The 60,948-nt window shown below is 54.7% G+C and overlaps 3 protein-coding genes across 8 annotated transcripts in view; all 3 read left to right on the top strand.

The window, feature by feature from the left end:
- Window positions 1-1,897, top strand: part of CSF2RA (colony stimulating factor 2 receptor subunit alpha) — a 19,218-nt gene extending 17,321 nt beyond the window's left edge. Inside the window, exons 11-12 of one of the 2 annotated variants that reach the window (XM_032331724.1) lie at window positions 1,188-1,269; window positions 1,433-1,897. In XM_032331724.1, the coding sequence (XP_032187615.1) occupies window positions 1,188-1,269; window positions 1,433-1,537 (187 nt within the window). In that variant the 3' untranslated portion in view covers window positions 1,538-1,897. Of the gene's footprint in view, window positions 284-1,187; window positions 1,270-1,432 lie in introns of those variants that run through there. The other variant, XR_004282812.1, reaches the window with a different exon arrangement.
- Window positions 1,898-10,644: 8,747 nt separating this feature from the next.
- Window positions 10,645-33,634, top strand: LOC116583626 (granulocyte-macrophage colony-stimulating factor receptor subunit alpha-like). Its single transcript, XM_032331719.1, is given in 13 exon segments — window positions 10,645-10,899; window positions 11,552-11,646; window positions 14,721-14,885; window positions 23,122-23,248; window positions 23,374-23,503; window positions 24,005-24,189; window positions 26,138-26,271; window positions 27,730-27,753; window positions 29,732-29,867; window positions 31,243-31,336; window positions 31,702-31,768; window positions 33,095-33,487; window positions 33,490-33,634. Coding segments are annotated over 13 exon segments (1,713 nt in total). The 5' UTR covers window positions 10,645-10,835; the 3' UTR covers window positions 33,589-33,634.
- A 6,424-nt stretch (window positions 33,635-40,058) lies between these two features.
- IL3RA (interleukin 3 receptor subunit alpha) lies at window positions 40,059-60,313 on the top strand. Of its 5 annotated transcripts, XM_032331726.1 has the most exons (13): window positions 40,316-40,360; window positions 40,631-40,681; window positions 42,790-42,883; window positions 46,627-46,745; window positions 49,679-49,799; window positions 50,194-50,326; window positions 50,412-50,587; window positions 54,213-54,328; window positions 55,932-55,958; window positions 57,012-57,123; window positions 58,622-58,727; window positions 59,602-59,712; window positions 60,001-60,313. In XM_032331726.1, the coding sequence occupies exons 3-13, from the start codon at window positions 42,820-42,822 to the stop codon at window positions 60,287-60,289; spliced, it is 1,374 nt and encodes a 457-aa protein (XP_032187617.1). In that variant the 5' UTR covers window positions 40,316-40,360; window positions 40,631-40,681; window positions 42,790-42,819; the 3' UTR covers window positions 60,290-60,313. The 5 variants fall into 5 exon arrangements, with proteins under 5 accessions (XP_032187619.1, XP_032187618.1, XP_032187620.1 ...); XM_032331728.1 differs by lacking the exon at window positions 40,631-40,681 and having other exon boundaries at window positions 40,059-40,360; XM_032331727.1 differs by lacking the exon at window positions 40,631-40,681 and having other exon boundaries at window positions 40,277-40,360; window positions 59,602-59,716; window positions 60,001-60,165.
- Window positions 60,314-60,948: the final 635 nt, after the last annotated feature.

The following is a 60,948-nucleotide window of genomic DNA, read 5'->3' on the forward strand; positions in this document are numbered from 1 at the left end:
GCACAGGAATGTAGCCTAGGGACAAGGACAGGACTCTGCCCGGCCTGCTGGACGGGAGCTGATCCAGCACCAGTCTGGGAGCCTGGACCCGAGGGCAAAGGGGAACAGGGGCCGCCCCGCAACCCGCTGCCGGAACGGGACGGAGCGCGTGCTTTGCATGAGAATAGTTATCTTAATGAAAAGCTGTTTGAGTTTCCTGTGGCCACCGGGGAAAAAAATGACCACAACCAGAAGGTTTGAAACAACAGAAATGAATCATCTCCCAGGTCTGGAGACCAGAAGTCTGAGATCCAGGCGGGGCAGGGCCGCTGAGATCCAGGCGGGGCAGGGCTGTGCTGGCTCCTGAGGCTCCTGGGGAGGCTCCTTCCTGCCTCTTCCCGCTTCTGAGGCTCCAGGCGTCCCCGGGCTGGTGGCCGTGTCTCTCTCATCTCTGCCTCTGTCCTCACATGGTTTCTCCTCTGCGTCTGTGTCTCCCCTCCCGTGTCTTGCGAGGACCCCTGTCCTTGGATTTAGGGCCACCCTGATCCAGGATGAACTTATGCTCCCTTGATTACAACGGCAAAGACCTGATCTCCCAACATGGTCCCGTTGCCAGATTCTGGGGTTCAGGACTTGAATATACATTTTGGGGGGACAGTACGGAGCTCAGCAGAAGCACCTTCAGGTGTCACGGAACCGGGGGTGCTGTCCCTTTGGTAAGAGAGAAAGCAACTGCCCCCTTGAAAATGCAGCAAGACTGCAATGTTCGGCAAAGACGAAGTCCGCTGTTTAAGTACAAACACTAGGATTCGGGGCAAACCTTTAACCCAGCACATAGAAACCTGCCACACCGGGAACCGCTGCTCATCATGGTGTGGGTTTAGAAGGGACACGCGCCTCGTGATCCGCAGGGACCCTGGGCTGCCTCGGCTGCCTGTGTCTGGCCACGTCCCCCACTCTAGTCCCTGTGCCCAAGTGAGTCAGCGAAGGTTCTAGAAACATCCTAAACCCTATGCGTTCCTATAGCGTGTCTTGTTGGCTCACGGATCTCAAATTTGAGGGGTCCCGCCGTGACTCTTCCGTAGAATTGTTTTCAGCTCGCGGCCCGCAGGCTTCTGCCACCGCGGGCAGGAGGACGCGTTCCTCCTCGCGGCCAGAAGGACGTGTGTCCCCAGGCTCTGCACCTCACACGCTTCCGGTCTCCCTAGGTTCCTCGCATCACAGACTTTATTCCCACCAATCCCGCGCATCAAAGACAAGTGGACGGACAGCCATCGGCCTGACCACCAGGTGGGTGAGGCAGGGACAGAGCGGAGAACCAGGATGGGGAGGACGCCCCAGCGCGTCTGCCCAAGGGGGACCGCGGTGTCCTCGTGGGGTCTGGCTGGCATCCCGGTCCTGCTCGCCGGCTGACCTGAGACCCCAGCAGCCCCATGCTCCCTTTCCTCCTCAGGTCATCTGGGAGAACTTCACCTCGGACACGGAAAAAGGTGACAACGAGGAGATCCTAACGGTGCAAGAAGTCACAGTGGCCCCGGCGAGTGTGGAGACTGCATAGACGCTTCCGGCCCGGGAACATTCTGGAAGCTGCTTTTTTTTTTTTTTTTTAATTATCATTATTGTTGTTTTGAGCGTTTATTTATATAGTAGTTTTTCTTTTTTTTACTTGAAAAGAATGTGATTTTTTGCAAAGATGCCTGTCGTCGGAAGGCTCACTGAACGCGCTGGGAACCAACGCCGTGATGCACCTGCTTCTCTCCCGGGAAACAGAGAACTCTTCCTTGCTTTACGGTGGCTCGGATACTCTCCTGGCAGCAGCCACCAGGGCTGAGATGTGGGTCTCTGGCATGTCTGTGGTCCCCATGGGAGCACTGCCCTCCTCTGTTTCTCTAATAGCTGCAGCCCAGCCATGTATAGGGACCATCCCGTTTGCCAACTAACGTGACACATTCCAAGGCTCTGGGAATCAGGGTGTGGACATCTTTGGGGACATTGTTCCCTCCACCGCGTGAGGATCAGGACATGGACATATTTGGGACATGGTTCTGTCTACCACATGGGGATCGGGACGTGGACATCTTTGGGGACATGTTTCCATGAAGCACCTGGGGATAGGAATGTGGACATATTTGGGACATGGTTCCCTCCAGCACATGGAGATCGGAATGTGGACGTCTTTGGGGACATGGTTCCATCCACCACTTGAGCACTGGGACATGGACGTCTTTGGGGACATTGTTCCTTCCACCATGTGGGGATTGGGACATGGACATCTTTGGGGACATGGTTCTGTCTACCACGTGGGGATCGGAATGTGGACATCTTTGGGGACATGGTTCTGGGGATCGGGATGTGGACGTCTTTGGGGACACGGTTCCATCCACCACTTGAGCATTGGGACATGGACGTCTTTGGGGACATTGTTCCTTCCACCATGTGGGAATTGGGACATGGACATATTTGGGACATGGTTCTGTCCACCATGTGGGGATCGGGATATGGACGTCTTTGGGGACATGGTTCCGTCCACCAGACATGGATCGGCACGTGGACGCCTTCGTCTGCAGCATGGGCGGGGATGGGAGGGCACTTCTCGCGAGGATCCCGAGACCAGCTCTGCACCTTGACTTCTGAGACACGTGAATATGAACCCTGCAAGCCGCCCGCCCAACCACATGAAGGTAAGAAGCAGGGAAGGGTCTAATACAGGTCTTGTTGAGACGAGAAGCAAGTCCCACGCAGGGAGGGAACGTGGCCGTGAAGGGCCACAAGCGCACATGCAGCGGGGACCTGCGGAAAGTCTTAGAAGCCAACGAGAGCGTCTTGTGAAAACCACAGCTCACGTGGCGTTGTGTTTGTTGATGAGGACAAAGCTCACAGGGAGAGCAGATGGATCTGGAAATATGGATACATGTAGACACAGAGACAGGTATATCCGCTTAGAAAGATACATTCAGAAGAGAGGAAACAATGTATGTGGACGGATACACCGAGGGAGAGACAGATACATATTTGGAGAAAAATGGATGCGCATACATGCCCAAAATACACATGAATATGATTGATCGGAAGGAAGTGGTTCATACGATGGTGGGGCTGGTCTGTGTGACACCTGTAGGGCTGGTCCGTGACCTCGAGATGCAGGTGACAGGTGACAGTACAGACCTGAGGCAGAATTACTTCTCTGAGAAACCGTCACCTGATTGGATGAGGCCCACCACCCTTAAAGAAGACTGTTTAAGTTAGTGGCTTGTGGATTTTTTTCTTTTTCTTTTTCTTTTTTCCTTTTTTCTTTTTTTGTCTGTGATTTTTTTTTTTTTTTTTTTTGGTCCCACCTGCAAAACAGCGCTAGGCAAGTGTTTGATCACATAACAGGGGGCTTGTCCCCTGTCTGGGTAAACACGCAAATGGATCATCCTGGAACCCTTTAAAATGGGAATGCATTGTGATGGGACTTGCAGTGGGTGCCCTGGCCATGTCCCAGGGGACACCTGCCATGGGGATGGAACCCTGGTCCCAGTGCCACCTGTGCCTTCCCATGGGCTCCTGTAGGATCAGGCAGGACCCAGGGTGGGGGCTCCTGACAAAGTTTCAGGGAGCAAAATCACATGCCCGGGGGCCTGAAGGGATCCCCCGCTGCTAAACCTGACTTCAGAGGTGTCGGGGCTCCTCTCAGTCAGCTCCCCAGGGAATGAAAAGCAAAACAAAACAAAACCAAAAAGAAAAGGTTGATTTATAGCATTTCTGCGTTTTGTTGCAGGTCGTCCGGCCCAGCCTCCTTGGAGTTACCAATGACTTGACATCAGCACTAAATACTCTCAGATATTCAATGTGGACGCCTCAGGGTGTGCATGAGGTGGCCCCCGCTTGCCCCTGCCTTGCGGATTCCAACAAGCACTTCATGTGAGTCCTGTCCATCTGTCTGTCCGTCTGTAAGATGATGTCCAGGATGCTGGAAACCTGCCTCCTTCCCTTCATCCCTAAGAAACACCATCATCCTCCGATGATGACTCCTGACATCTGATATCCACCCATAGATGGGGGCGTCCCTTCAGACCAAGACTTATCCTTGGAAAGTAAATGCTGCTCAGAGTCCAGAGGGACCAAACTGGCCTCCAGGATGACAGATGCTCGCCCAGGGGAGGCCGTCCACCGAGGACAGGACCTCTGTGTTCCAGGAGTGTGACTGGTCGCCCAAGACGCCCACACAACAGTGTCAGGGATAAGAGCGTGGACGGCACCAAAAGCATGCCCCTTGCACTTTGAAATTTTGCCCTGGAATAGCCCAGATGGGACTAAAATGCTCTATGCACAGAAAAGAACAACCACAAAAAGGTGGCTTCTTTGAACAACTACCTTTGGCAAAATACGGATATAGGAAAATCTAAATCGTGTTGCGAAAGTGAGATATTTTACATGTAGGCTTTCCGCTTGCTGTTCCTGCTTTCCCTCTCCGTTCTGCCTCCCGCGACACCCTCTCCACTCACCCGTAACGTCTATAAAAGACCGAGTTCCTGCACGTGTACATGGAGGTGATATCAGTCATTAACACTTTAGTATGAATGAGCAATTACTCTCCGGCTGGTTCCATTTCATTCTCAGGTGTAAGGGTCAATGGTTTGGTGAGGTTTAACGGAATTTAAACTCAAGGGGAGGGGTGCTGAAAAAGACTTCTTTTGTTCAGTAGACATATTCAGTGACCCTGGAAGAACCCCGTAGGAAAGATGCCCTGGAGAAGCCCTGCACTACAAGACAAGGACAGTGTTGGGACAGGATGAAGCTCCAGGAGAAGCAATTCCAGGTGCAGAGGGATCTCGGGACCCCATGCCACGCTGGGTCCGCTGGAAATGCCTTTCCATCTGGATACTGAGGGAGTCGCATCCCAGCTCAGGGACTGACCCCAGAGGGCGTCCAAGAGGACTGGGGTCCGCGGATCCTCCTGGGTAGGAGTTCTGTCCCCAGGGTTAGGGTTAGGGTTAGGCCACGCCCCACACCTGTCAGGGGCAGCCGGTTGTGAGGACGGGAGGCAACCTGGGGGTCAGATGGAGCAGATGGGGGCAGCGACCAGGACCCAGACATTGGGGTTCGTCCTTGGAGCACTTTCTTCTCACAAGGAGGCCGGCTTCTGGGAAAAAGTCTCCCTGAAGCATGTGTTACTGAGATGAACACTCTGGGGTCCCACTTGGCTTCCCTGTACTCAGAGTGTGAAGAACATTAGGGGAAGGGACACAACAGGGTGAAGAGGTCACAGTTCGGGGGAACGGAGTCGGGCTGGGCCTCATATTCTTGCAGACGTACAAGAAGATTCCCCGCGGTGCGAGGAGCTCTCCTCCAGGAAACCAGACAACTGGGCAGGCCCTGGGGTTCCCAGGAGGCCGGGGAGGCGACTACGGCTGCTTCCACTGCACAGGCACGGGGAGAGGGGCCAGGAGAGCCGGGGCAGGGCTGGCCACGTGTTGGGGACACGGGGACCCTGTGGAAGATAATGTCAGTCTAGATACGCAGGCAGGGCAGCCGGGGGTCGGGCAGGAGTGTTTGGAGGAGCTTCCAGGGTGCTCACCACAAAGCAACACCATCCACGGGGTGTCAGGACTCTACCCTTCCCACATGAACCCTCCCCAGCGGTGGAGACCAGATCCGTGTGGATACGCCATCCGTATTTCTGGGATTTATAACACAGCAGGTGGGCCGAGGCGTCCCGAGCCCCATGCTTGCTGCCCCGCGTAGTTCCCGACGGCCCGTTCAGCTCTGTGGCCGCCGGCGCGGGGGTCTTGCTTCCCCACGGGCCGGAGTCGCGCCGAAGACGGCGCCATATTGAATCCAGCCCTGCGGCGCCTCCCCTTCCAAACCAAAGCAGAGACAGCCTTCCCGCCAGCACTCCCCGCTCTTCTGGAAACTTCCCACTGGCTTCTGGGTTTGGGAGGGGGAGAGTCACCGGCTCCTGAAATAAACAGCAGGAGCCTAACTACTGCCTCATGCCTGGGAGACGTGTCCCCCATCAAACGGTAGCCCATTCTCTACCCAGGGCATAGTTGGGAGTTTGGAGACCCAAGGGGGCAAGGAGTTCTCTAGAGGATACGCATCCCAAGAGCTGTATTTCCACGCGTGCACGCCCTTCATGGGGCGCCTGGGATCCCTCTTGCCTACACGGCGGGGTAGAATAGTCTTTGAGAAGAGCAACCGGGGGGATACGGTCCATCTCATGAGAAGAGCCTTCCAAGGCCACCATTTCTGTGGGAGGAGACAGGCCGGGAATGGTCGTCCGCTTTCTGGAGAGTGCTGGGCACGTAATTACCCCGCTGGGACGCGGAAGCGAGTGCTTTCCGAGCTCCCCCACCGGATCCGCCCATCCAGGCGTCATGGAGTGGGGTCCCTGTGGGAGAGGGAAGACACAGGCTCCCATAGAGACGAGGATCCGTCCCATCGTGGGGAAGCGTTGGGGTGACAGAGAAGCCTTGGGGACGTAAACAGGACGGGAATCCTGCGCATCTCGGAGAGCTGAGTTCGAGGAAGCATGACACAGAGCCCCGAAACCCCGATGCACCCCAGAGGGACCAGGTGGGTGACTGGCCAGAGGGATTCTGCTGCAGAAAAAAAAAAGAGGAACTCGGATATGCTGATAAAAGCAAGGGGCCGGCTTCGCGCTTGAGACAGACGCGGGCTGGGCTGGAAAGCTTCCTGTCCGGCGGGGAGATAACGGGACCCGGCCGCCCGCCGAGAAGGAGGACCCCGCGGAGAGCACACAGGGCGTTTCTGCAGACGCTGACCTGAGCGTGAATCGCGGGCCGGTGTCTGCACAGAAGGCTATTGACCCGGCTTTCTGCTCGGGCCCTCGGGCCGGTCTCCGTCGCCCCGCGGACCACGGCCTCACGGGCGGCCCATCAACCGGGCAGGACAACGCTTTCCAAACGGGCGGAGAACATTCCAGAAAGCTCGTGGCCGAGTAAGTCTGAGGCTTCTCGCATCTGTGGGGCAGTGGCTTTGGTGTGATGCGACGGCAGGGCAGGCTGGGAATAGGAGGGTAACACGGTGCCAGCTCCGTGTGTCCCTTTCGGGACAGCTGGGGGGTGGACCGGTGGGCTGAGCACCCCAGCGGCACCGCGACCAGAACCATCGTCTCGGGGAAGACGCCGCGGGAGCGTGCCTTTCCCAGACGGGGTGCGTGAACGGTCGCGGCATCCGGCCAGTGCGCACAAGGCCTGGACGTCCCTCTTTGGGGCGTTTTTAAGGATCAAAGTCACCGAGGGTCGGGCTTCGCATGTTGATCACTCAGGCCTTTCCACGTGGAAGCAGAAACCACTGAACCCGAGAGCAACGTTGAGACTCAGGCAAAGTTGTGCGGTGGTGGTGGAGGGGGGTCTGCAGCCTGAGGCAAAGCAGCGTCTCGGGAAGAAGCTGGGTACCCTTAGTAACCCCCTGCCGGGGGTCGGGCGATCTCGCCAGAATGCCGGAAAGAAAGCAGACCGGTGCCCAGTTCAGGACTAAACGCGTCGAACCCCTTTGAATTACGTTTGCCTATTTTCAGTGTGATAAGGACCCCGGGGTTAATTTTGGAAACGCCCTGGTGCTAGGGACACACGGGCTTAACGGGCTTAAGGGGCACATCGTTGGGTCGACGCCATGAGAAGGGCAAAGGGAGACTCTGTGAAAAATGCCGAAGTCCCAGGCCTGGTGCTCAGTCCCTCATCACTCCCGCGTGGGCGTCCCCGGCCTGGACACCGCCATGTCCCTCCGCCGGTCCCCGAGCCCCGTGCGAAATGCAGAAACACCCACGTTTTCTTTCCGTGCCTCGGGGACACAGCCTGTAGGTGTGGCTCCTGTCCGTCTCCTGCGAGAAGAGGTTGGAAGAGAATCAGCGCAGCAGTTTCAGGACCCACCCGGAGTGTGCGGAGGGGACAGCTCATTCCCAGCAGGTGCCTGGGGTCCTGGATTCTGATTCTGTCCACACGGCGGGTGCCCTGAGATGACAGGCCTGCATGTCCGCAGGCTGACCTGTTCCAAGGAGGGTTGGTACCCACAGAGACTCACACCTGCCCCCAGCTCCCACCTCCGAGTCATCAGGAATCCGTGCCTGTCTGGACCCCACTCTTGGGCCCTGAATGTGACACACACGGACCCCAATCCTCTGGCCCTAAGACTCAGAATACAGACACCACGGATGGTGGGGACAGCCTTAAACACTCAGCATCACCACGCCTTGTTTTCCTGGCGACTCTGCCGTAGGATCTTTTCCCTCTAACCTCTTAGATTCTGTTTCCGACACCCGCAAATTAAGCAGATAAAGGATTAACAGAAAAACCTGCCTTAACTTCATATATAGGCACTGGGGTTCACAGAGAAAAATGCGGCTCAGGGAGACAGCCGGATGACCAGGGTGGCTGTTACAAATAGCCCAGATACGCCGATTTCAACAACAGATATTTATTGATCCCAGACCTGGAGGCTGAGAGTCTGAGATCCAGGCAGGCCTGAGGCTGGTTCCTCTTAAGGCCCCTCTCCTTGGTGTGTTGACCCCGTGCCCTCCCTGTGTCCTTCCGTGGTCATCTCTGTGCATGTCTGTGTCCTCATCTTCTCTTCCTATAAGGACCCCCATCCTATGGGATCAGGGTCCATTCAATGGCCTCATTTTACCTTAATCTCTTTAAAGACTCCATCTCCAAATACAGCCTCATTCTGAGGTCCTGGGAGCAAGGGCTTCTACATGTGAATTTTAGGGGGTCACGACTCAGACCCCAGGGCTCCCCTTTCGTGGAGAAGGGACACGTCCACCTCCCTGCTCACAAGCCCCCTTAGGCCAGCACCACAGCTCCTGATCCTGAAAATGACTCTTTTCCCTCAAAGCATTTTCTCCTCTATGGGCTTCACAGGTCCCTCTGGAACTTGATCGCTGGGGCCTGGCTCTGTCTCCTCTGAGTTTCTCCGGCAGCCGACCCTGAGGTTCTGTGTGGCCCTTCTGTGGTCTGTGTTCACACGGCTCCTGACCCAGCACAGGCCCTTCCCCAAAGGGTTCATTTCCCCTAGCCTGGCCACGTCAGTCCTTCCTGTCCTGAACGTGCACCTCCAAACAGACCTCGGACTTCCCTCTGTGGCCCGCGTATGTCACTGTGTTTCCTTCCTTGTGGGGAACATGTCAGCAATGATCCCAGAGTGGCCGATGGACATCAGTGGCGTGGCGGGGCCACAGGGGAAGGTGAAAAGCTGTGAGCCGGAAGGTGCCTGAGACCTGCCACCAGCAGGCACAGGCAGGTCAGCCCCTGCCTCAGGGCTGACCCACAACAGGTGCATTGAGAACGCCTTCTAGTTGGGCTGCTCTTTGATGGGCCGGTCCAGAGCACCTACCTCTCACCCACTGCTCTGGTATATGGAGCCCTGCACCCCAAGCCGAGGGGCCAAGCTCAGTCTTGAAGGGCACCACGCCACACTGCCCTCCAGTGTACCTCTTACGGATATGGAGGATTTTGTGCAACAGGCCACGGAGAACCAGCAGAAGCAGGAAAAGCTCTCTGTGTCTCCCTAACTACCAGAAGACAGAGGACATAAAGTTCCCCGTCATGAAGGAAAATTACATTCGTAAATAAAATTTCTAACGGCATAAACGTTTCTATAGCAGGAAGATGACTACACCCAGAGATTTCTTATCATCTGAGAGATTCTTAAGAACAAGAGCCTGTATTTATCACTCATTTCCTGCTTTCCCTTTCCCCATAATGCCTTTCCCCATTCGAAACCCAGAAACCCCCTTTCCAATGTTGAATTGAAGATGGTGCATAAGCCGTGATCATCTGACTGTCTCCCTGAGCTGCATTTTCCTTCGAGAGCCCCCATGCATATATAGTGTAGTTAAGGCTGGTTTTCTTGTTAATTGTTTATCTGCTTAATTTGCGGGTGTCGTGAACAGAATCTAAGAGGTTAGAGGGAATCGATTTTTCTTCCCCTACAACCTCTACTCTCTGAATCTCTCATTTCCTCGCCTCCGTCCTAGGTCTGTCCTATGTAGGAAGACTTCTCGCTCACTAATGAGACACAGAGCAGAAAGGACTAGACCTGCTCCCCCCGGGTAGAAAGATAAACATCTGGCATCCCTGGAGGTTGGAAAGAGGCTAAAACACTCTGATGGCCTGAGGGGTTTTGCACTCTGACTCTCTGGTGGCCTCCAGGCTCATATCGGTTCTTTCTACAAAGACACTTCATCCTTGGAGCACGTGGGCAGCTCAGCTGATGAAACGTCCTGCTCCTGATTTCAGCTCAGGTCGTGATCTCAGGGTCGTGAGATCGAGCCCTTCATTGGGCTCTGTGCTCAGCAGAAAGTCTGCTTGCAATTCTCTCTCTCTGCTTTTCCCCCACCCCGCCCTTCTCTCTAAATAGTAATAATGATAATGATGATTTTTTTTAAAAAAGATTTTCCATCCCAGCCAGGTGACCTGTGGCCTCACTCCTGGTAATGTCCATTCAGCCACTGAGGCCATGCCCTGTCTTTGTGTCCAGCCCTTGTTGATCTGCACTGATGAAGAACTATTAGAAAAAAATCACTCAGGGGCGCCTGGGTGGCTCAGTGGGTTAAGCCGCTGCCTTCGGCTCAGGTCATGATCCCAGGGTCCTGGGATCGAGTCCCACATGGGGCTCTCTGCTCGGCAGGGAGCCTGCTTCCTCCTCTCTCTCTCTGCCTGCCTCTCTGCCTACTTGTGATCTCTCTCTGTCAAATAAATAAATAAAATCTTAAAAAAAAAAATCACTCAAAGATACCAAACCCTGCCCAGGCAATCACCAGACACAGAAAGACCTTCCATCAGAAAATTCCATCGCTTTTTTTGGCCTCTGCAACACAACCAGCTCCCCAACTTGCTGCCCGCTTCCAGATGGCTTTTAAACTCAGGACTCATCACATGGACTCCAAGGCATATGAGCTCCTTGTGAACCATGGTCAGTCCCTAACAATGCTGCCAGGAATGTTCCTGCCTGCTGGGACCTTTGTTGTATAGGGAAATGGTAGCCCGGGGGGCTTGGCTCAGGGCCAGACAGAGTTGCCTCATACCCCAAAGTGGCTGCTGGGGACCAGTATCCTCACCACATATTCCTTCTTCTTTACTGCAGGCCATTGCTGCCCTCAGCCACCCTGCACAAGAGAAGCAGCCTAAAATAATCCCGACAGTAGCTCAGGGGTTTGGAATGGTTCCCCACACAAGCATCTCAGCAGCAGGAATGTGGGCTGGACCAGCAATGGCCAGGGACAGTGGGGTGAGGAAAATCATGCCTGGTGGGGAAAGTTGCTTCAATTCCAGCTTGCAGAAAGTGGTCATCAAGGAAGCATGTTGAACGTACTGATGCTTTGGGGGGATTCCAGCAGAGTTTCAGAGGTGCCGTGATTTTGCAGGGAACCAGGGGTGTGGGAATAGGATGGTGGCCCCACACAGTACTGGGATGGGGCACTGCTGGCCAAATAAGGTCACGGGATGCACCCCAAGAGCTCCTGCATGTTCTGTAAAGGCTCATTATCGCTGACTCCCCTGACGGTGATGGGGGGGGGGTTCCAGCTTGGAATCTGACCTCTGACCTGGGTTCTCCTCCTGTGTAGGTACAGTGTTGGGGCTGGTGCATGGCGACCATGCTGGGTCTTGTGAGCTTTCTGGTGCTCCTGAACTCGGCGTGCTGCGGACGAGCACAGCTGGGTAGGTACAGGCAAGGGCTCCAACGCCAGGGTCCGGGTGGGGTGAAACTACCATACACCCACGCCAGAAGGGGACAAACATCCCTCCACCAGACCTGAGGTATCTCCCCTCCAACCCTCCACCCTGGTAGGGGAAGAGGTCCTTTTGCAAATCAACCTATAAGTGGTTGTTTAACCTCTGGCAGAATCAGGGACTGAAAGGTCAGTCAAACCCAACTCAAGTGTCAGACCTTCTGCCTGTCCTGGGGGGGGGGGGGAATTATTAAAATGCAACAATTTTGGACGCCTGGGTGGCTCGGTCAGTGAAGCGTCCAACTTTTGATTTTGGCTCAGGTCATGATCCCAGGGTCGTGGAATGGAGTCCCCCATGGGGCTCCTTGCTCAGCGGGGAGCCTGCTTCTCCTTCTGCCTCTGCTGGTCCCCCTGCTTGTGCTCTGTCTCTCTTTCTCTCTGACAAATAAATAAAATAGTAAAAACAAAAGAAAAGAAAGAAAGAAAAAATCTTTAAAAGTATACGTTTTAAAAACAAAAAAAAAATCTGCCAATCCACAAACCCTGTCCCCAAAGGTGCAAGAAAATGTAGAAATCGTAGGCAGGTGGCCCAGGAAAGATGGCTCAGACACAGGGAGAAAAATATCCCCTGGTTGGATGCTCGGGTCCTGGGGACGTTGGGCATCTCTCCTCCCCCGAGGCTGAGGACGGGCGTTCACCCCTCGGACGACCACATTTCACAGATGCTCCAGATCCGAGCCCAGACATTCTGGAATTTTGATGCTTGCAAAGCCCCTCTGGGAAGGGCCATGTTCTACTTTGTACTTTTGTGGCCTTTGTTTTTGGGGTCAAGTAAAAAAAAAAAAAAAAAATTATTACTTAGACCGTCGTCAAGGAAGTTTCCAACTTGGCTTTACGTTTTTATTTTTTTTCTTGCCTAGGAGTTTTGTGGTTTCAGGTTGCACTTTCAAGGCTTGAATCCAGTTTGAGTTCATTTTTTTTGGTGAACCTGGTTAGTGCTGTGGCTTCACTCTTTGGCAAGTGACTGACGGCTTTTCCCACCATTTTTTGGAGAGACTCTGCATTCCCTCCATTCTGTATTCTTGGCTCTGATGCTGCAAATTGGTTCTTCGTGCTGGTTTTTTGTTTGTTTGTTTGTTTGTTTGTTTGTTTCCCAACAGGGAGAATTAAAGTCCTCATGGTTAGTTTCTACTTGTCCTCCCCTGTGGCGGGTTCCTTCCTGGTCCAGGTGACGCCTCAGGTCCTCCACTCCCTGCCCCACCCCAAGAGTCAAAGCCCACCCAGAAGGCACGGGACAGAAGCTCCTCAATTAGATTGACACAGGAAGGCCCCACTTTGCATTCCCTCCCAGAAGGTTTACGGGGTCCTAATGTCTCCACAACCTACCCTTTGACTTTAAATACTTTCTGTAATTTTTTTTTCTGTATTAAAAGTTTTTTTCCTGTATTTAAACCTTTTTCTGTATTTAAGATTTTTAAATTTTTATTTCTTTATGTTTTAAGAATCAGTTTCTGTATTTTTCAAATTATTATTCCTATAGCTAACGTGTCTGTATTTTTCAAATTATTTTCTGTACTTTTCAAATTATTGCTACTATAGCTACATTGTCTGTATTTTTTATTTTTTCTTTTTTTTTTAAAGATTTTATTTATTTATTTGACACAGAGAGATCACAAGTAGGCAGAGAGGCAGGCAGAGAGAGAGGGGGAAGCAGGCTCCTCGCTGAGCAGAGAGCCTGATGCGGGGCTCGATCCCAGGACCCCGGGATCATGACCTGAGCTGAAGGCAGAGGCTCAACCCACTAAGCCACCCAGGCGCCCCATGGCTGTATTTTTTCAAATTATTATTGCTATACCTAACTTGTCTATATTGTTCAAGTTATTTTCTGTATTGTTCAAGTTATTTTCTGTATTTTTCAGATTTTACTACTATAGCTAAGTTGTCTGTATTTTTCAAATTATTATTGCTATACCTAACCTCTGTATTTTTCAAATTATTTTCTGTATTTTTCAAGCTATTTTCTTTTTCACATTGTTACTTAGCTAACTTGTTCTTTTGGAATTATTTTCTGTATTTTTCAAATTACTGTTGCTATAGCTAACTTGTCCATATTTTTCAAATTATTTTCTGTACCATCTGTGTTTTTCAAAATATTATTACTACAGTTAAATTTAGTGTATTTTTCAAATCATTTTTGTTTTTCAAATTATTGTTGCTACAGCCAACTTCTCCATACTTTTCAAATTATTTTCTTTATTTTTCATATTATTGTTATAGTGAACTTGTACTTTTCAAATTATTTTGCGCATTTTTCTCATCATTACTATAGTTAACTTGTGTATTTCTCAAATTGTTTTCTTTATTTTTCAAATTATGACAATAGCTGGCTTGTATTTTCCTTTATTTTTTAAAAATATTTTATTTATTATACTGTATTTATTTTATTTTTATCATATTTTATTTTATTTATTTATTATATACTATATATTATATACAAATATATTATATATAATGTATATTATATTATATATATTATATTTATTTGTTTATTTATTTATTTTAGAGAGGGAGCGAGAGAGAGAGAGAGAACGCACAGGCCACTGGGGAGAGGCCGAGGGAGAGGAAGAGTCCCCGTTGAGCAGGGAGCCCAATGTGGGACTCAATCCCTGGACCCTGGGATCATGACCTGAGGCGAGGGCAGATGCTTAACCACTGAGCCACCCAGGCAAACTACCTCGTATTTTTCAAATTATTTTCTGTGTTTTTCAAATTATTATTACGAAAGCTAAGTTGACGGGAATGAAGCGACTTCTCATTAGGGTTTTGTTATCCCTTCCCCTGATACCTGATGGTTCTGAGCATCTTTTCATGGGCTCATAAATGTCCCTGAATTGTTCACTTTGAAATGGTTTATTTTGGGCGTGATTTTCGGCCTCAGTAAACAAACAAACGTAACAATCCAGGCCCGGTGTTTGCAGATTATCTCCCCTGACCTGTAACTATGACATCACCTGGGGAGGGGGTTCTAATTCCTACTAAGTGGTTGGTTTGTTTGTTTCTAATTACAGCAGGAGACAATAGATCTCCTATTACCAACATGCAGCTAGATTCAAGGAAAAGAATGTTAACCTGGAATTACATAAGGAATGTGAGTCAGCAGGAATGCATGATATCTACCCCTCCCAACTCTCCCACCATGCCCAGCTTCTCCACCACGCAAGCCCCAGAGGTGAGTGCTCATGGCTCATGCCTTACAGCTTTGCTCCTTGGAAATCTTGAATTTTCTTGTGAAATGACTCTTGAGTCCCCTGCCTGCTCTTGATTTCCACTCTTATTGCTCTTGTCAGGGAAGGAAAACGTTTCCCCCATCCTCTTAGGTTCTGTGATAGGGACATGCAAATTAAAGTGACCAATGCCAGATTTTTCAGGGGAAAAGACGTACAGATTTGTTCTCAGTTCAACTTTTTACATACATGAAGAGTCACCGAAGCAACGTAAACACCCCAAGAAGTGGTCAGACTAGGATGATTTCCTGCCATTTTTTTAAAGGAGTGAGAAATGGAGGAGATTTCATGATGAAGGAATGGGGATTTTGGCTTCTGGGGCCACTAAATTGTGGGGACTTGACTAAGGAATCAGTAGGTGAACTAATGGCCAGTACAGGTTATTTTAGTAACGTCTGTCTGTGCAGTGTCATCTCTGTGCTGCTGGTACGCATCTTCCCGGCACAGGAGAAGGTGGGAAAACCCTTTGTGAAAAGGTCTTTTGTGTTCTGCTTTTATGTAGATAAGGAGGCAGAGAAGCCCTCTTGTATCTGTCTATTTGTCAGGTGCCCCCTGTTCAGAATGATTCGTATGCCCAAGTGTTCTATTTGGGACTGGGGCAAATCCCATATATAGGATGACCTCTTTCACTCTGCTTCTATATGGTGGGAATAAAACTTACACACTACGTCTCACATATGAGGGAGAATAGAATAGCTGTCTTTTTGGCGTATGCCTTCATTTGATTTCTCCCCGTAGTGAGGCAGGAGGGGGAAAGATGTGAATTTGCCCATTAAATGGGCTCCATTCCCTTCATGTTAAAACAGCTCCCCTGGATTCAGTTTGTGTTTGGGGGCTATGTTTATTCATTCATCGCCTAGTTCACACACTCCCTTAGTTTCATTCTAAGGATGTCAGGAAGGAAAAACCTCGTCATCCACCCTCTTAGGTTCTGTCCCCAGAGGCCTGTGAGTTAACATGTTGAGAGACAGATAAAGAGGAGGGGAAAAAATATATTCCCATGCATATGGAGCTTATAAAAAACAGCTCAATGAATAGCTAAAAAGGTTTTATGTACCTAACCAATATGAAAAAGGAAGGAGACAGTAAAGCTCTCTACGGTTAGAACAAGGAGTTTTCCAGAAAAAAAAAAAAAACAAACAAGAGATAAAGTTTGGAATCATGCTTGTTCATGTAAGTTTGAGAAGTTTTTCTGACTTTTTAGTGGCCCTAAAGCTTTGCCCAAAGAGGGCATTCATGGTAGGTTTACCCTCGATGTCCTTCCTGGACGTTACGTTCACTCCAAAGAGGGAATTTATGGTAGCTTCATTTTCCAGAACTTTCTGCTTTTAGTCAGATAAAAAAAAAAACAAAAACTCTCCTCAAAAATGTTTCTTTCTGCATCTCTTGAATCCAAATGTCTTCAGCTTAAAATGATCTTTATAATAATTTGGGATTCCTGGGGATAGAGTGGGGGTTCCCCACAACGGGTGGGGATGTGCTCCAGACAGGAGGCTGCAAGGGATCCATGTCCTCTGCCCCAAACCCTGCCCCTGGGGCGCTTCCAGCCCCGACATTCCATCCCTCCGGGAGGACAGTACCTTGAGACACCCGCTGGCATCCCCCCATAAACCGATTCTAGAATGAAAAGGGAATCCAGGCTTCCCCGGGGAAAAGCCAAAACCCAGAATGAGCAGGTGGGCTGTGCTCCCGAACCCCTGACTGTGGGGTGGAGGACCCTGTATCATTATGGCTGTTTCTAGCAGGAATTTAAAAAAAAAAAACGATTTATGGATTTATTTTGGGGGCGGGGAGGCCCAGAGAGAGGGGGAGAGAATCCCAAGCAGATTTTATGCTGACCGTGGGGCCCAACGCAGGGCTGTATCTCCTGACCCTGAGATCAGGACCTGAGCTGAGAGCAAGGTCAGCCCACTGTCCACCAGGCTCCCCATTGGGATTTTTTATATGGGTTCCTCTGGCGCCATCTGCAGGCTGAAGGGGGTCTTGCATTGTCTCCGGAGATTCCAGTCCTGCACCTGGCATGTCTTCTATCTGGTCTTTGCAGTTGCCTTCAGCTCCAAATAATCCTGGTGCCGAGGTGGTTTATTGGGAGGTGATATAGTCTGCTACGGTCACCCCTTAGGAGCAGGGATTTATGGCCCCCGGGGTCGGGGCAGGAAGTTGGAGGAAGGAGGGTTTCCCCATAGGGGTCGCAGAGACCCAGCTGTGGGCATCGTCCTGTGCCTGTGCTTTTTAAAAGCTAATGAAATCAAATTTTAACATAATGCAACAAACGGAAATGGGTCGCTGACCTTCCTTGATGAGGGGGTCATTTCTAAGCATTGTATCGCGTTCTGTGGCTTGCCTGAATTTTTTTTTTTTTTTCCCGATTTTAAGTGTTGGCTGTTGGTGCACGGAAGGCATTAATTTAATGGCTTTCCTGTCCAGGGTTATTTGTTTTGTTTTGTAATTATTATTATTATTATTATTTTTTACAAATTCAGTATGTTTGGCGGAAGCATCTGGTTTTCTGAATGTCGTCCTGTGATTTAGGAGCAATGCCAGCATGCCCCTCCCCTCTGTAATGATCTTGGCTTTCTGTTTCATCTCATTTTTCCTTGCAAATTCAAGAAAACGTTCCTACATTTAGTGTTTCCGTATGAATTACAACACGGCCTGTTGGTGAAAAACAATGGACATCAACAACCACAAAACCCCAAAGCCAAAACCGTCTTTGTCCTCTTGAAGAGATTCATTTAAGTGCCTGCTGTGCTCCGTGTTGTTTTTCTCTAGCACAGATTTTCTCTAGCACAGATTTGTGTGTTTGGACCTCTGCCGAGATTATCCCTTTGGTTCCCCTCCTGTAGGGACCTCATGAAAACACATCGAGCACAATCTTGATGGGGTTAAAAAAATAATAATAATAATGCTGAATTTAGTGCATGAGCATGACATTTTGGGTTTTTTTTTAATAGCTTTACATTTCTTTTTAAAAAAAAGGATTTTATTTTTAAGTAAGTCTGCACCCAGTGTGGGACTCGAACTCACGACCCCATGATCCAAGAGTTGCACAGTCCACTGACTGAGCCAGACTGCTGCCTTGCTTTTTTTTTTTAATTTTTATTTTTAAATGAAACTGGTTCTTTCTTTCTTACTTACTTACTTACTTTCTTTCTTTCTTTTAAATATCCTGTGAGGGACACCTGGGGGGCTCACTCAGTTAAACAAGTGCCTTCAACTCAGGTCATGGTCTCAGGGTCCCGGGATGGAGTCCCGCATCAGGCTCTCTGCTCAGTGAGGAATCTGCATCTCCCTCTGCCTCTCCCCCTGCTTGTGTGCATTCACACACTCTCTCTCTCAAATAAATAAAAAAAATCTTTTAAAAAATAAAATAAAATATCCTCCAGATGGTCTTAGATCCCAGCTCTGCCGGCAACATAAAACCGAGTCCCTCTACATGTTCTTCAAGGCCGTCCGTTTTTTGCCTATGTGTGTTTTCCGTGTTACTAATCTCTGGTTCATTTCCTTCCGCCTGCTCTGAGCAGATTTGTTTTGAGGGTTTTCTGCAGGAAAGGGAAAAAAAAATGCTAGCTCTTTTGCAGAGAGGGGTTCTAATGTCTTAGATTAACGGAGGGGCGGGCCAACTCCTTCCTGCTGGTTGGAAAGTGAAGGTGCTGGAACCGGTGTCCTTGAGGGCTGCCTTCTAGGGTCACTTTTGTTTTAAACGGCCTGCGTGGTGCTTCTAATTCCCGACTGTCTCAAGACGTCCTTTGGGAAAACATAATTCTTTTTTTTTTTAAATAGTAGGGGTCCTTCTTTCTTCTCCTCCTCCTCCGCCTCCTCCTCTAGTTGGGAGTTAGTTGACTGGATTTGGGTTGTTTTTTTTTTTTTTTTTGCAGACTGAGAAAACATGACTGCAGACTTGGTCACTGGGATTTCTGTGAGGCTGCCCAGAGATGCTTGCAGGGAAGACGGAATAGATGTGGGTTCAGTCAACCCTTGAAGGCATCTCTGGACTGTGGGTTTTATTCCCTCCTTAGCAGGCCCCGCTGAGGGAGACCCAGCTCCGGGTCAGGATGGGGGTCTCTCTGCAGCGTGAAGACCTCCCAGGAGCCCCCGGGGGTCTGCCTCTGCCTTTCAGCACGAGATTGGGCACAGACAAACAGATGTCAGTGATGCTCTGAGTCTGTGTTCCTACGTTTTGAAGTTGAGGAAATCGGAGTGTAAATAAGGACCTTCCTGGTCAGATCCCACCCGACTGGCCCCGTGGGCAGTGAATGCCCACGATTCCTTGTTGGCCGGGCCACCCTGCACCCACGGAATCCGGGATTTCACAAACAGGATGCTGCTGTACTCACTTTTTTTTTTTTCTTTTTTTCCACGTGCTCTGTTTTTCCTTTCAAGTTCTTTTTAAATCTTGTGACCTCATGGGTCACCATGCTTAGGCTCCATAGTTAGCACGAGACGCCGTGTGGGGCTGCTTGCCATCACAGCCCCGGCGGACGCTGCTTTGCCCATTTTTTCCAGTTCCTCATTTTGGCCCCATAGGAGTGTTCAGCGGTGATGCCACGGTAAGGGGAAAAGGATTAAAAATACATACTCCCATGCAGTTGTGAAAGGGAAGCAGCTCGACCCTTACTACAATGTATATGACCCTTGCTACAAAGTATACAAACCTTGCTACAATGTATTCAACCCTTGCTACAATGTGTGTGGCCCTTGCTACAATGTATACAAACCTTGCTACAATGTATATGCCCCTTGCTACAATGTAGACGGCCCTTGCACAATGTATAAAACCTTGCTACAATGTATATGAACCTTGCTACAATGTGCGCAGACCTTGCTAGAATGTGTGCAGACCTTGCTACAATGTATATGAACTTTGCTACAATGTATATGAACCTCGAAACTGTGTCTGGGAATGCAGACCCAAAAGGCTCCATCAGCCCAGTTCTGTGAAGCTGCACAAATAGACAAATCGTGGTAAAACAAAGTAAGTTAGTGTTTGCCAGGGGCTGGGGAAAGGGGGTGAATGAGGCCTAGTTAGGGGGCACTGGGAGGGGATATGTGTGTGATGATATTCTGGAACAAGACGTAAGGTTTCCACCACATAGCAAAGGTGCCCCACGCCGCTGACGTGCACGCCTAAGAGGGAAGGACACGGTCCATTTCGTGGTTACGCCTACTTGTCCACGATAAAAAATTAAAATTTAAAAAAATGGTCAAAAGCTAAAGTGCAGAGCAAAACAGAAATACATGTATGAATATGTAAATGAGTCAGACAAAATCCCCTGCCCGACCAGAAGGCCAGCACGGGTTGAGGAGCAAACACACTGTCTATGGTTGAAATCAGCAGGAAACCGGGATGCCAAGGGGCTCCCGGGCCTCCTGCTCCGTCATGGCAGAGACAGGAGGGACCTCGCCTTTTCTGTCTTTTCTGCCTTTTCTGCCAGACACAACCCGTGACGCACCTGTTCTCTGTCTTGATGTGAAGGAAGCATCCAAGTCCCACCTTTTATTTCTATTTTTTTTTATTATTGCTATGATTTTCATTGTATTAAAAGTCCCATCTTTTCAACAAGTGGGAAATTGTATGTTGGAGCAAATTTCCTGCAGAGACAGGAGGCAGGAGCCCCTTATGGGACGCTTCAGATGCAGAGGCTTCCGGGCCCCTGACAGACCCCGCTGGGAACCAGAACCCCAGAACCCCAGAACCCAGCTGCATCCTCTTCAGCTGTAAAAGAGACTCACACACACGTCCAGGAGACCCATGCTGTTGCCCGTTTTCTAATGGATGCTAATAAAGAGGCAGGAGGTGTATTTTATCCTTTTTGGAACCAGGAAAAAAAAAAAATATATATATATATATATATATATTAAGATTTGTATTTGGCCTCAGGATGGGTGATGATTGGGACCCTTTTGTGAGCCCTTGTGATTCAAGAAGGTGCTTTTCTCCTATCTGGCTCACAAACCGGTCCTGAAGTATTAAAACTTCTTTTCAACCATTTTCCCCCCAAAAAACCTCGGAATGGGTCCCCTGCTGGTGGCCTCCCGGTTGGCGTTTTAAGGCCGTCAATCACCCGATTTTTATGTAAATCTGAGATTTTCCTGCCTGGCTGTTTTAAAGGGGCTCTTTGTTCTCTGTCTAATTCCTAGGCTGTTCCCCTTACGAGGAGCTTGGGGGGACCCCTTCCCCCCTCCCCAGCCCTAGGTCTTTGCTGATCACCCTTTTACAAAATACGTGTGTCTTTTAGGGTTCCCGAGCAACCGTTTCTGTTTGTTTGTTTCGTGCAGGAAAACCTTTTCACGATAAAGGGTTTCTGTAGGCAGAAATGGCACGTGTCCTACTGTCATATCTAGGAAAAAAAAATAAATTGTCCTGTTATTTCCTATGGCAGAATCATTTCGCGATTTGGGTCCTCATTGATTTTCTTTGAGGACAACCTCAAAGGGCAACCCTCTCCCTGTCCCAGGCCTGGTGGGAGTGTCACCCGAGTGTCTCCAGAACCCCCTCCCCCATTGTCACCCGGCCTTGCTTCCAGAATCCTGGATGCTTCCGGAATCCCCTTCCAGAAGCTGTGCTGGAGGGCAGGCCTGACTGGATTCTCAGGGATATTCACGCCCCTGAACTGCCCCCACCGCCCCTCCCCGACCCCCAGGGTACTGTGGCCACTCAATCCCCTGCATCCCCAGTAACACTTCTTGGGGAAACTTAATCAAACACAAAATCCAACCCCCAAACCCGGAAAGCCTCCCCCCCAAAGACAAAACAGCCGTGTTACTACAGGAGCATTAATAAAATGCGTTCACAATTGATCACATCAACCAAGATCCCCCCCAAATGAGGACAAAGGAGGCTCCAGCCAGAGTGTCGGCCACCAGCTCTGACCTTTGGCAGAGCCTCAGAGTCACGCAGAGGACTGGGAAAACTGTATCGTGGTGCAGGCGCGCAACACCACTTCTCTCCACCCTCTTAAGTTCGGTCCGCGAGGCTCTGCAAATTAAAATGACAGAACTGAGAAAAGGCACGCACATTCTGTGTGCTGTTAAAATTTTTAGGTGGCGCGACGTGGGTGTCTTGATAGAAAGAAGAAAATGCCCTCAAAGGAGTGGTTAGACCTGAGAGTTTGTATATGGTTTTTCACGAAGAGCAGATACGTGGTGCAAATGTGACAAGCGGCAGGAAGAGCGTTGGACGCTGCTAAGGGCAGCAAATTGCGGGGGAAGATAGATATTTGAAGGACACTCCTGGAAGACACGGTTCATGTCAGTAGGGTGGTTTGTATGGCTCCGTCTTGGTGCTGACTTTCTGCCTTCTTCATGGTCCTAAAACTTCCCCCAGAGAGAGAGCGGGGATCCGGGTCATGTGTGTTTCTACAGGTTTCTGCTGTTAGTCCGATCAGGGAAGCTCCACGAAGGTTTCTTTCTGTAGCTGCTGGTTCTCGGTTGCTTCTGGGTCGGAATAATCCTTACGCAGCACTGGACGCAAGGACAGAATCCGGGACACCATTGGTGTGACTCAGATCCTGGCCATTCTGGGCCAGCTGTGAGCTCGTTGCGTTACTGCATGGGCGAGCGGTTTCCCGGGCGTCTCACTCAGCAGGTCCCGTGGGCTGGTTATTATCGGCAAGCTGTAGGTTTCTGCAGGTCTTGGGGCCCGTGATCATTTGGGGGAACCAGTGGAAAGGTTCAGCAAAGTTTGTCCTGCAGACTGGGATCTATTTCCAGGTTGTTGGGTGTCTGCAATCGTCTCTGCCAGTGGGATTCACTCTGCCCTTCTTGGTTACACCCACGGGGTGGGGACGCCTTCCGAAAAGGAAACGTGTGCCCGGGTTTTAGGCACAGAGGAGGGCAAAGAGTTTTCGTGTGTGTGTGTGTGTGCGCGCGTGTGCAATTTGCTTTCAGCTCAAAATCATTGCACCCAAGTGGCCTCTTTGGGGTGACCTGTTCCCAGCATCAGAGGACCAGAGGTGGGGGAGGGATTCTCAAAAATCATTTGAGCAGGATTCTTTGCCAAAACCGGGCTCGGCAGGTCAGGCACGAGACCTAGTGTGCAGCAGGCTTGGAAAGGGGTCCGAGGGGTACCTGATCCAGGATGGGGATGCCCGGCTGTGGACCTCTCCCAGGGCCGAGTCGGGTCCGGGGGAGCCCAGAATGCGTGCGTGACGTGTGGGTTCTCGATGGTTCCCTTTCCAGGTCAGAGAGGACAGCACGTACTTCTGCATCTTCCGTAACCGCGTGCTGCATAGGGGAGCCAACCTGACCGTGAGGGTCACCTGTGATGGGGCCAAATTCCAGGAAGTCTTGCTTTTCGCAAACCCAGGTGAGGTCCCCTGAGCGGGTGGGTCCCCGACTCCCGCCCAGCGCCGTGGGCACCCACTCGCGTCACCCCTCGGGGGCTGCTGGTGGCGGTGCCGCCTCTGAGAGCATCACTGGGTGTCGTCCCAGGTAGGGAAGGTTCCGGCGCCGTGAACTTCTCCTGCTTCATCTACAACGTCCGTCTCATGAACTGCAGCTGGGCACCCGGCCCCCGAGCCCCAGCCGACGTCTGCTACCGGCTCTTCTGGTGGGCCTCCCTGTAAGCCGGACGCCGCCCTGCACCGCCGGGGATCTATGCGGGGATCATAGCGGGAGAGGCCCAGAGAGCCGGGGGACCCCAGGGGGCTCTGCCCGGAAATGGCCACAAAATCACAGAACCCTGGGAAGGGAGACGCGGCGCCTTGGCGGCCGCCTAGCTCTGGGTTGCAAACCCTCCTCCTGTCCTAAAGAGAGGACCAAAGCCACAATTTCGTGATGTTTATCGTGCACAGATGGTTGCGATGGCTTCGCCCTGCAAAGGGCAGGATCCGTCCCCGTCTGTGCTACGTCTTGGCCGATTCCCTAGGACGCATATCCCCTTCTGGTTTTGTGCTTATTTGGGGACGAATTTGTATCAGTTTGCGGCGTTTTTGTTTGTTTGTTTGTTTTGGTTTGGGGTTTTTTGGAGGCTTTTCTGGGTTTGGGGAGATCTTCTTGCTGATAATGTCTGCCCAGAAGGATACACAGTCAGGCTTTTCCCGCATCCCTTTTGCAACCACAGGCACGAGGATGAGGCGGAGTGCGTGCATTACGTCACAGACCCCACGGGGACCCGCGTGGGCTGCCATTTCGATGAACTCGGTGAACCCCAGCGTATGGATAATTACTTCTTCCTACTGAATGGGACCAGCAGTGAGACCGCAATCCCGTTCTTGGACTTTGTTCCGTTTGAAGCCCGTAAGATCGGTAAGATGCTCCCTCCCGAGACCTGTGTTCTCCCCTACACGCCCCCGAGCCAGGAGAGCGGGCTTCCCCTATCTGGGCTCGCACCCTCGCCGTGCGGGACGCGGCCCTGGGTTCAGGACCAGCCTGAGCAAGGTCCAAGGTCGGCACTCGAGGTCTGGGAAACAGAGAGACACAGACAGGCTCGGCGGCCCTGACTGTCCCCTTGCGGTGGGTTGCAGGAAAGGCATGTGTTCATGTCACGTACCCATTTTTGCTAATTTATGTAAATTCCCTGCAAATCCTGAATTTGCAAAACTCAACTTATCACAGCTGAAGGGGTGGAAATACAGGGTCCGTCGTGTTATAACTGTGTTTCTGTTTAAAGACATCTTACATAATGTACGTTGCTGATGAATTGATGGTGCACCCGATGCCCACAGCCCTATACCTCAAGACTGAACAATGCTTATCGCATGTGTGTATTTTCTCCAATAGTCACATCGTGACCTTCTTGTGTGTAGGGATGCAAAAGAAGAAAAAAGTTTTCCTCGACCCTCTTAGGTACTGTGAGCAGGGCTTGCAAATTAAACTGACAGATGCTCTATTAATGGGAGAAAAGCTCACAAATATTAATTTAAGTTTGATAATTTTAAGTTTTTTTATTTCAATTTTAATTTTAAGTTTTAAGTTTACTTAATTTTAATTTTAATTTTTAAGTTTGATATGCATGGGGAAGGGCTTCACAGAAAATAAAGGAAAATGTCCCAAGGAAGTGGTTAGAGTCAGGGACTTAGAAATATTTTTTTAAATATTTTACTTATATACCATTTTAATAAAAATCAATTAACTATGGATTTAAACGAAAACGGACTTGTGCTTTTAGAAGTCGTAAATATATACGGAAAGTAGTGGGAGAGAGGATTGTATTAGTGAGGTTTTTTGGTGCAGATACGATTTGGTGCTGACTTTCACGGACAGAAAACTTCCCCAGAGACGGGATTTGTGGCAATCTTACTTTCTCAGAAGTTTCTGGTTTTAGTGCGATAAGGAAAGCTCCAGAAAGTCTTCTTTCTGGATCCACGACTCTCGGTTGCCTGTGGTTCCAAATAACCCTTGTGCCAAAGTGTACTGTTTTGGAGATGACGTGCCAGTCCCCTTTTGTGCAAATCAGACAACACCCCAACTGCACGCTTGGGGGCCGTTTCAAACGGTGACATCGCCAACCCAAAGCACAAAAGCGGGAACAACACCGCACTCCACAGGCCACAGAACAGGCGCTGGTTTGCAATCCGGGAGCAGAAACCAGAACACAGAGCTTTGCCGTGCTCAGCATCATACAGGTGTATGCCCGTGGGGTGGTCCCCATTTGTATTTTAATTTTCGCCCACTCTGCGGATTTCTGCGAATAACCTGGAGCATCATCTGTATCTTGCATCGAAGGAAGGGGGTCCTCAAGCCATGTCCGTACGGCGTCTGGTTCTACACAAACCGTCTGGTGGATTGGTTGGCATGTTTGACTCAGCCGAGAGCTTGGATGCTTTTAAGACGACAAACGGTCAACCTGCTTCGGTGTGCGCATGCAGATTCTGGGTGACTGAGGTCCCCAGCATTGTAGGGTGTCCCAGAGATGAGGCACAGAGAAGCAGGACATGCTTATCTGCGGGCGTCCTTACCTGGGGTCCCGGCAATCTGCAGCAGAGACACAGAGGGTGGGTACTCAACCAGGAGGGGGGGCCGGCACCACGGAGGGGACAGTCCCCTTCATGCACCATCAGCTGGCTTGAGCCCTCCCTTTCCAAGCCCAGTTCACCTTCTGTTTCTGTGTTTTTTCGTTTTTATTTTTTCCCTGCAGAAAAAGAAATATAGCACAATTTCCTACAGAGGTGCAATCCGCCGGAAGCCCCCTCCACAACCGCCCCCTGGATGTTTGCAAGGATTTTTGTTGTTGTTTCTGTTTTATTTTCCGTAGAAAAGTACGACCCCCCAACAAACATCACGATCGCCCACAACACATCGCATCACATTATCCGGTGGGAGAACCCCGAGATGAGATACGAGCTTTCGACTCAAGTCTTGTATTATGAGCTGGACATCCAGAGACCGGTACGAGCCCCCGACCTCGGCGAGGGAACTACAAACCGTGCTCGGTCCCGTCTGCTCATGCAGAGCTCAATCCTGGCTCACAGACCAGAGACTCTGCTCCCGAGAGTTGTTCCCTGGGACCTCCTGTGCCCTATACCCTACACCGGTGGTTTATTCCTTTTTTTTCCCTCCATGAAATCCACTTCTTTAGTTTTATTTTTTTTTAAACTAATCTCTATGCAAAATGTGGGACTCGAAGTCGGGATCCCAAGACCAAGGGTTGCACGGTCCTCTGCCTGAGCCAGCCTGGGAGCCCTGAAATAGCTTATTTTTTTGAGTCACTTTAGGTTTGTAACAGAATTGAGGGGAAGGTCAAGGGGCACCCGCCACACCTCTCTTGTCCTCACATGCACACTCGGCCCATCACCGTTCCCATTAGCTGCCTTTTCTAGAATATCAGAGTTGAGACCCTAACAGGATGCAGCCCCTTTCTCGGCCTTTTTGGAAACAAAATGTGAAAATGGGTTGGAAATGGGGGTCTCATGACAGGTGCATTGGGAGCTCCCCTGAATCTTCAACTTGCCCACCTTCTCCCGGACCCCTCAGCACAGCTGTGCCCAGGGAGATTCTGCAGCCTGAGACCTGGACGTGTCCCCGAATCCTGGAAATTGGGGACTTCCCAGAGGACACTCAGCATCTCTGTTTCCCTGTAGCCTGGGGCCTCAACATGCACCCCCAGCCCAGAGCCAGGGGCAGAAGGCGACTCTGGGATTCAGTCCCAAGCACCTCAGACCTCAGGGCCTTTGCACATAACTCACAGAGGCAGGTTCCGTGAGCATGAGGATGCTGTCATTATGTGTACAGCAATGGCAGAGCTGGGTGTTCTGGGCACACAGTAGGTGCTCAATAAATGTTGCCGGCCCCGTCCCACACCCTCATGGTCCTTGACATCACAGTTTCCACATACTTCAGGGCTCTGCAGGTTACCCCCAGGCCGCGTCCAGATGTGAACCACTCAGTGGTGGGCTTCTTTTAAACCGGAAATGAGGTCGTGTCCCTTCTGTCCTTACAACCCTTGCGAGGTTGGGTGTGGGTCTTGGGTTAGAGTCGGAGTCCTAGAGGCAAGCGGCCAGGAGTCCGTGGCTTCCGGCCCTGCCTGCCCAATCTTCCTCCCCGGGGCTCCTATGAGTGACGTCCCATGAGGGACCTCCCGTAAGTGACCTCTCACAGATGACCTTACACAGGGAACTGTGCCCAGCTGACCTCACACTGGTTCCAGGTAGGTGATCTCCGGCAGGTGGGAACGTCTCCCCAAAGGGGGAACTGATGGCATGCCTCATTCCAGGTTGTCTGCTCTTTGGCAGATAAGGGAAGCTCTGAGAAGGGTTCTTCATACCAGTTCTGGGGGTCCAGGTGGGTTCCCACATTTGCATATAATGCTGAAACCCCAGATGCTAACAATCCTCCCTTTTGTTACAGGGCAGCGCTTCCAAGACAAACCCCGTAAGTATCTCTTCTTTCTCTATGCCTCCTTTGCTTGAGTCCAAGCATCATCAAGCATCAGTGTTCACAAATCACCTTGGCGGTGGGGTCCCCATTAGCCCCTTTGTGGCCATCAGGCTGTTATTCTCAGACTGAGAAGCTGTGTTTTCTGGAAAGCCTCTGACTCAGCTCAAGTCACGGGTCATCGTCTACCCCATGGACAGAGCAACCGTCTTCTTCCAGATGCAACGCCTCGAGCCTTTTCAGTTGAAAGTTCGTCGTGCATTGAACACCGTCCTGCAAAAACTCATGTCTGTCCAAATGCTCAGAACAGGGTCTGGTTTAGAAACAGCGTCTTTGCAAATAAAATGGAAGGATCTTAGATGAGGGTGGCCCTAAATCCAAGACAAGTGTCCTTGTAAGAGACAGAAGAGGAGACACAGACACAGAGGAGGAGCCACGGGAAGACAGAGGCAGAGATGGGCGGGATGTGACCACCAGCCCAGGGACGCCGGGAGCCCCAGAAGCTGGAAGAGACAGGAAGGAGCCTCCCCTAGAGCCTCAGGAGGGGCTTCTGGACTCCAGAGCTGGGGGAGGATAGTTGTCTGTGGTTTTGAGCTGTGGCGGATGTGGTCGTTGGTCCCTGTCGCCCCAGGGCACTCACACAGAGACGAGCATCCCCGTGTATGCTCTCAAGGGCAGCAGGAACCCCCCACGTCTCAGAATCTGTCTCATCCTTCACCTGGGTTCCTGCAGGCATCACCTGCTCCCACGCGGTGCCGGTGCCGCCGGCGGGATGCTGCCCGTGGACCACACTGGCAGCGGCCGGGACGAGTGCAAAGAGGGTTGGGTGCAGTCCGAAGGCGTCCCTGGAGGCCGGCCTTGGGGAGACAGGTGTCCTGTCTGGGCCCCATTGGCGACTCGGATGACATAGGAGACCTGGTGCACCACGGACATTGGACAAGCAACATGTATGGCTTCTCGCTGCCTTGGGGGCTCTCCTTGGGGACTGGGGGTATCCCTGCTGTTGCCCTCAGCTTTTGTCTGCATGGGCTGGCCTGGAAGCTCCCTGAGTCCATGCTGGGGCCCGTCCAGTACCTGCCCCAGGGCTGTTGTGGCCGAGGGGGCGAGGAGCATGGGTCTCAGGGTCCAAAAGGAGCCGCACAGCTGATGAAGGCAAGATAGTTCATCACGGACGTGTGAGAAGAAACTGGGTTCTTCCAGGCAACAGAAACAGCGAAGAACATGTCCTGGGGTTTCCGGGGTGTGCAAACTTGGGTCACTGTCCATCTTCTAATCTACGCTACAAAGAAACACCAGGGCCCCTGGAGGAAGCAGCAGGCGAAGACTCTGTGCCTTCCACTCCACTCCAGCCCCAGGACGGGGCTGAAGGACACAGGGATTTGCCGGGGGTCATGGCGGGTGAGGACACGCATCCCTGCCCCCGAGGACCTGCAGGCTGGGCCTCCTTCTCCCCGCTGACCGCCTAGTGTTCCGGTCAGTCTTACTCTGCTGGTCTCTCCAGACCGGCACATGCTCTGTGCGGTGGACGCAGAGGTGGTCGTCATGCAGAGGGACACGTGAGCCCTATCTCAGAACTGGCCTCATTTGGGCCCCAGGGAAGGGCGGGAGGGGATGGCAGACCCCTGGAGCCCGGCCAGCGCTGTCGCATTGAGTCCAGCTGTGCCCCCAGAAAGCAGGAGCCAGGTGGGGGCCCTGTCCACGCACCCACCCTTGGCTGTCAGTGTGCAGATTTGCAGTAACTGCTGGTCAGGCCCTGAGGGCGTGGGGACTCTGCGCGAGCGGTGAGCGTAGCTCAGGGAGTGCGTCACAGGCGTGGAGTCCACCTTCCCACGGGAGAGCCCCTTAGGGTCCCTGCTTGGGGCTAGAGAGATGCGCGGATGTCCTGGGCCTCAGGCACGGACCCCAACGCTCAGACTCCAGGGGACCCTCCCGCGTCACCAACGCTGGTCCCAAACGTTGCCCTCTTCTCTTCAAGGTTTTCCAGAGGGGGCAAGATTCGAATGTGTACGTGGTGCCGCGTTCTGCCGTCAGGCCGGACACCACGCTCCGGCTGAGGGTGCGCTATCTGCATAACAAGCTGTGGAGCGAGTGGAGCCCGACGCTGCGTCTCGGTGAGCGCCCGACTCCCCGTGCGCCGCGGACGGATATTGGTCGGGGTCCCCCTGCGCGGCTCCTCTTCGGGGTCTTACCAGGACACCTGCGGTTGCGTCCAGGGCGAGCTCATCTGGGACCCCTCACTTCACCACTCCTGAGATGGTCCTGTTCCCATAAGGTCCCGTTGCCACGTTTTGGGGTTAGGGCGCACGCATCTTTTCAGGGATGCTTTGAGCACACAGGCGCCCCTCCCAGCGGAGGGGGCTCGGGGCAGGCCCTACTAGCTCTCTGCCGAAACACACCACCTTTAGTGTGTCCTGCTGCTGTGCGCCCCCTCCCGAGCTCCTGCGGTCACCCTAGGAGGGCGACCCCAAGAATGAACCACAGGGCCCCAGCCCCCGTGGGCTACTGTTCCCTTAGCCCCGCTCAGGTTCTGGAAAGCCCCAGATGCCGGCCATGCCCCAACCCAGCAGTGTCCCCTTCCCCAGAAGGGTCAGCCAGGGCCCGGGGAGCTCTGCCCCCGTCTCCCCGGGTGCCCCTTCACCCCCCTCCTTTATGGGGTCAGTGAGGAGTATCCCAGAGCTTGTGGTTTGCACCGTGACTGCTCTCATCATGCGGTAGCGCTGGCGGCAGGAAACGGAAATGGAGCTCTGGCGGCGCTCTGGGGGCCTGGCAGGAGGGTGCGGGGGTGTCCCTCACCCGGCCTCTCAGCGTACTTCCTTGCAGGGGTGGCGGAAACCCCATTGTACAGGGGTCCGTGGGGACATCCTTCGAGGAGTCCCACACATCCGTTTGGGGGAGCGCCAGGGCAGGAGCTCAAAGTATGCTCCAGCTGGATGCCGTCTCCCAGAGGACCCCCGGACGCAAGTGTGGGGCTCCTTCTTTCCAGAGAACAGGTTCACGGCTCTCCCGAAGCTGCACAGACCGCCCAGGTCACATCAGGGTTCCCCAAGGAGAGCCTCCAGGGCAGTAGAGAACACACCCCTGTCCCCTCCTGGAGTTTCACAGTTACGCATTCATTCCTTTGGCTACGTAGCACCGTGTTGAAAGTGAACGTCCACCAGAAGGAATGCGTTGCGTGGTACTAGTTGTGTCCTTGCGCAAATGCCTATGGTGGACGGTCTCTCAGGAGTAGGGTGTGGAGGAGACGGGCGGGGACCGCCGGGTCGGGGGCGGCATGGGCACAGGACCTGAGGGAGGGTGCATAGTCCCCCGCCGGCCTTCCGCCGCCTCTAGAAGCCCTGTCTTCCTCGGCTGTAGCCCTGCCTCCCCCAGCAACCCCCTCCTTAATCCTCCCGGGGGTTGAGGGTGGGGGCGCGCGTGCGCGCAAAGCTGACCACCCACTCCCGCGTGCGCGCGCCCTCCTGACCCTCTGCCTCTGTCCCCTACCAGGCCTCCCAGAGGAGGACTTCCCCCGTGCCCTGGTCGGGGTGCTGGTGGCGGCCACGGCAGTGCCCGCGCTGGTCCTCGTGTGCTTCTGCAAATGGTGAGCCCCCAACCCTGGACCCAGGACTGCCCTCCCCCCGCCCTTCCCACCCCGGTGCACGACCCCGGAGCACGTGGAATGGCCAGGGGAGGGCGAATGCAGAGTCCAGGCTCGGATGGCAGGTTGCTGAGGGCTGGCGAGGAAGGCGGAGTCACTGTCCATGGGGCGAGGGTGGGGCGTCTCCCACTGCGCCAGCCACGCTGTCCGGGGCCACATGGCCACAGCGCGAGGTCGGTCCGGTCCGTACAAACCGGGTCTGGCGGCTGCAGTGCGCGCGGAGTTTCTGTAGGAGGGGTTAGGGGGCCGGGGCTGCAGGGTGCATGCCCGGCTCGCCGGGTCCTTCACGGTATCCCCCTCCACTGCAGGTACAGTCTGTTCCCCCGCATCCCACAGGTGAAGAAGGAACTCACCGGGACCCTATTCTCCCCAGAGGTAGGTGCGGCCGTTCCGGGTTCCCAGTCCGGAGGCCGGGGCTGCTCCCAGGGGTGCGGCGTGGTTGGGCAGGGGTCTCCTGTGCTCCCCAACGCTGGCGTGCAATTCCGAGGGAGGCGAGAGGCATGGGGGTCCAGCTGCCTTCAGCACAAAGTCCATCCTCCCGGGAAGGGAACCTCAACCACAAAAGCCACAATTTGGGGTGTAAGACAGAAGCCGCCCCTGGAGCAGGGGACGTGGGGTGACCCTGTTTCCCTGCGGGAAATGCCAGGCCGGTGCTCAGGCAGGGGGAGTGCTGGTCTCTCTCTCCACAGTCAGACAGCCTCATCAGGAGACCCCGAACCTATTACATGGGTACAGATCCTATTTGCACATAGAGCTATCTCTCGCGATTCTGGATGGACGTGGGATCTGGGGGGCTACCACTCAACCCCTGACCATGGTTCCCTGGGGTTGCCGCTGGCTCTGGGGTGATGGACCCTCCCCAGGATGGCACCGCTGCCCCTTCTGACCCTCCTTGAGCGTCAGCCCCACATGCTGCCCGATGATGAGCCGAGGGACGCCCCCAGCACAGGGGCTCTAGTTCGGACTGGAGGCTGTTTCCTTGGGAAGCCCACCCCCTGGGGCTCCCCCTGGAGCTTCCACGAGGCCTGGGTGCCCTCCCGGCGGGGTTGAGGGTTCATGGAAAAAATTGGGGTGAGGTCGTGGCTTTTGCAGGGGGCTTTGCCGTGGGTCTCAACATTCCAGTGGGAAGGCCTTGTTGAGTTAGGGGACCAGCCCCACTTCTCGGGGTCCTGTCCACAGCCCACACTGTGGCTGGCACAGGTGATCCCCAGGCCCCTTGCGGGACCCCGTCCTGTAACACATGGTCTAGGAAATGGCGCTCGTCTGAGAGCCCAGAACAGCCGGCAGGGGGCTGTCAGGATTCCTATTTCCTAGTCGGCACAAAGGGACCCCCCACCTCATAAGGTCCGGGCTAGAAACACGATTTTCAGGCTCAGGCTGGCTGGGGTTACCCTCTCTTATACTGGTGGGGGGGCCTCCCTGAGTCCTGAAGCAGTCATCCACCGGGCCCCCCACGGCCACCACCGTCCAGGCTGGAAGGAGCCGCGTCCTCCAAGGGGGACTCTGACGCCCCCTCTGTTGGTCCCCTGAGCCTTTGCACCTCCCAGAGGACACCCCGTCCACGTGATGGGTCCCCTCCACAGTCCCAGCGAGCACGCGCCCACGTTCTGCCTGTGGATTTGCCTGTCCTGGACATTTTGGATCTGGCGGTCCCATGATACGGGTTCTGGCCTGTCCTCACCCAGAGCATGGTGCTTCCAGGGTCCGTCCGCGGCGCAGCAGGTGGCAGAGCTCGGCTCCGTTCGTGGCTTAGTGACCTGCCCCCACATGCACTGGAGGGAGAGGGTGTCCACCCTTCGGCCACGGCGAACCATGCAGCTCCGCACGGGCACTTTCTGGGCGGCACCACGAGGGTCTCGCACGTGGGTGCCCTCAATGCTGCCCGACTTCTGTCTCCCAGGTGTCCTGGGACGAGGGCCACCGGCCGCCGAACTCCCGGGAGCCCGAGGACATCCTCATCGTGGAGGACCTGTCGTGACCTGCGTGGCTTCAGCCTCTCCCCGCGTCCCCCGCCTCCCTGGAAAATGTCGCGCAGGAGCGCCGCACGCTCACGTCTGGGGACGATGTCTCCCCCGACCCCCACCACCGCTACCCAAAACCCAGCAGCACAGGCACCCAAAACCCAGGCTTTCTGGCTTCGTGCTGGCGTCCACACCGGGGCCGCTGTACGCGTCGGACGGGCGTTTCCTTCCTGATTTCTGTATTTCTGACTCCGGGGGAAATAAAATAGTTCTACGGTGAGACACAGGTGGGCACATTTGGGGGGACAAAGTCGTGTGTCAGGAATAGGTTTTGAGGGAAAATAAAGGTTCATCCCAAGGCTCCTGTCCTTAAACAGACCCTGCACAGCCCGGCCATCCACACAGGTCGCTGCGGTCGACGGCACGAGGTCGTTTGGGGAAGCGGGAAGTGAAAACGAAAGTGAGGCAGGTGGGCGTCCTCGGAATACAGGACTCCTGCCCGGCGGGCTCCGGGGCACGGACGGGCTGTGGTTCTCCGTGGGAGAGACGCTCACGGCACCACGTTGCAGGTGGGGGGGGTCCGTCGGCAGAGACGTGGGGAGACCCGACCCAGCCCCCCAGAGAAGCAGGGGTCTCTGTCCTCGAGTCACGGACGGACGCCTGAGGTTCTGCCCTATGGGGGGCTTTGCTCAGATCTTGCGAGGGGCACGTGGCCGGGCCGGGGGGAGAGTGGCTGATGCCGGACATGCCCCCTCGGGCTCGTCTCTGTTAGGGGTCGGGCTCAGGAGGAGCTGCAGCTGCAGGGTAGGGCTCAGCGTCCTGTGGACACTCGGGTCTCCAGCAGCTGCCTGGAAGCTTCCCACCGAGCTTCCTCACGCCCCTCCTGGCGGCTACCCTGGCCGCCTGCACGGTCGAGCCCCGCTGCCCCAAGGGATCCAGCCTCCGACCCCCAGGCCGCCTCGGACCCAGGGGGGCACTTGCAGAGGACCTGACTCCCTGGACAGGGACCCCGACCGCCACACAGCATCCGAGCTGCACTGAAGACGCGACATGTCATGACAATCCCAGGAACATGGACTTGGCTGCTAAACAATTAAAATAAAATAAAAAACCAAGCAGAGTGGGGGGCCAGTGGGCGCATGATGGCGGCCTGACTGGGATTCCAGCTGTGGGCACGGACAGACCCTGGAGCTCCTAGGGCCGGTTCCTGGGGCAGCGGCTGCCTCGGGACGGCCCTGCAGCACCTGAGCCATTAACAGAAAGTCTCCAGCGATGCCTTCCGAAGGCTGGGCAGACGCGTTGCCCATTTGGGAACTCTGCGGAGTGGGGACGTGGAAACGCGTGTCCACCGTTATGGGAACGCAGTCGGCGGGGAAGGGAGGGGGAAACACGGCCGCCGGATGGCCCCCTCGAGGCAGCCAGGACTCGGGTTGAGGGACCTGGGGGTGGCTCTTCCCGTCACCTTTGAGCTCGGGGCTCACGGGCGCAGAGGAGGGGGAAGGTGCTTGGTGAGCTTAGCCCAGCGTCCCTCTGTCGCCGTTCTGCATGACCATATACCAAACATCGGGCTTCGGCGGTGACCATTTCAGGAGGAAAATGCTGTTCCGGGCCTTGTGTGCTCGTTCGAGGACGAGAGAAGCCCACGGACACCGGGTAGGGAGATGCTCACCGTGTTTACACACGACAGCCGGATCTACTCACAGTCTACACTGTGGGGCATCTGGGGGACTCCGTCGGGGAAGCATCTGCCTTCGGCTCAGGTCGTGATCCCCGGGTCCTGGGATCGAGCCCCGCATCGGGCTCTCGGCTCAGCCGGGAGCCTGCTTCCCCCTCTGCCTCTCCCCCTCCCCCTGCTCATGCTCTCTGTGTCTCCCTCCTGCAAATAAATAAATAAAAACCTTAAAGAAAAAAAAAAAGTCTGCACCGTGAAGAAACATGTTTCACAAGAGGCAATGATGCCTGATAACGAGGAAATGGTTGAAAAACCTCCATGGTGTGTGTCGGGGCTTAAATACACGGAAGAGGAGTCGGCGTCTTTCGAAACACCGAGAAAGAAGACCGAGTCCTTCCGGCAGAGGAAGCGGCCGCTGGCTATCGGCTGTCACCGCGGTCCCCGCGGCCGGCTGCCGCGGCGGCCGAGATACCCGTGGGGCCACGTCCAGGAGCCGCTCCGTCAAGGTGTCCGGCGCGATAAGCAAAGGGTGCCCCGAGATTACGCAAAGGACCCTGCAACCGGGGGGCACGGCGGGCGTGGGAGCCAAGGAGAGAAGCTTCCGTCGTAAACACCTGCTCTGCTTCCACCGATGACCGCGACCCTCCATCCGGGAGCCTCGGGTTTGGTGCACGGATTTGAGTTAAAACCTGGAACCTGGGAATCCAGCCTTCGTCGGGCCGGGCGCCCGCGGGTTCTGGAGTGGACGGGTCATTTGCGTGCGCCTCTGTGGGTTTGAGACCCCCATGGGGCGTTCCGGCAAGGCTTCCTGGGACTCAGGGCCAGAGTGAGGAGCCAGGGGTGACTGTTTAGGGTCGAGAGAAGAATAAGGAAGAACATTATTATGATGGCACCTTAAAGCCACGGGGTTCAGCTTCCCCTGAGTCCGGACACCAGAGTCTGACATCCCGGTGGGGCAGGGCTGCTGAGATCCAGGCGGGGCAGGTCCGTGCTCCCTCCTAAGTCTCCAGAGGACGGTCCTTCTTGTGTCTTCCAGCTTCTGGGGCTCCCGGCGTCCCTGGGCTGGTGGTCACATCCCGCCCATCTCTGCCTCCGTCCTCACGTGGCTTCTCCTCTGTGTCTGTGTCTCCTCTTTTGTCTCTTACAAGGACCCCTGTCCTTGCATTCAGGGCCACCGTGATCCAAGACAAGCTCACATCAGGTGCTTTATCATATCTGCAAAGACCCTATTTCCAAACAAGACCCCTTCACAGCGTCCAACGGGCGTACGTTTGGGGAGGCACCATTCGACCCAGCACGGTGACGGAAACTGCTTATGTTCGGGGGCGCCTGGGTGGACAGTCAGCTAAGCTTCCGCCTCTTGATTCTGGCTCAGGTCATGATCGAAGGTGGTGTGATCGAACCTCGTATCTCACACCGGGGGCCTGGAACCTGCTTGAGATTCTCTCTCTCCCTCTGCCCCACAATGTGTAAGACAAAAATACAGGTAAATGACAAGAAAACAGAGTTTCTTTGGCTTGCTGAGCCAATTGCAGAAGAAATTGCGGACAATTGGAGAAGACATTTGTGTCTCCTCGGGACCGCGTGCTGGTGGAGGGGACGCCCACGGCCTCTGGAGGAGAACCAGCCTCTGTACGGAGCAGAGGGCAAGCCTCAAGGACGTGGGCAAGGTTGTCCCAGAGCAGCTGCCTGGACACCTCAGAGCAAGGAGCACCTTCCCCTCCGGGGTAAGGGGCAGAGCGTCTCACGGTTCTGTTTTTAGGTGGGAAAGTGCACACGCGGAGCGTCTTATGTTGGGGGAACCCCCTCGATGAGGACTGGGCTCCTGCAGCCGGGCCCACCGGGTCCCAGGGCAAGGCCAACGTCACAGCAGAAAGTGGCCCTGAATCTCCCCACGGACGCCCAGGGGTCCTCGCGGCTGGGTGTCTGCGTGACTCAGAGCTGACAAGGTGTCTCGGGTGAACATTTCCCCTCTGCTCCCGCGCTGGGCTCTTGGAGTAGTAGGACTGGGGGGTCTTCCCCAGACCCCAGCACCGGGCACGGAAAGGACGCCTCCATGCTGGGTCCCGGGTCCTGCTGCAGCTCTGAGGCACCAGGACCACCTGCTTCTCTCTGAGCGGCAGACCGTGACCCATGTGAGCACATGGAAGGGTGCTTCGCGGGGGTGGGGCAGCCAGGAGTCCAAGACCTCCCCCTCCCCCAGGCCGAGTCCCCCTTCCTAAGAAGCCCTCACGGTGCCCCCTTACATCCCGAATCGAGCTTCACAATGGTCCTGCCCACACCAGACAGCCGACCTCCCACATAACGGGAGTTCTTAATTCGGAGGTAGGCAGTGCAGACGAAGGAGGCATTGTCTTCCCCTCATCTGCAGGGAAGACGGGGTAAAATTCTCCTGCTGCCTCCAAGAATGAGGCTCCGGAAACGCTCCTGAGCACCAGGGGCGGCCGCTGTGTCTGTAACAGCGTCCGTGTGAACAGGGGCTGGGGTTGCCTGAGAAGGGCTCACCTCCCGCCCCCCGGACGGAGCAAGTGAACTCACAACAGTCCATGCAGCTGGGCTACGGGGGACGCTCCCACGATCCTACTCCTTCTGGTTCCCCCGCCGCACAGGGAGCACGTGCCTGGCCCCCAGCACCGCCCGGACAGGAAGACAAAGAGCCTTTCCGCCTCAATAAGCCCGTCGGCAATACTCAGGGGCGTGAATACACCGGTCCGTGCATGTGAATTCATAACATTCTTAAGAAATTAAAATAAAATGCTAACGTTTATCGATGAATGAGTAGACATTGATCCATCTCAACATTAATGTGTCCATATCATATGGTAATAATGTACTACATGTCATACAGGGTTGACGTGAGCTAGAATACAGTTTAACATAATGCAATAATATATAATGTAACAATACCATCTAATGATATACAATGTAATACATTGGTAATATAGAATAATACAATGTAATGCCATGGAATGCAACATAATGTAACATAATATCGGCGCACCTGCCACCTGCATGGGCCCCCAAGAGGCCCGCATCGGCCCATCCGTAAGGACCTGTGCATCGTGCTGGGTAGAGGGACGACTCTGAGCTCCCGCGTGCAGGGGCTCCGTGCACGGGTGCGTCGTGCTGGGGGAGAGTCTCTACTCTGGGCTCCTGGGTGCATCTCGCTGGGTGGAGAAGGTCTATTCTGGGTCCGCCTCGGCAGGCGTCGGTACCTCCTGCCTCACCCACTTTCCCTTCCCGCTTCCCGTCTTCTGTTCCTCTCTACCCCCAGGTGCAGACCCTGCCCTTGGAGGGGTGCCGTCTGTGCTCACGATGGAAGCTCTCCCGAACCCCACCCCGCACCCCCAATGCTTGCTTTTGTCCTGCTTTTCGACTTCTTGAAATCTGGAAGTTTTTTGTTGTCTGACCATATGCCCACCTGGGAGGGAACAGGCGAGGGGTTTGGGAAGCATAGAGCAGACAGGTGGTGCAGAAGCCGGAGGAAAGAGGTCTTGCATTCACGTGGACAGATGCCTTCCCGGCTGGTTTCTGGAAGCGACCACCGTCCTCGGCCCTGCCAGGATCCCCTGTCCAGGGGACCCTAAACGTGCAGTGTTGTTCCAGGTTAGGGCGGACACTAGCCTGGCCGCCGGCCGTGGGGAGGGCAGGAGGGAGGGAGAAACACACCGAGAAACGGACCCAAAGCCCTGCTCCGATGGTGGGAGGCGACGTCTGGCCCCTGCGGAGGGATCTGAGTCCGTCCATGGTTGTGGCCACAGCACACCGATCAGAGTCCCGGTCCGCAAGGAGGGCAGGGCGTTGTGACCCAGGGTGCAAACTCCTGATGTCGGCTTTGCCTCTTTAATAACCCTGGGCAGCGTCCCACTCCTGCCCACGGAGAACGCTTCTTCCCACAACACTCTCAGGTCCCCACGGACGCGGACGTTCCCCCATCCCAGCCCTGTCTTTCTCTGGCCGCTCTCCGCCGCTGGCCCTGGGCCTCTCTGCCACTCCTGTCCGTGCCCTAGACACCTGCCCAGCACACGCCGTGTGGGGCATCCTTGGGAGCTAGCTTGAGATGCCCCTGCCCAGACCTCTGCATTTTTAAAAATAGACATCTATATGATTTTTTTATTTGACAGAGAGAGAGAGAGAGACAGAGAGAGCACAAGCAGGGGCAGCAGCAGGCAGAGGGAAAAGCAAAGCAGGCTCCTCGGGGAGTAAGGAGCCTGATGGGGGGCTCGATCCCAGGACCTTGGCATCCTGACCTGAGCCGAAGGCAGAGGCTTACTGGACCGAGCCTCCCAGGCGCCGGTGCAGACTGGTGCATCTTCGCTCCGTGCCCAGGACATCCGGGTGCACGCAGCCCTGGGAAGGGGTCCACCCTGGGGCTCCGCGGGGTGACGGTGGCCGTCCTCTCCTCTGCGTCTGTGCGTCTCTTCGGTCTCCTGTCAGCACACCGGTCACTGCATTTAGGTCCCCGCCACCCCCACCCCCCGATCCTTCATTTCCTGAGACCTACAAAGACCCTTTACCCACGTCAAGTCGACCTCAGGAATCAGAGTGGGGTCGCGCCCGCCCCAGCTCCCTTATCGTGGAATCCTGCGCCGCGAGGGAGCTGGTGTGTTGTCACAGGTGTGAATGGGGTGACGCCAAGGGGTCAGTCCCTGTGTCTGAGTGGGGTCCTTCCAGCAGGGGCTGAGCCCAGGTCCACGGCAGCGGGAGACGAAGCAGGAGGCCCCTTGCCCCCCTGGAGGGCTGCGTTTGACCCTGGGCGGCGTCCTCCGCGGGGACCTACGGTCCTCACCAGGGTCTGTGCCCCGAGGGCACGGAGGAGAGCGTGTCCCTGGGACCCGGGATGAAGACGGCGGAGACGCCCTCCACCCGGCCCACGGCTGTGCGCGGCGTATCAGCAACGGTGCCAGGAAGTTGCCCAAGCCCGCCCTGGACGACGAGCCGCAATCAGGGCTCTAACAAAGAGGAACACGCGAGGAGAAATGACAACGGGAAAACAGCAATTTTGAAAGAAAAGGGGAGTCCTTCCAGGGAAAGTACAGGGTGGTGACCCCGGCTTCCAGGGAAGGCGCGCAGGCAGACACGGGGGACGGGGTTCTCGTCTGGGTCGCTGACCTCTCCCTCCCGGCCCCCCGAGCCTCATTGGGTCTGGGTTGTAGGGGCGGAGCCCCTGGCCGTGCCCATAAAAATCTTCAGAAGGGAGCGGCAGCTTTGGTTTCTCTTTGGGGACACTTCCCGGAGCACAGCTGGGAACAGGACTCGGAGACAGGAGTCTGGGGTCCGGATCCCTCCAAGAGCTGGGTGCCTTTCCCAGGTGGGACCTTCATCGACACCCAGGTAAGACCCCCGGCCCCCGGGAGGGACGAGGGGCATTGGAGTGGGGCTCGTTCCTGGCGCGGTGCATCTGCCTTGGGCACGGCACCCGAATCCGGAGGGTTTAGGGCATGTGAAGCATGCTGGGGACGGCTCCAGGAGCCCGCAGGGACCGTGAGGCCGGGCTCGCACGCAGACGGGCTGGATGGGCTGAGCGGCAGAGGACAGAATATGAGAGTGACCTTCTACCATGCCGTCCCTGTTTTTTTTTTTTTTTTTTTGGAAAACCGTAAGCACCCGCTTGAGGCTGCCGTGCCGAGTCTTGCCGAGAAGCTCGGGTCCGAGGTGAGCACAGCGGCTGGTTCCCCACGTCCAGCGAGGCCTGGCGGGGAGCTGCTGGGGGCTCCGACGGACCATGAAGCACTAACCCCCTGGAGGTGCGTGATGCCCCCGGGCCAGATGTGCACAACACGTGGTCCGTGCACGCAGGGGAATAGGACTCAGCCCCATAAAGGAGCTCGAGGGACACGATGCGTGGGGACAGAAGCAGACACACGAAGGCTCATCGTGTGTGATCCTATTTCCGGAAAAAAATGGGCACAGCGGGGAAATGCATGGACAGAACGTGGGTTAGGGGCTGCCCGATGGCGGGGAGGGGACGGGGAGTGAGAGCTCATGCTGATCGGGTTTCCTTTCGCTGGATGGAACGTTCTGGAGCCAGAGAGCGGTGGAGAATGTCCTAGATGGTCCCTGAGTTACGTGTTATTTTATTTTAAGATTCTATTTATTTATCTGAGAGAGGCACAGAGCGAGTTCGATCAGGGCCGGGGGGAGAGGGAGAAGCAGGCTCTCTGCGGAGCAGGGAGCTCAGTGCGGGGCTCGATCCCAGGACCCCTGGATCGTGACCTGAATCAAAAGCAGACGCCCAACCGACTGAGCCACCCAGGTGCCCCTCAGTTATGGTTTTAAAAATTAATTTTTTTAAAAGATTTTATTACTTAAATTCTCAGAGAGAGACAGAGCACGAGGGGGCACAAGGGCAGAGGGAGAAGCAGGGTTTCTGCTGAGCACGGAGCCACTTTGATGGAACGTGCGTTTTGTCTCCACACAGAATTAATGAACCGATACATTATATGTTTATAAAAGATAAAATAAATAATGCAGATGCCTGAGCGTCTCCCCAGGACCCCCTCTGGGCAGGTCCTGCCGGGACCAAGGTCTTAGAGGGGATGCCGCCCGGCAGGACGCACACCTTGCCCCCTCTTCTGGGCCAGCTGTGGGCTCCAGCCGAGTGGGGGCTCCAGACCCCTGGACATTGGCGTCCACGTTGGCGCCCACCGCGTCCGACCCCTGCAGTCCCATTATGTCCTGTCCTCAGGAACTAGCGGCGAGTCCCAGTCCGCTCTGTTTAACACGCGGATCCTTTCCCCACCATGGATTTCCCGCTCTGACCTCTGAGGCGCACGGTGTATGGTGAATACGGGTTGGGGGGGCCCCCGGCAAACCTGGAGCCTCCCGCATCCCTGTCCTCCGCGGCGTCCTGCATTAGGACGAGGAGACACCTGTCCCCGGGCGCCGCCCACCCAAAGGCGATCCTGGATCTTTCCATCCCCTTGTCCTGGGGAAGGCGTCTCTCGGGCGTGTTCCCCAACGCTGGCAAGAGCCACGTTCACTGTCCGATTGTGCAAAAGTGCACATTTGCTGGAAATCGCCCTCGGCTCTGTTGTCCAGACGGGAAATCCGCTTGCAGCCCCATGGCTGAACCAGGGGAGCAGGAGAGACCCCCGGTGGGGTCCTCATTGTGGGGGCTCCGTGCTGGGGGCTGTGAATGCCCAGGACAAGACGGGGGAAATCTGAGGTCCCACTCCTCAGTCCCGGCTGAGATTTTCCAGATGGGATGGTGCGAAGGGGACACGTTTTGTGGACAGTTCTGAGGGGCACAGAGTGCTGGCTGCAGACCACGAATGGTGTTTGTCAGTAGTGACACGGTGGGGAGGTGGGGGGCCCGTTAGGACACCGAGTTGCTGATGGTCCTGGTGGGGGAAGGGGGCTGACCATGCAGGCGAGGGTCCTGGAGAACCAGCGTGAAGACGGGGCTTCCTGGAGACCCTGAGAAGGTCCTGGCTGGGGCGCTGGGTCCACGCAGGGTTCAGTTACTGTAACTCTGCCCGTTCAGGAAATTCGATGTGTCTCGGCTTCGTAGTTTTAATTACACTTCCTTCCCACGCTTGCTCATGGCAGCGTTTCCCGGCACCGCGCATGGCGTGACTTTCCTGACTTCTGCCTCCGGCTGGAGCCAAGAGCACGCTCCGACCCGAGGACACACGGGGACGCCCACACACGCACACAGACGCGGGACATGCATAGGACACCATGGACGCGCAGACGTGCACGCGCACGCCCAGACCCTAACCCTCCTCCGCCCCCCACGCTAACCGTCCCTTCTCTCCCAGCGTGCGGCCCGACGTGGGAGCTGCCTCGCTATGGCCTTGCTGTGGCTCGCCGTGCTTCTGACGTCTGCGTCCGGCCTGCCGCGGTCACAGGAAGGTAGGACCGAACCCCTGGTGCGTTCCAAGGCTGTGTCCGGTGTTCTGCTGTTCCCGTGACACTCGACGTCCAGATCGTTACGGACCCAGCGGCAGCGGGGAGCGGGGATCCGGAGACAGCCCGTGTGCCCCCCACCCCGATGCTGCCCACGGGATCATTTGGCAGCCCGGTCACGGCGCAACCTCACGGCTGGGACGCGGAGTTGGGGAGGGCCGGGGTGCTGAATGTAAGGACCCATCACCTACTTGGGTTCTGAGTCATTTCTCCAGGGAGAAACCACGTTGACCTGTACGTCCCTTTCCTGGGTAGGGTTGTGGGCAAGGCGATGGTTATGGGCTGACTTGGGTCCCCACTAAACACCTCCCTGGAAGCCCTCGCACCCAGACCCTGTAAATGTGACTGTGTTTGCAGACGGAGTTTGCTGAGATGAACCCATCCGGGTTGGCTCCTAGCACAGCAGCACTGGCGTCCTTATAGGGAGGGGACGTGTGGCCACGGATGTGAGCCCACGGGGAAGGCCACGGGCGGCGAGTGCGGTCTCCGTGCCCTCCGTGTGGCTCGTACGATATTGCGTCACAACGGTGGGGAATGAGATCCCGTAGGAACCAGAATCAATGACAGGAGAAGAGGCTGATGACGATCCCCGAGCCTTCTGTGTCCACTTCTGTCACCGTCCGGTCAGCCTCAGGGGACAGGGGCGGCCGATGGGCGTGCCGCAGGGAGTGTCCTGGGGAACCCGTCGCCTGCTAGAGATGCCCACACCTCGGACTCTGGTACGGGGCACGGCGCGTTAACAGAGCCCGGGTGCGGCCCCGGGTGCCACGAGGAAGAGGGGGCTGGTAATGTCTCTGCCGGCGCGTCTGCCCGGAAGCCACTCGCCGTCAGGGATTTTCCGAATAATCCGCGGACCCCCAAGAGGGCCCTCTGCATGTTTTCCACGTCGGGGTCCCATGGCACAGGGTCGTGGGGCGAAGGCCAGGCATGACGGGTCCCGCGGGAGCGCCGGAGCCTACCCACCTGGGGTTGCATCAGTCCGATGTCAGCTGCGGTGACACCCACGGGATTTCACAACCCGCTAGATGTTGATTCCTTCCTCAAATCGGAGCGGAATTCAGATGTTTTTGTGGGGGAGGGAGAGGGACGTTTTGGTCTCCTGAAGGCCGCTGTTTGAGTCTGTGTGGACAGACAGAACAAAATACCGTCAATACCGTCACCTGGGGGGCTCAGTCTATCTCTCCCAGCTCTGGAGACCAGACCTCTGAGATCCGGGGGGACAAGGATGCTGTTCCACGAGGGGCAGGACCGCTGAGATCCAGGCAGGGCAGGATGCTGAGGTCCAGGTGGGGCATTGTGAGGTCCTGGGCATGGGGCATTGGGACTCCAGCATGAATTTTGATGGGACAGTGTGGGGTTCATGACAGGTGGGTCTGCCCCCAAATATTGATCCCGAGATCCAGGGTCCTTCGGCTCCCGCAGGAGCGTTTATGGGTGAGAACTGGAAGTACCGCCACGCGTCGTGTTGAACTAGAACCCAGTCATGTGGCCACACACACCCCCGTCCAGGGGACTGGGCGATGGCGGGATGTCAGGAAAGGGAAGGTGCCTCGTCCACTTCAGCCTGCCACCCCCAGGTCTGAGCACGATCTGGGCCCTTCTCCCACTCTCCGCCTTTGGTTTGCCCGTCTCGGCCGGGGACAAAGGCTGCCGCCGCCTTTGTGGTCACTTCAGGCCTGAGGGTGCTCTAGGATGGCTGAGCACAGGTTGGAAGTGAGCGGCTTTCTAGGAACAGAAGTCTCCCAGAAGGAGGCAGCTGACGCAATCCGAAATGTTCACAACTTCCCTCGTAAGGGGGACGCCCCTAAGACTCCAGCGTTGGCCAGACTCCATTAAGAGGGGCCGTTGGTGCAGCACCCGGTAGAATAGAAGTGTTGAAACCAGACGCCTTGTCTTGTTCTGGTCTCAAGGAGAAGTGGTTAGTCTTTCACCATTGAGTCTGAATTAGTGCAACGATTTTCATAGGTTTATCGGGGTAAGGAAAATCTCTTCCTTTCCTAGTTTATTAAGATTTTTTTAAAATTCCAAATGGGTGTAAGTTGGTCAGTTTCTTTTTTCCCGCTTCTGTGAAGATCATTAGTTTTTTGTTAATGGGGGTGAATTGCATCGACGGTTAAAAAAAACTTGCATTCCCAGAGTAAACCTCTTGGGTCATGAGATATTACCAGGTTTATGTGTATTCCTGGATTTTGTTAACTAATATTTCCTGAAGGGATTTTGTGTCTGTGTTTATAAGGAATGTTGGCCTCGAGTTTACTTTTAATATCTTTGATTTTGATATTGGGATAACGCTGGCCTCCTAAAGGGAATCAGGAAATATTTCCTGTCACCTCTACACCTCGCTTTCTTTTTTGAACTTTTGTGCCCATGATACTATTTCTTCCTTCAATATCTGATCATTTATATATATTATTAGTTATAAAAATAAGATATGATAAAATATGTTAACATTAGTATTTCCTAGTTTATCTTTCATATCTGCTTTCATGATATTTAATGTTGGGTTGGCAGAACTGAGTGTAGATTTTGAGGCATAAGAATCTGTTAAGAGAGGGACGTCGGGGTGGCTCAGTCAGTTAAGCATCTGCCTTCAGCTCAGGCGCTGGGATCGAGTCCCGCATCGGGCTCTCTGCTCAGTGCGGAGCCTGCTTCTCCCTCTGTCTCTGCTGCTCCCCCTGCTTGAGCTCTCGCTCTCTCTCTGGCAAATAAATGAATATAATCTTTAAAAAAAGAATTTATTAAGAGGATGTCCGTAAATTATTGAACAGTACATCTAAAAGGAATGATGTACTACATGTTGGCTAATTGAATTTAAATTTAAAAAATCTATTAAGAATTACATGCTCAATGTATAAGAAATTTGCCTCAATGAATTTTTTTGTTGTTGTTATTACCATGAAGGAATACATTGTCCTTATATGGTAGAAGAAAATAATGGCAGAAACCAAGGTGTTGATACGGTTTGGTCTTGCTTATGAAACTAAGGCTGTTGACCTTGATAAGTAATCACGATTCTGACAGCTTATCAACTCGGTGAACGTTTATTAAAGTCACATCCTGTAAGTCCTTGAAAAGGGTCACAGATAAAATCTCACCAAGTGTCCGTTGTAGCTTTACAGACGGGTGTTATTGGAAAACGTGACTCGGTAGCACCTTGTACCTGGGCAAGTCTTGGATGAGATATGCTGAGCCCTGTGGTCTGCCGCTGGAGACCCCCTTACCCAGCAACTTGTAGCGGGAATGCGTGAGCTTTGATTCCATCTCAAAACAGAACCTGATGTACTCGGGGAGCTTCTCCAGTAATGTCAGACCTGCTCCAACAGCCTATGAGCCGTGAAAGGCCATGCATATCATTCTAATGGCCATGCCTTGTATTTTCAAAATAAAGCAAAAAAAAAAAAAAGCAAGTTTGATGGCCCATTGACAACCAGTCCCAGAAACCCAGACCTTGAGAGGCGTATGCAAGCCAGATCTGTTCTCAGCTTCTCCATCATGGGGACGGCAGGCTAAGGAGAGGAACAGGGCGCTGTTGACGGAAGGTTTCTTCCAGGTCTCAGAAATTCCTCACCCGTGTACAATTCTGCTTCCCGAGGTCGTCGGTGAACTCGGTGGGAAGAAGAAGTCCCCACGGTGATAAGGGTTCAAGCTTCTGCAGCACTTCTCCTAACTCTGACCTCTACCCATTTCAGATCACTATTCACCGATTAAGAACCTAAGGATAGAGCCGGTGGAAAGGAGATTGACCTGGGACCTCCATGGAAATGTTTCTGAAATTATGTGTTTCATAAATTCAAAATTTATCACTAAGGTAAGCCATCTTCCCTGTACTTGGCATAGTCAAGGTTTTCCTGACATTCGGGGACTTAAGAGCAGAGCCCAAAGGCCAAGACGAGTTCTGGCATCACAGAAGCGGGAATTCTACTCTGGGGTTGGCTGTGGAAGGTGGGGTTAAAGACTACTGCAGACACCACAGCTCAGGGTTCACCTTCTGCACGATGTCCAAGATGGTGCCCCTGGAGAACCTTGGTGAGAACATGTCCTCAGGGATCTGGGTGAAGAGCCAAGCCCAGCTGAAAATGAGCGCTTGCTTTCCCATAATCGCCCGCCCCTCACCCAAATCCTATACTGTGTCATCTTCCGAGCTTGAGAGGTCTTGAGAACTGTGACAGATCCCATGGGTGGGCCTTGATGAGAATATAACATATTCTCAGCTCAGAGTGTCCCATGAGGAAGAGGCACCTGTCAACTTCCTTGACAATAAATTTGGTGTTTTAAGATTATTCTCGATTTAATACAGTACAGGTCACAACCTGGGCCCCCATTACAAATATTCCTCCCAGTCCTGGAGGCTGGGAGTCTGAGATCCAGGCGGGGCTGTGGCTGGTTCTCCTGAGCCCTGTCTCTTGGGTGTGTAGACACTATGTTCCTTCTCTGTCCTCATGTGGTCATCCCTTGATGTGTGTCTGTGTCCTATGTCCTCTTCTTCTAAGGACCCCAGTCCTATGGGATCAGGATCCACCCTACTAACCTCATTTTACCTTAATCCCCTCTTGAAAGACCCAATGTCCAAATACAACCACTTTCTGCAGTTCTGGGGGTGAAGGTTTCACCATACGAATTTGGGGGGACACAATCCAGTTCATGACAAGCCTACGTGGGATTTCACTGGGACTTGTCCAGTTGACTCTAAACTCTATCTGGAACATGGAAGGTTAAAAAACAACCAAGAAATGTTGATAAAGAACACTAGTGATCAGGAATTTGCCTTTCCATGATGTCTCCAAATGTACCAAGAAGCTATGATTATCCAGGGTTGGGTTGATGGAATGCGTGGATAGATTAAAGAAATGGAGCAATCCAGAAGCAGAAGCGTGCCTTGGTGGCACGTTGGGTAGGGTGGGTATCGTACACCACTAAGGTGCTATTTCAAATCGGTGAAGAACGGTGGTTGTACGCATGGAGTCAGCACAATTTCCAAAATGCACTGAAGTTAAGTTGGATTCCTACTTCCCAACGTCCATGCACATAAATTGCAATTAGGAGTGATCTAGAGATTTTTCTGGATCCTGAAGATGTAGAAGGAATTGCTAGAAGGTCTAGTTCAAGATATTGGATCCTGTTGTCATTCCCTCATCCACTGTTAGTTTTCCCTAAAGTGAATTCATTTCCATTTTGTTCATGGTCTTTGTGTGTGTGTGCCATTTTCCCACGTATCTATGCTACTTCAACATTATGCTCTTGGCCAAATGGGTAAATATTGGGTTGAACCATCCAGTTTGGTGTGTTTGTCCTCAGCAGAGACGGGTTCTCCTTCTCAGTGGGTGAGTCTCTCTCTCACCTTGTTTCCATGGTCTGCCTACGTGAGGACCCCCAACCTTGGGCTTCCTGTGGTGTTCAGAGGCAGCACTCAGCACAGCCATGGTGGGCGGGTTTGGGAAAACACCCATCAACCCCACATTATGTTGTTCTTTTAGAACTTCCTTTGAGAGGCATTTATGGAACTCAAGTTCCTTAAATGAGAGACAGTGACCAAGTTTACAAGACTCACCTGAATCACTCAAGGAAGCTTTAGATCAGCGTCCAAAAAATGCCTAAAGATGCACATTTTCCCAGATCCTTGAGATTTGTTGTGTTAACATGTATTTAACAACGAGTCTGGTTGAATCTGTTATAGACATGATTCATGAGACACATGTCTTCTTCTTTTATTAATTACAATTTTCACCAGTTGGGGATGCTGGCTGGCTCAGTGGTACAGAGTGAGAAAGTCTTGACATCAGGGTGTATGACTTTGAGCCCATGTTGGGCGTGGAGATGACTTAAAACCTTAAAGAAACAAACAAACAAACAAAAAACCAGTCTTTTCCTTATTAAACCATTTGGGGCTCCACATTGTTAACTTATTATATAATGCGGGTAAAAAGGCAAAATTCATCATGAGCTTGATAAATATCTTCCTTTCCTTTGTGACTTTGTGACTTTTCCTTTCCTTTGTGACTTTACATTTTTATTTCCCCATTTACCTAACTTTCCGGTCCCAATTTCTTTTATCCCGCGATCCTCAGAAAAGGATTGATTTATCCCTCACGGAGTTCATAAATGGATTATTAGTGGATTTATAAGCTGATTATTCATTTATTCATACATGGAATTATTTTATGTAAATTCTTGTATGGTTTCTAAAAAGGAATAAATTTCCCTTTTTTCCCAGGGCAGTGTGAGGTTCACAGCAAAATTGAGAGGAAGGTATAGGGTTTTCCTGTATGGCCCGCAGTCCCCTGCCCCTGCACACGCATGGCCTTCCCACTAGGAGCCTCCAGACCAGACGGCATAAGCCATACCACGGATGAATGTGCTTGAACACGTCATCCTCACCCAGAGTGCACAGATGACCAGACAGGTCACTCTCAGTGTGTGTATTTGGTGACTTTCGTCAAACGGAGAATGGTAAATGGAGTACACAGGACACAGTCCCTGCCCTAAAAAAAAAAAAAAAATGCTGTGTTTCATCTGTTCCCGTCTCCCTCCCGCTCCACCAACCAGTAATTCATACACCACCTCTGGTCTGTCGATTGCCACAACATACATTGTTGGGGTTTTGTTGAAGATTGCACGGACTCTACAGAGACTTACGGTTTTTTTGCCGTTGTTATGGTTATCGTTGTTATTCAGTCTGGGTATCATCACCGGGACACCACGTGTGTTCTCTTGACCAGGACTAAATGTTTCTTTCCCTCTCAGGCCGTCAACCACAACCGTTACTGCCAGTTCCACGTCCTTCCCTCGTGTGAAGTGAAAAACTTCAGCATCTCCTTGACCAAAGGCCCGCCGTTCTTGATGGGGATTCAGTATCCTCTGCACGGTGATGGGAACGTCTTTGGGTTTGGTTTGCTCTCAGTCGCTGGCTGGTCGTAGGGATACAAAAACCCTGACTTTTAGCTTGGGTGGACCTGCAGGGAGTAGGGGAAAAAAAAAAAAAAAAGCATAGGACCGTAGGACATCCCATATGGAGGAGGATGTCATTCGTAAGACTTTCTTGAGTTGATGACGTCTGCAAATGCAGAACAGATTAGTGCTTGGCAGGGTTGAGGACAGAAAAGAACTTCTGGAGGGCTCTTGGGGGATGAGACCGCGCTGTATCCTGACATTATGGGCGTTGACATCTGCAACTATGTGTGAACCCACAAGGACCTGGAAATCCTTATGTCCCTCTTAAAGGTGACTTGCTTTTCTTCTCGTCTTCTTTGCAAACGCAGAAGGAAACCCTGAGGCGGCCGCACGGGGTCTGGACTGCCGGGTGCACGACGTGGACGTCCTGACGTGCAGCTGGGATGTGGGCAGGGAAGCCCCCCAGGACATCCAGTATCACCTGTACTGGCAGGAGCTGACGTAGGTGTGGCTGCGGGCACCGCCGGGCTCTCCCCAGGCACCTGGGGCCGCTGGGTCATTGCTGGGTGCCCCCTCCATGCCGCAGGACCCGCAGGGAGTATGAGTGCCCAAATTACGAAATGGATCCTCGGGGGAAACTCGTGCGGTGTCATTTCAACGATGTCTCCAGATTGCCGAAACACCTCCAGATCCTGGTGAGGGGCACAAGCCAAAGTGCCTGGATCCCCTGCTCCGACCGCACTGTCGAATTATCAGAAATCGGTGAGTACAGGTCGAGGACACAGCTCTCGGGCTGCACCCTGGGCTCTGGGATGCTGGTGTGGGAGCGCAGGGGACCGTAAGAAAATAGCCCCAAGCGGTTGGCTGAAATGACGCGCTGATTTCTCATGGTTCTGGAGGCTGGAAGCCCGACCTCAAGGGGCGGGCAGATCGGGTTCCTGGTGAGGGTCCCTCTTCCCGGCTTGCGCCTGGCAGACTTCTCGCTGTGACCTCACCCAGGAGTCTAGGGAGAGAAAGGGCACTCCATTCTCCTCTGGTGCTGTCCGAATCCCATCATGGGGCCCCACGTCATGACCTCGCGCCCCCGAACGCCATCCCACTGGGGATCAGGGCGTGTGCGTTTGGGAACGACATGCGTTCAGCTCCAAGTTCACGGCAGGTAAGGAAGTAACCCGCTTGCTTCCGGAGCATTCCGGCAACACACGGGGCCCGTGGCTCCCTCACAAGTCTCGGGTAGGGGCTGAGAGTCGTGCCCGCAGCCTCCGTCAAGGCCCTGTGTTCTTACGCTAACGGGTTTCTGGAACACAGATTCCATCGTAGCAACGCTCTGTTCCCTTCGACTGGACCCCTCCCCTCCGGAAGCCTGGGCCTGCCCCGGTGGGTCCACGTGGGATAAGGAAGCACGGGGCCGGCAATGTTTATTGAGATGTGGCGCAGAGGGGAAAAATGCAAGACTTCTTGCTTGAAAAGTGCGGGGTCTCTTCCCTTGGGGCTTCCCCCTCCTGAGCTGACATGCTGTGTTTCATGGGCACTGGTTGGCCGCTGCTCCCTCAGACACGGGGCCCTCACTGGTACATCCAGGTCGTGTCTAAGGCCGCCTGCAGCTCCGTGCACACGGCCCCCTGGACCCCTGTGTCCTCAGCCCCTGTCCCAGCAGGAGTAGGAGGACACAGCGGTCAGGACAGTGGAGTGGTGGGTGTCAGAGAGCCCAGCGGGGATGCATGGAGGGGTCAAATGGGAACCGGGGGCTCTGTGCTCCCGGTGCATGCTTCATGATCCCGTCAGGAACCCGAATTCAAAAACGCCTGCTGGGCCCCAAAAGATCTGTCCGCGTCTTGCACCTGTGAAGGCCACCTTGTGTGGAAACAGGGTCTTGGCACTTGCTGCAGGGAGGGCCCAATCCAATGTGGTGGTTCCCTTAGAAGAAACGGAGGAGACGCAGAGGTCGACCCCAAGACAGACGGGAAGGCCGTGGGAGGCCATCGGTGGTGTATGTACAGCCCAGGAACGCCAGGGATGGCCGGCAGCCACCCGGACTGGGAAATGAATTCGACGGCATGACTGGCCATTTCAGCATGGCGCCGGCAGAGCAGGACCCGAGCCTGGGGCCCTGTGCAAGGACATCCGTCCCACACAGCTCGGCGCTGGGACGGGCCGGGTTGAGGCGTGCAGGGGTGGCTGCTGGAGAGTGTCACTGATGTGCCCCATGGCACCAAGAGAGTCGGGGCGTTTGTTAGTTCCCAATTGCTGTCCTAATAAGTGATCCCAAACCGTGAGGCTTGAAGCACAGGAATTCATTGTCCAGCCCTGGAGAGCAGTCTGAGATCCAGGCGGGGCAGGACCAGGAATCCAGGCGGGACAGGGATGCTGAGATCCAGGCGGGGCAGGACCAGGGATCCAGGCGGGACAGGGATGCTGAGATCCAGGCGGGGCAGGACCAGGGATCCAGGCGGGACAGGGATGCTGAGATCCAGGCGGGGCAGGACCAGGGATCCAGGCGGGACAGGGATGCTGAGATCCAGGCGGGGCAGAGTCATGGTCCTTCCCGAGCCTCCAGGGAAGGGTCCTTCCTGCCTCTTCCCGCTTCTGGGGCTCCAGGCACCCCTGGGCTTATGGCCGTGTCCTTCCTATGTCTGCTGCATTTTCGCGTGGCTTGTCTTCTGTCTCTTACAAGGACACCTGTCATTGGATTTAGGGCCCCCCTGCAGTTGGAGGACATCCTCTCAGGATCCTCTACGTATGATACCTGCGAAACCCGTATTTTTGGAAAAGAGATTTTATTTATTTATTTGGCAGAGAGAGACACAGCCGGGAGAGGGAACACAAGCAGGGGGAACGGGAGAGGGAGACGCAGGCTTCCTGCAGACGTGGGGCTCCATCCCAGGACCCTGGGATCATGACCTGAGCCAAAGGCATACGCTTAAGGACTGAGCCACCCAGGCGCCCCTAAAGACCCTACATTTCAACGAGATTCCTTGTTTTAGAGATTTGACAGGGAGGGACCATTTGGGGGTGAGCATTCCTGTCACTGTGGAGCTCTTTAGACCCCGGCCCTTCTTCCCAGGAGGAGCGTCTCCAAGGGGAGCCTGCCGGTGGGTGTTACAGTGTGACGGAACCTTTCCCATAGGCAGGCAGGACACAGGCTCTGCCCCAAGCTGGAGGGGCTGGTGGTAACCCTGTGTCCTTGCCTGGGCCAGGTGGCTCCTCGCAGGCAGGTTCTGGGCTGTCTCCAGCGTTGTTGCCCAGCAGAACTGACCCGCTTGCCCCTTGGGATGCCCCTGCCTTCCTGGCCTCCCTGTCCAGCCCTGCCCATGGACGCATCCTCTCAAGCAGGCTTCTTGCCCTGTCTCCTGCCCGTGAGGGGAGAAGGCCATTTGGGGGTGCGGGTCCTGTGGCAACAGGTGGGCAAGGTCTGGGTGGCCGCAGGGAGGAGGCAGTGGGCTAGTTTTGAGGGTATTTCTCAGGATGGCATCGTAGGTGGGGGGAGAGGCAGGCAGAGAGGGAGCCTGGGGGCAGGGTGACGTCCCTGACGGGGGACGGGGAGCAGGAAGGAGCAGGGGAACAGGACGGAGGGGACCGGAAGGACTTGGAGGAGAGGTGACCCGGACAGAGCGGGGACTGCCAGCCAGGGGGCCCGGCGGAACACAGGGGCAGACAGGTGAGGACCCAGGGCTGGGCTCCCGGCGGAGGTCCGACCTGCGTGTCTGTTCGGACGTGGTCACACGCAGAGCCGGAGAAGCCACGGGGCCAGGGGAAGCTGAATGCCCAGAGCGAGGGCAGAGGGCAGAGCACAGCCAGGAGGGTCCCAGCACCCAGAAGGGAGGACAGGACGTCCGGGGAGGGGCCGGCTGCAGCAGGCAGGGTCTGGGGAGGCGAGCAGGCAGGGGCCGATGTTTCCGGGCGGGCAGCTGGCCTGCCCAGAGCACCGGCGCTGGGACGGACCCTGTGCGCGGGCGGGGAGTGGGCCGTGCTGCCGGGCACCGAGACGGGCCGGTGGGCAGGAGGGAGTCCACGGGCGCAGGACGCTGTCCTCCCTCTGCTGGAGGACGGTGGAATTAGGGCCCAGGGAAAACAGCAGGTGTCGTCCTGGGGACGTCGTTGGCACAGGCCTTGCTTTCCAGGAGGACCTCGGGGTGGGCGGGGGTCTGTCACCGGCTGGTGTCTGCGTAGCTAGACCGATGGCTACTCCAAACCCACAGACATCACAATATATCTCGTCATTCCTCTGTATGGATGCGTTGCCCAGGCTCTCACCTTGGACTGACACGTTCCTCTGCTCCTTACCACGTTACATCTCCATGAAGCCTGTTTTTTTTTAAAGTATATTCTGGGGGGCGGGGGTGTTGATTGGTTTTACCCATAAAATATTTTTTTTTTCCTGTCCTAGAGATATTAAATCCACCCAATATCACTGCAACGTGTAATAAATCCTATTTGATGATGCAGTGGGAAGCGTGCAGCCACTTTAATAACAGATTTGAGTATGAACTTCAGCTACAAAAGGTAAATGCTTGTCCTTGCTGGCAATTCCAAATTCTGGAGAATCTGTACCCCCAAGGCTTTGGAGGCAGATAAAACATACACACACGCAAATATGAATTTAAAAAAAAATTTTTTTTTACTCTTTTAAAAATAAACATCAATAAAGTAAAAAAAAATACTAAAGTAAATTTTAAAATAAAAACATGAACTAAACTCTACATAAAAATGAAGAATGTTAACACACACAAAATACTGAAAAAAAAATGCATGATCATTTAACCTTTCGTGTGTGAAAATTGTCAAGAGAAAATCTACAAACCCTAAAAAAAATTTAGCCTTAACCACAATAACAGTGTTGGCTGTTCGAAAGAGAAGAGGTCAAATTGAAAAGGCAGGCCACCGACCGAAGAAACCAGGGGCCCATTTCTCCGTCAAAGGACTCGTATTTGGGCTAAATGAGAAAGGTTTGCAAGTCAATAAGAAAAAGACCAATAACTGTATGAAAAAAAAAACAAAGGGCAAGAAGTTGAAACAGGCATTTGCTCAAGGAAGACGTACTCGTGCCCCGTAAGCGCATGGAAAAGTGCCACCAAAATGCAAACCACAGGGAGAGGCCACTCTGTACCCCGGACATGGGCTAACGTGACAGTCTGGCCAAACCGGAGGGTGGGGGGAGGCTGCCACCCAGTGGATTGCAACCGTTGCTTGCGACTCCACTGGTGGCCGTTTAGAATAATACCCGTGGCTCCTTCTTCTCCCCGATGTCCCTTGTGGATGAACCTTCTCCCGATGGTTAAGACCCAGGATAAAATCGGATCTTTTTAAGGAAACACATGGCACAGGCACTTTGGAGCCGGCTTTGGTAGTATCTCGTGGAGGCAGCCAGGCCCGTGCTCTTCTGGCTCCGAGAATGATGAAAACCTAAGTCCCACCAAGGTGGGGACCCGCGTGTTCATAGCAGCTGAGTTTGGGAACGGCCCCAGAGAAGGCCCCAACAAAACATATCCACGCTGCGGAATCGGGCCCCCCGGGGAAGGTCAGCCAGACTCAAGGTCTGGCTCGGACCCCATTTAGGCTCAGAAGCGTAGAACATGCAGAACGATCCCTAGTGGTGACCCGCGTGGGCCCTGAGTGTGGGCGGGGGGGAAAGCGTGGCGGAGAGGCACAAGGACTGTGCTTTCGGGGTGTGGTTTGCTCAAGCAAATGACGCCTGAATCCTTAGAAAATGAGCACGTGGGGCGTGCCTGGTGGGCTCGGTCAGAGCGTGCCACTCTTAATCTCAGGGCTGGGAGTTCAAGCCCCGTGCTGAGCACAGACTAAACAAATAGACTTAAAAAAAAAAACAAAAAAACAACAAAAAAATGTAAGTCTATGAATTAAAAGAAAATGGCAAAATGTTTTGAGCTGAGATAAAGGTTATTAATTCTATCCCCCCCCAAAAAATCAGGTGTTTTTTAGTTAATACCTCCTACATACACAGTTTGTTTATATATGATATGGGTCATTTAGGCTCAACCCCTGATTATTTTCTACTCAGTTTGTTATAAACCTAAAAGGGCTTGAATAAGGGCGTCTGTCGGGGGACAGCAGCAGATACCCACCGCTTTCCTCTCTTGTTTTGTAGGGCAGTGACCCCGCCTACACGGAGAAGGTGAGTGTCCCCCACGCCCCCCGAACGGGGCACCTCGAACCTGTTTCCTTACTGTCCAGCCGCTCTGCAGTGCCCGACGCTGCTCGTGGGTCCCACTCACCCACCCGGCCGTCTCCAGGAGTCCGTGCTGAGGGGAAACAGCTCGGAGAGGACGCTCTGTCCTCCTGAGGCTTCTCCTCTGTGTGTGCGTCTCCTCTCCTGTCCCTTGTTGGGCCCCTGTCACTGGACGCGGGGCTACCCCGATCCAGGATGAGTTCATCCTGAGATCCTTCAAGTAAGCCCATCGGCAAAGACCCTACTTTCAAAGAAGGTCTAAACCACAGACGCCAGGGGCGTGGGGGATGATATATCATTCTTGGGGAGCAGAGGGAGGTCACATTCAAGAGTCTGTAGCACCCCATGCCGTGCACAACACCCACACACGCCACCATGGGCTTGTCCTCTTTGGGGGCGGCCGTGGCTTCTTTTCCTCCCAGGGCTTATTGTCTTGGACACCAAGAGCCTGGGCTGAGAAGGGTAGGGGGCTCCAGGATCCGGGCCCCTCTGAACAGGCATCTTCCCCGATGGAGGCTGGTTGGGTTCACATTCTTGGGGGGGCTGGTAGATACCGAGTGTCCCAGGTTGAGGGCTTTAAAACACAGCTCTGTTCTCTTGGGGTCCTGGAGACCAGATGTCCAAGACAGAGAAGGGGGAGGACCTCATTCCCTTTGGAGGCTCCAGGGAACATCTGTCCCAGCTTCTGGGGCTCCCTGGCGTGTGGCTGTCTCCCTCCGTCATGCACATGGTCTTCCCCAAGTGTGTGTGTTCCCAAACTCCCCCTTTTCGTAAGCCCACCTCTGGTAATGGATCGCAGACCCCTAACCCCCTAACTCCCTCTTCTTCCCTGACTGCATCTGCTCCAACCTCGTTTCCAGAGGAGGTCCGCTTCCGAGGCGCCGCGGCGCGAGGACGCTCACACACGCGTTTGGGGGAGGCCCCCTCCACGCACGGCGGGGCCGCACCGTCTCCCCGCCGACTGGGAACAGCCTTTCTTTCTTTCCTTGTCGACCACAGCTCCAGGAAAAGTTCTTTGAGCTGCACAATCCCAAAAACTACGTGGTGAGACTAAGGGCCAAAGGTTTCTACCGCAAAAGCTGGAGTGACTGGAGTGCCCCGCGGCGCTTCGGTGAGTGAGGCACCCTTTATCTGTGCTGCTGCGCGCTGCGGGCACCACCCCTGCTGGGGGGAGCGCGGCCCCCTCGCGCTCAGACGGGCTCTTCACCCCTGCTCTGGGGTGCCCTGCCACCGAAGGAGCAGGGATCCAGGGATCCAGAGAGGGCTCTGAAGACCACATCTGACCCTGCACCTTGTGCTCACCCCATGGGGGCGCAGAGAGGAAGAGAAACAGGAGCCCCAGTTCCAGCCCCCACGGCTTGTCAGTAACAACGCTGTGCGCAGGCACACGGGTTCCTTTCCTCCGACATGGTCCCTGGCGTGGCTGCTGGGCCTGATTAGAAGGATTTGCCCCAAAGAAGACCCGCTGTTTCTCCCTGACCTGTCCGGAAACCAGACCCTCCTCGCAGGCTCTCCTAGAATGTCCCATTTCAGAGGTGGCACGTAGGAAGCCTTGGTCACGAGGGTCCTGGGGCTGCTGCAATAAATGACCACACCTGGTGGGAGGGGGAGCTTAAACCCACAGGAATCTACCCTCTCCCGGCTCTGGAGACCAGAGTCTGAGATCCAGGCGGGGCAGGACCACTGGGATCCAGGCGGGGCAGGGCTCCGTCCTGGGGCTGCAGGGGAGGGTCCTTCTTGCCTCTTCAAGCTTCTGGGGCTCCGGGCGTCCCTGGGCTTCTGGCCAGGTCTCTCTCATGTCTGCCTCCATCTTCATGTGGCTTCTCCTGTGTGTGTCTGTGTCCAAATTTCTTCTCTGTACAAAGACACTAGTCATTGGGTTAGGAGCTATCCTATTCCACTGGGACCTCACGTTTACCTGATTAGTTCTGCAAAGACCCTCTGCTGTGGGCTCAAATGTGCCCCCCGCCCCGGATTCACATATTGAAGTCCTCACCCCCAGGACCTCAGAACGGGACTGTATTTGGAGATGAGGTCGTTAAAGAGGGGATTCAGGTGAAGTGAGGTCATTATGGCGGTCTTGATCCCATGAGAAGAGGGGTGAGGACACGGACAGGCACAGAAGGATGAACATGTGGGGACCCGCGGAGAACACAGCGTCTGCATGCCCAGGGCAGGGGCCTCCTGCGGAAGCGGCCTCAGCCCCATATGGATCTCAGACTTCCAGCTTCTAGGACCGTGAAGCCACAGTATCTGCGGTTTCAGCCACCCAGTCTGTGGGACTGCGTTGTGGCAGCCCCAGCAAACCCACACTCCCCACAGGGCCCCGCTGACCCGAGGGCAGGCGGAGGTCTTTGCAGAGCAGCATGCCCGGTGCTCCCCTACCGGCCGGCTGCAGGGGAATGTCCGCCGTCTAGGACTCCCCCACGGGCTCCAGGAGGTGTTGGGCGTGCCGTGGGGGCCTCCGTCTTTGGGCAGCCGCCACTGTCCCCTCCGGGACGCGCCCGAGTGCCCGCTGCCTCTCCGGGGTCCCCTGGGGAAGCGCTCGGGGCTGGGTGCCACCGCCACCCCGGGACCTGCTGATGTGCCCTGCCCGCCCTCTTCCGCAGAGTGCGACTTCGAGGAGGACTCGCCGCGGCCCGACTGGCTGCTGGCAGCGCTGGTCTTGCTGGCCACGCTGCTGGTCCTGGGGCTCGTGATCGCGCTGTGTGGAAGGTGAGTGCCACCCCCGCGCCCCTGCCGGCCGCCTCCCTGCTGCGTGCTCCTCCCTGCCCCCACCCTCCCGCCACTGCCTGCGGGACACCCCCAGGGAGCGGGCGGCTGCCTCTCGAGTCTGCCACCGGGAAAATCCAGAAGGTCCCTCCCTCTTAGCTCGAGCCCCAGGGTGCAGCCAGGCTCGCCTGCGTGTCCCCATGTGTCCCTGCTGTTCAGCCACTCACCCCTCGTGCAGATTCCCCATTTCCTGACATCCCTGGGCGGGGGTGACTGGGAGTCGCCCTCCCCCTCCTCTTCCCCCTCCCCCTCCCCCTTTCCAGCCTCCCCCCCCTTCCCCTCTCTGGACTCCTCCCTCTCTCCAGCCGGCAACAGGCCAGCGACAGGGTCATGCTGACCTTGCCCATCTGATAGCAAGTCCTGCCCTTGGGGTGTCTCCCAAATGCCTCAGTGCAGAGCCCCGCCAGGTCCTGCCCGGGGGGCCTTGGGGTCTGTCCCTGGAGGCTCAGGCCTCTCTCTGGCTGCACCCACGCCCCTCCCAGCGCCTTCAGGCTGAGCCGCCCTGCCCAGGGGCTCGACCGTGAGCATGGATGGGCCTGTGGCTCAGGTAGGGGACACTGGTCTGTAAGCCCTCGGGAGCAGCAGGGTCCGCGGTGCGTGCCAGGAGCCTGAGGGCCGCCTCCAGTCTGGCCGGGGCTTGTGGCAGGAGCCCAGGTGGAGTGCACGGGCCCCAGCAGCAGAAGCCGGGCTCCGCCCCTGCTTGCCAGGATTGCTGGGGTCTGTAGGGCTGGGCGCCGGGGGCCAGCCGTGGAGACCGGCTCCCCACCCCCACCCGGGGACTGAGCTGGAACTCAAACTCCATTCCGGCATCCCCGAGTTCTGGATTCAGAGCCTGTGTCTGTCCTCCGAGGTACTCAGTGTTGCAGAAGCTCTTCCCTCCCATCCCGCACATGAAAGACCCCATCACTGACAACCTTCAGAACAGCAAGTTGGTACATCTGGGCTCTTGCTGGGGGGGGGGGCTGGGACAGGGCGGACACCGCCCCGCCGGGGGAGCAGGATGCTCGCGTGTGGCTCCGGGCGGGAGGCAGGGGAAGCTGCGGGGAGACGGTCACGCCAGGAGCTGCAGGGTCACCCCCCTGCGCTCCTGCAGGTGTGCAAGGCCTGGAGCCCCGGTGACCCAGGCGCCCACGACTAGCCACGCCCTTGCACGCCCCTGCACGCTCCCGCAAGTCAGCAGCTCTGCGGCTCAGCCTGACCCCCTTGTCGCCTGCAGGTGGCCTGGGAGGGCAGCAGAGCAAGCCGGGAAGACTGCCCAGTGGCAGAGGTGCAGGTTTTGGGGGAGACATGACAACGGACCTGAAACCTTCTCGACCGGCCCAGATGCCCATACAGCCTGGCTGCGGTTGGGCCGAGGGACGACCAGATGGGGTGGGGGTAGAGGGACACCTCGGAGCGTGCTCCATGGAGAAGCCACCAGCAAGGAAGCAGGGCTGTGTCGGGCTCATTCAATAAATCAACGCTGTTTCCACCAGTGCTTGTACGCGGGGGGGGGGGGGCTGTAAGGAGTGGGGGATGCCTACTGCCCATCACACCAGACCCCGGGCCCCCCTCTGGCCTCCCAAATCAGGACCCACCCAGGATGCTGCTAACACACTGACCAGCCGGGTTGACCCCTGCGGCAGCCACGCCAGGTTCTTGGGAGTTGTCGATGTGTTCGTTCACACACAGGCCATCAGGCACCCCGAGATGGGGAGGCAGCATCTGGGAAACCCCGGGGCCCCTGCTGGTTCCCCACCACCATCCCCCACAGGGCAGCGTGGACATGGGAGTCCCAGACAAGGACGCAGATCCGGACACAGCCTGCTGCCCAGGAGCCAGGGCCTCCCAGGGGTTAGGGCTTTCGGGAAACACCAGGCTCTGCCCGCCCACTCACAAAGGGAGCTCTAGACGTTTAGAACGTTCCATGCACGGTAGCAAGCCAGCACCCCACATCGCTGAACCGGCTGTGCTGAATACCACCCCAGTGTCAGTGCAAAAAACACTATAGTCACAAACCCTACGAGGCCACCAGCAATGCCAATACTTGGGGACCTGCCAGCTAAGAGAACACGGGCACAGCTGCGAAAGTGACTGGACCGTTCTGAACAGGGGATGGAAGGTCTCCACACCCAGCCATCAACACGGCTCCAGGCAGCAGTCCGCGTCCACACAGCCATGGACT

This window comes from Mustela erminea, chromosome X, assembly GCF_009829155.1.
Source record: "Mustela erminea isolate mMusErm1 chromosome X, mMusErm1.Pri, whole genome shotgun sequence".
In the NCBI taxonomy this organism is placed as follows: Eukaryota; Metazoa; Chordata; class Mammalia; order Carnivora; family Mustelidae; genus Mustela; species Mustela erminea.

Coding starts and splice junctions, on each gene's coding strand:
- IL3RA (XM_032331728.1), top strand. CDS start 42,820: ATGGCCTTGCTGTGGCTCGCCGTGCTTCTGACGTCTGCGTCCGGCCTG. Junction 50,327..50,411: donor CTGTACTGGCAGGAGCTGAC/GTAGGTGTGGCT, acceptor TCCATGCCGCAG/GACCCGCAGGGAGTATGAGT. Junction 50,588..54,212: donor TGTCGAATTATCAGAAATCG/GTGAGTACAGGT, acceptor TTCCTGTCCTAG/AGATATTAAATCCACCCAAT.